Source organism: Rhipicephalus microplus, chromosome 5 (genome assembly GCF_043290135.1).
Source record: "Rhipicephalus microplus isolate Deutch F79 chromosome 5, USDA_Rmic, whole genome shotgun sequence".
NCBI lineage: Eukaryota > Metazoa > Arthropoda > Arachnida > Ixodida > Ixodidae > Rhipicephalus > Rhipicephalus microplus.
The window spans coordinates 143,530,501-143,602,589 of record NC_134704.1 but is presented as its reverse complement, the minus strand read 5'-3'; the positions used below and the strand labels follow the sequence as shown (position 1 = coordinate 143,602,589).

Here is a 72,089-nt window from a genome sequence, read left to right as displayed (position 1 = left end):
GCAACAACGCAGCTGAAGCACTAGTCAACGGTGATGGCACTGGTGAGGGGCGCGTGTCCCGGGCGGTGCACACTGAGCCATAAGAGCATTTGTGCCTCGCCGTGGGAAACATGCGACTCGAAAGACTACCTATGGCCGTTGAACGCACAGTCACAGTCAATCAGTGAGTATCACATGTTGACTCACAATCACTGCAGAAAAACATACACAGAAGGGAAGAAAGCGGGCATCGTTGCAAGAGACGCCGCAGCGTCTCTCATCCACGCAAGAGCTCAGAAGAACACGTCCGTACGCACTCGACGCTCGAAAGAAAATCAAAACACTTGCCGGTCCGCCACGTAGCCTTCGCAAGCCAAATCTCTTCCCTGCCCTCTCCGACATGCGACCAAGAGGTCACGTGCGCATGACGTGCGCAAGTCAGCCCAACCACAGAGCACGTGAATGGCGTTGTTTTCTTTACCAGCGTTATTTTGTGGTTCACTGCCTGTTTCTGCCGGATGGTTTGGAAATGCTGGCTTAGACGCGATAGAATATAAAAACAGAATGAGTGCACGAACTCGTCGAAACGTTGCTTTTGCTTCCACGGCTGTCGTCTTCTCGATGCATTGACCGCGGGGGCACAAACGCATGCGAAAAGCTGACACATTACCCTCGCACCTTGTTTAATTCAAAGAAAACAATTGGTAGATCCCATGTGAAGTGTGTATCGATGATATAGGCACCGTTAAGTCGAGTTTTCCAGTCTTACTACAGCGCCACATTACATAGCCTAGCGGATAAAATAATGGCAGCATATCCACGGAGTGAATGATGGAGAGTGGGGCGAAGCATTCGTTTGTCCATTCGTTCTTGCTTGCGTCCGTCCATGCGTCCGTCTGTGTGACCGTCCATGCGTCCATACGCCCGTCCGTTCGTGCGTCCGTCCCTGCGTTCGTCCATTCATCCGCCCCTGCGTCCGTTCCATACATCTGTCTGTGTGTCCGTTCGTCCATCTATTAAGCACTCCAAGTACCACCATATGGTTGTACTTGGAGTGTTGAATAGATGGACGAATAGGTGTGTCGAATAGATAGGGTCGAAGAGATAGTGATAGTGTCGAATAGATCGACGAAAATATGCGAGATATCTCGCATCCTTTTATCATATATTCCCCATATACAAGCACCGCCATCCAGCGGACATTCCAAAGACTAAACAAGAGGTGGCACACGCACACTTTCTTACGGCTTGCGCTTCGGGTCTACTTCCCACCTTTAACCACCTCGAGATCATGGTATATACTAGTTCACTGTATTCATGGCACTGCGGCCCAACGCTCGCTGAACGTTTCTAAAATCAAGGGGGTTACGCCCAGAAAGTATAACAGCAACCTTTTCCTGCCAGATAGTGCTCAATGAACATAACCATAAGTGCTAATGGGAAATGAGAGACGGGAGAATCAGGCTCTTAGTTTCTTACGGCTTGCACTTTGTATCTACTTCCCAACTTTAACCACCTCGAGTTCATTCATGGTATATGCTAGTTCCTTGTATTCATGACACTGTGGCTCAACGCTCGCTAAACGTTTCTAAAACTAAAAAGGTTTCAACCAGCGAGTATAACGTAGCAACGCTTTCTTGTCAGATAGTGCTTAATGTACATGCCATTGGCTGCTAATGGGGAATGAGAGACAGAAGCATTCGGCTTTTAGTTAACGCGCACACTGCGAATTTTTTATTGTTAAACAACGCACAAGAGAAATCTCCCACCAGCACCACCTTGAAGGTCAAAATGTAACACTTGTTACACACTACGACTACGACTACGAGGGACGAACAGGTGCCGCTATAGAAAGCTTCGCCCCTAAAAAAAAAAAAAACCTTGAGACGGCCTCGGTGAAAATGGAATGCTACGCGAGCGTCTCACGCCCTGCATATGCGGCGTATTAGGCCCGGGATACATTGGGGACGCGAGCACGCGTCTTTTTTCTGCGTGCCCCTAACAGAGAATGTCAAAAACTTTGAGACGGAGCAGTGCAAGTCCTGAGGCATTGGGCAGTGTGAGCAACGCTGCTCCCTCTGGTCATTATGCAGATCATATATGCGAAGAACGAATGAGAAAGGTTGATATGTCACTTTAAAATCAGCACAAGACTACGAGGTGGGGGAAAATGATGCCGTACATGACTTCTGTGTCATGATTATCATGTCTGGATGTGTCGCTTACCTTCACCATCTATTCACGTCCCGTGATACCAAATTTAGTATATGTGGAGCTAGCGAAATGACCGTGAGCGCGCTATGAGCGTGGTATGTTGTCATGTTCTTACATGACACGCGTGTCAGGATTATCATATTTGCACCAGCCATATACTTTCGTCGTATATGTGGAGCTAGCGAAACAGCTGCGAGAACATCATGAAGGGCCCAATATACTCCGATGTAGCGTTGACGCACACGCATGCCGGGCACAGCGACGCTAAGTTAGAAAAACGCGAGCACTCTATAGTCTGACGCCAGACACGGCCGGCGTGACCAGCATCCGTCGGTGCGGCCCAACGGCAACCGGCGCTAAAAGCGACATGCTGCATTCGCACCGATGCGTTACCCAGACAACACTGCGCCTCCCACTTTTCATGACGGAGGGACGCCAGACGCGCTGAAGCGCGCATGCGTCAAAGCAACGCAGGGCGGCGCGCGTTGGCGAGTATATGGCAGGACCGGTGCCTGGCGTGGCAACGCCGGCGTGACCCGACGAAATGAACGCCGGTGAGCACGCGCACCACGTCACGTCCAAATCTATCAGCGCCTTGACTGTGGCATGTAGTCATGTTCTCACATGACACCCACCTCGTGATTATCGTGTTTGCACCAGTCACATACCTTCGTCATCCATTGACGTTACGTAATACCAAATTTGAAATATGTGAAGCTAGCGAAACGGCTGCGAGCGCACCATGAGTGTGGCATGTAGTCATGTTCTTACATGACACGCATGTCGTGATTATGATGTTTGTATGTGCCATTAACCTATGTCGTCTGTTCGCGTTGCGTAATACCGAGTTTTGTACATGTGAAGCTGTCGAAATGGGCGTGAGCACCTCATGAGCGTAGCATGTAGTCATGTTGCATGACACGCTTCTCATGTTTATCATGTTTGAACTAGGATCATACCTTCGTCATCTATTCACGTCCCGCAATACCAAATTTGATATAAGTGAAGCAAGCGAAATGGCCGCCAACGCATCATGAGCGTGGCATGAAGTCTTGCAGTTACATGACACACATCTCATGATTATCATGTTTGCACCAGTCACATACCTTCGTCATCTGTTAACGTACCGTAATGCCAAATTTGCTATATGTGACGGTAGCGAAACGACCGCGAGCACTTCATGAGCTTGGCATGTAGTCATGTTGTTGCATGATACACATGTCATGATTTTCATGTTAGGATCTGTCGCTTGAGTTTGCCTTGCAATCATGTCATACCATACCAGTTTTGCAACATGACATGTGAACGAAACCACCGCAATAGCTGCAGGACCTTGAAATGTAAATCATGACATTAATGACATCCATATCATTAGTTTCATGTTATGACTAGTCAAATATTTTCTTTATACAGTCATGTTATACCACACCAAGTTTGGTATCGATAACATTATCGAAACGGCCAGGAGAGCTAAAGGGCATAGGCGAATAGATAGATAGATAGATAGATAGATAGATAGATAGATAGATAGATAGATAGATAGATAGATAGATAGATAGATAGATAGATAGATAGATAGATAGATAGATAGATAGATAGATAGATAGATAGATAGATAGATAGATAGATAGATAGATAGATACGCGCAAAGTCGCCGAAGTTCCCTAAGAAATGCTTCGCATTTAAAATGGAAGATGCGCACACTTCTATGATGCGTCACATTAACTATCTCAAGTTTTATTCATCTATTCAAGCAACAAACTACATAAACTACGCAAGTCGTGTTAAATAATTTAAGCCATGTCACGTGGTATACTGTTGGCAACGTCAGAGCACAGCCGTCTACGTAGATGACCAACGTCACTGCACTGCCGTGTACGTAGCAGTGGCATAGCCAGGATGGGGGGGGGGGGGGGGAGCATCAACACACCCTGCCCCTTACCCAACCTATTTTTTTTTCGTCACTTCGCGCTGAGATTATTTAGAAACTAAGCACTGCTACTATTACAATATCATTCCTAGGCACTTTTATAATGAATAATGTCTGTATACGGAAAAACGCGTTGCGGTGTATCTCAAGGCTTTAGCACTATTTGAGGGTTCGGGCTGGAATCTCGGCCGTGAGTGTTTTAAGCTGACTTGGCGACGGGATTAATGCTCAAGTGGTGGTCATACTTGTACCTCCCGGAACAGGTCTCGGCTGACTCGGTCACTACAACAATATTCAATAGGCAGAGGTTCGTTTTAACGGTAAAAGCCGGACACAGTTCCAATGTCTAATAGGCTACATTAAAGTATACTACAGGTTGACTCTTCGTACGAGTGCACAGATATACTCAGGTCAGAGAATAACATTTATATTGAACGTTCGCACATTCTTATACCACCTGAACACAAACACACACACACACACGCGCGCGCGCGCGCGCGCGCGACAGAATATTCGGTTTATACACCGACAGAATATTCGGTTGATACACCTAACTTGGCCGCTATGCGAGTGTGCTATATATTTATTAACATCTTTACTATGCCCTAACGGCTAAAGGCACTCCTAAGTGTTTTCTAAGGACGAGGGTGCAACAATGGCTAAAATGCAGGCCAGTCACAGCTTTAGAAATGCCTATTAAAATGCTCATCCTTTAACTTAAATAAAAAGATGGTGGTCATAACCCTAGAGCAGCATAATCAGAAATGCACTGTTGGCATCTGCAATGAGCACAAGTTTCATTGTTCAGCACTGTGGAAAACAGCGCATGAATAAAGTACATAAAGATGAAAAATATACGCCAAGGTAAATATATATTGACTCGCTTCATCTGTTTGTTTCTTTACATTGGCATGACTAAAAGGGTACACCAAGCAATTTCTGCAACTAGTCACAAGAAATTCACAGGATGGAGAAACACGGGTTGGCATGTTATAACGTAAAACTAAAAGCAGTATACATGGTAACCATAATTTTTTACAAGAAATGAAATAAACTCTTTTCAAGCAATGTTTCACGCAGCAAACAACTGATGACGAAGCGGAATACTGGTGATTATGTTTTTCAATTGACACGAAGATTATCCAGCGCATTACATGTCATATTATATGCCACATATATTACCCGAAATTTACGAGAATTGTTGCACGCAAACTTGGGCTGTTGCATTGCCATTCACACGTTTCGTATCCGTGAAGCACATCTGCAAGTAAAAGGTGCCACCGAGAAGCAAGGAGTAGGCAACGGGACAAAACGTAATCACTCTGCCACGGTGTCAAAGTGATTTTCAGCAATATGTCTCAAACAGTTCAACTTGCTTTCTTTCAGCTAGACGGAAAGGAGCGCATACTGATTTTACCGAAACCGCCTTTTTTTTTTTACTGCCCGCCATGGTGGTCCAGTGATTATGGTGTTCTATTGCTGACACACAGGTAGCGGGATCGAACCCCTGTCATATTTTCGATGTAGGCGAAAATGCTTGAGGTGCATGTGAAAGAACCAAAGGTGTAAAATGTCTGAAGTACCCCACTACGGCGTCTCTCTCAATCGTTGTTGAACTCCATCGATTGATCATTAACAACTAAACTATGTTTTTGTTGTTGTTCAAAAAATATCATTCCAAGAATACTTGAGTTATATTTCTCCCTGTATTTCTTGCAGGCGCCTATATATGGTCGATACTACACACACACACGTTCACATGAAGTCGTCTACGCTCTCGATAAACAGAGAATGTCTTCCGGGCGGACTTTTGTTTCACGGTGGATGCTCAGAGAGTGATGCCAAACAAGCTTTCGTTTGCTATTGTAGCTCCCAGATACAACTTTAAGCGTTTCAGCGATGAAAAAGAGCTTTGTGCTTCAGCTATGCTCACCGACATAGTAGCCAGAATCTTCAGAAGATGGTCATGTGTGGGAAGAATACCACTGGGCAAAATACAACCGCTCGCATCGCAGACATGCTCATCATTTTTCGCTTCTCTCATTTCCATTTCGTATCCCATACTGCACACTCCCTTTGTAATGCCGAAGCTGAGATAATGTTCGATTACACGTCAGCAAGCTTATAGGCAGTGAGAAGAGTGGCAGATTCGGGAAGATTCTGTGGCAGTATAGGAAATAAGGATTTTCAAGGTGTGCCAATGCTTTTCAGAGTGCTTGTTGAAGTGATCTATTAAATAGCCCAGAAAAGGCCAGAAATATGTAATTGCTCTTCAACGCTAGCCACTAACACGTTACTTCGATGAAGCTGCCTACTTGTGACAAGCAGCATCCTCATTTTGGCCAGTTGTCAATTGTGCACTGGTAGCAGCGTCGCCTTTCGGGAAATATTCATCAAACGTTACTGAACAGCGTTTCGGCGCGACCATCTAGTCTCATATAAGGTCGCTGATCGACCCAGCACACGAACTACCAGAATGAGTGTAGGCAGCGAATTTCAGGGGAGTGGCCTCGCATTTCTATATGAAGGAACGCTTTCAGCAAAGTTCGGGCAGTGACCCTGAATGCGAGAAACGAGAACTTTAGTAACAATACTTGACGGCTGGTAAAGTTCCGCCTTAAACACTAGCGCTTGTTCTTCACCTGGCGGAGAGATTCGAGGATATTCAATTCCCCCACTTCCCTTCAGGTGCTGGTAAGGTCACGCTCGCCCAGTATCTTACTCTCCGTGCGAGACGTCTCACGTTTTTGGTTGCGCCCATGCGGATGGCTGGTAGTTTCTGTCGTGTTTTGATAAAATACGACAAACGTTAATAAACGTGAAGGAGTTGCTGACAGCAGTGAAATTCCAGTGACTTGCATCAGACTGCCCGAAACCGACCACCAACAGGCATGGACGGTGCAAAGTAGAGTGTAAGTAAACTCGTGTTGCATGCACTGGCAGTTCTCGTCAGAGTTCACGCGTTCTGAGAAATGTATTATGGTGAACTGTGCTCTGAACAACTCCGGAGTTCATTCCTTCATCAGTAGTGAACCGATCAGTGAAGATTTTGTGTGGCTCGAGGCTGCTCTTGTTCGCGCTGGTGTAAGTGCTGCAAATATGAATGCACCTTGAAATGTTTGCGCTAGCACACAGGAACACAGGAAAGAAGACAAACGGGCGCCATCTAACAACTCTGTGTTTTCTGTGTCCCTGTGTGCTTGCGCAAAAATTTCAACATGGCTGTGTTCCAACTAGGCTGAATCGCAGTTTTGCATGAATGCACGACCATAGCATTTGCCCCATTGTGCTGTCTCGGCAGGGCCGCAACGATGGTGGTGGCTTTACGGTGAGCACGTTTTGCTGTCGGCAAAAAAAACGATAACTGCTGTGACTGCTTATAGCTGTCATGAGCCGGTGCGAGGGAAGCGTGTCGTTCGTACGCGGAACGTTAGAGAGCACTTGCATCATCGTGCTCACTGACTCGCGAGCGGGTTTTTCACGTGGTATCTTTTTGTATTTCGCGGGCATTTGTAATTAGCAGAAAAACACTAAAACTTAACAGATATGAAGTTCAAAACTCTCTGTTTCGGTCGACGTTCTGCAAATCGATCTACAACACCCTCATTGAAATGGTTTATTTATCTTCGTTCCTTCAAAAGTTAGTTAATTAAACAGAAATAACTAAACAATAACTGAGAACACAAAAAATAGTCTTACTAACTCCAGGCAACGGTGAGCAACATGGATCTAGTCACGTCATAATTACGTGTTCCGGCATATTTTCAAACTCTGGCCAAGGTTACGTGGGACACCCTTTGTACACATACAGTGTTTCTTATGATGCCTTTACACGATGATCGACTGCGCGATTTACACACGAACGATCCATTGTTTTACCGAATATTCTCTCTGGAGCTTCGCCCACTCGTCATCATTCACCCCGTGGATATGCTGCGATTTTTTAACCCCCACCGATAGTGACGTCTCAGAGGAAAGATGATGCCTGTGCCCCCCCCCCTCCCCCCATTCGTGTCGGTGTGAGCCCCCCCCCCCCCCCCCACGAAAACATTTCTGGCTACGCCGCTGGTACGTACGGCAATTCGTACGTGAACGACATACCCTCATTCTCTGTGTGCGCGTCCACCAAAGGAAGGGGAGGAGCGTTCATCCTAAAAGTTGACCCATTTCCCCGGCGTCTAGCGTTGCAAATTTTGGCAGACGTAATCGTGAATGCCTGATCTGCGCATTGCGCTTGTCAGCCCAAATTATCAAACCTGGTGAGTGGCCCTTTAACACCGAGAGCGTGATAACGACACTGGTTCAAGTTTTCGTAGCATGCGGATATGTGCCACAGGTATGTGGGTATGTGCCACAGGTTACACACTGCGACAACGGGGGACACACAAGCCATGCCATAAGGAACTTGGCCTCTAAATGATGACAGCATATCCACGGGCTGAATGATGTAGAGTGGGGTGAAGGTATGTCCGCACGCCTCTGCCGCGCCACTTCGGCCTCTCATCCTCGTACGCCGGGATCTCTTCGGCGACGTTGCGCTGCTTCGCGACACGCTTCTGCATTGCGTGCTCGCCCATCGGAGTTCCGTCTTCGAGCGCGAGCCACCGACGCCTTGCACGTATCTTACTTTTAGATGCGGAGCATCTTATACTCGCGCCTTGTAGTGCGCCGTCCGCACCGCTTCTCGAACATTCGATAGCTGACGCGCGCGCATGCGCCGTCGCGCCGTCGCGCCGTCGCCCACTCTTCCACCATCTGTGCATCCCTTCCTCCTCTACACACCGCGCGCGCTTCACTCCTCCACCATCTGTGCACCCTTCCTCCTCTACACACCGCGTTCGACATCTACAATTCTCCTGATTTTCCAGTGGACGCGCATGTGGCGTCGCGCTTCGAGAACATTCAACAGCTGACAGTGCATGCGCCTTCGTGCTGTATATATACTCAAGGTCGGCGCTCACTCGCTCAGTTGCCGCTCGTCGGCTGGTTTGTACGGCGCGTCGACGTCCAAGGTCGCGGTGAAATGAATTCCAACGAATCCACAAACACAATGATCGACGTCCCTTCGACCAGCGCCGCCCTTTCGCATACGTGTGTACGTGTTCACTCATTTAACACTCCCTCCTTGTGATGCAGGTTCTTGTTGCTGATTTGTTTCTCCTGGTTGAGCCCCGGAGAGTTTTTCTAATAAGGACAAAGCCGTTCGGTTTCCAAGAAACACACAAAAAGTTTAATTGAAAAGTAAAAAGGCAAAGATTCCTCACAAAACAAAACACTTAATAAACAGTTGACTGGACATGACGAAACACATCTGTAAACACCCAACAAGAACGTTCAAAGTCAGTAACTAAACCTAACGTTCGAAAGGGGCTGAGTGATGGGAGTAGCGCAAGAGTATCGGTGCAGTCTCACCCACAAGTTGGTTTTCGGCGGTGATGAGAAACCGGAACGCCGTGACTCCTGCGTCAATGCGTGGGCTGGACGAGGACGAGGGAACGCTGGCTGCTGGCGACACGTCGAAAAGCCCTACCAAGTCGTGATGGTTTCGGCTTGAGGAGCGTGGACACGTCGGAGACGGGAGAACGCAGGCTGGTGGTGACGCGTCAGAGAACCAGGGTCGACCTAGTCAAGCAGCTGGGCGCACAGCTCGGGCCCGGAGCCCGACGGCTGTAGCTCGCCTGCCGGAACCGAAGTCCGCAGGCTCTGGAAAGGAGTTCAGGACCGGATGGCCACGGTCCTTTGGAGCGGGAACACGACGGCAGGAGGCCCCGGCTGGTTGAAGACCTGCAGGCTCGGGTCCTACGCCCGACGGCCCATCTTCAGCGCCCGGTCTGGTGACGACCTTCCGCTTGCCCCGTCTTCTTCGAACTCCCCTTGCTCTGGTCTGCTCAGGCTCCTGCTTCAGCTCTGGCCCACTTGTCTCGTTCTCATTGGAGATACTACTGTTTCGTGGTGTCAAGCCATTGGGCCTTGAAATCTCCGTGTTCGCTGCCCATTGGATGTTTTACCTTTTGTTTACTTCACGTCCTGCCACGCATCCTCGTGCTTGACGCTCTTTAACGTCGTCATTCTTGTTTAAGCAGCACCGCACGTGCACTCTGGTATTTCTCCTTTTGTTTTTTTTTTTTTCCGTGACGCGCACTTTTCGAAGGCGCGCACTTTGAACGCGCACCACACATCACATACGCCCCCCTTTCATTCAAGTTTTTTTTTTAGAAAAAAAAACTGCCGATGAGTGCGCGTTCTGCACTACGTCACAATTACACCACATATTTGCACCACGCAGTTCAACACATCACACCGATGGCACCACACTGCTTCTTCGTTGACATGTCTCACGTCGAAACACCGAGTCCACAGAACGTAACATTCAACCAACAACAATAAGAAAAGTTTTTTTTTTTTTTTCGAGAAGGAAAAAAAAAACTGCCGTTGAGTACACGTTTCGCACTGCACCACAATTTACCCACATATGTCCGCCACACAGTTCACTGCATTGCCCAAAGGTCCACATTCACTAACCTCAAAATACGCAAGAAGTGAGAAAAAGTATGGACACATCTAGCGGATTGTGAAAATCCCCAAATTAGTAGTACACCACCCCTTTTTTTTTATCATATATACCCTATCATCTCAAAAACTATACATCATGTTAATGTTACATTGCATGTAACTTCTTCAAATATTTACAAGCAACACCCTTCCATGGTCCGCAAGCAAGATCCAAAAGAAACCAGCGGGAAATCGAATTTGACGCTTAAGTTATAGCGTCCCGTACAAGACGTTTAACTGCTCTAACCATTTGACAAGAGTAAGGAATCGGAAGCCAGTGGAAGAATTCTCGACCGTAAGCTCGTATGAACCTAAAGCTGTGTATCACCAGGTTCCCAACCTCGAAATCACAAGCATACACGCTGGAATGTCTGTATGCCAGTCGGAGGCGTTGCCTCCAGGCGCACCAGTACAACCACGCCTGAATCATTTCATCCTTCCCACGAACGCCTTGCTTGAGCTCGTAAGCCGCTAATCGTTGAGACATCTTAACAGAAGCGACCTCTTCAACCGAAGATGCCAAAGAGCACCAGTCGGCGTCCTTCCTCGTACAATAACCTGCTGGACCATTACTGCCTTCTGGTTCACTTTCCATCCCTTCAGCTTTCTGTATTGCTTGTTCATCAATACTTTCAACCCTTCTGCCTGGGTCATCGTGATTACCCTCATTGTCACATATAGCTGACCTACATTGCAACTCTACTCTCTGTTCTTCAACAAGTGCTTTTGCATTTTGCTCCAATATTCTTCTAAAAGCATCATCTACAATTTCCCGAGAACACAAGCCATCTCTCTGTATGGGCAAGTTATAATCATGGTGAAAAACCATGTCCGTAGCGTCTGTTGCTATCTCCAGTGGCCCAAAACAATAGGTAGCTGCTACATCAGAGCTTTCATTATGGCATTCGCCGGCATTACCTAGGAGACCTTTTATTGCTCCTTCAGCGGAGCTATTCAGAGGCAATCCTACCTCTGAATAAAGTGCGCTTGACCTCTCACAGGTTTCAAAATACCCTTTACTCTGAATGGAACGTTCTTGTTCCATGCTCACGAAGCATTCCTGCGCTTCAATAAGCTTATCGAGTCTCCTAGTCTTTTGACTGTTTACCTCCCTGTCATACTCTTTCAGAGTTTCTTTCTCTAGCGAAAGGTCATGACGAGGTACAGGGTCAGTCTCACGTAAATTCAAATCGCTCCCGATGTAACTGCTTTCAGAGCACACCTCATCCACTGGTTGACTACTCTGGCTCTCAGACCACGTATATTCAGCGTTCTCCCTCTCAAGCCACTGCTGCAAATCCTCATATTCTAGTTCCAACAGTCTCTTCTTTTCGCGCATCTCTATCTCGAGCAGCCTTTTCTTTTCACGCATTTCTAGCTCAAGCTGCTCCTTCTTAGCGCGTGTCTCTCGCTCGAGCTTCTCTCTCCTAGCCCGTGTTTCTCGCTCGAACTCCTCTCTCTTAGCGTGTGTTTGCAATGCAATCTGCTGCTTTTTAGCGTCACATATCGCAGCCCGTTGCTCACGCTCCCTCTCCATCCGCTCCTCGTACCATACTCTAAACTCCGCTCCCGTCAGTCCCATTTTATCCGCCAACTCAATTAACTCCCACGTGTTCGTCATCGTGTTAACCGCGTCAAAAAAATCTACTGGAAAAACAAACGACTTTGTCCTGTCGCTGCGGACGCCAATTTGTGATGCAGGTTCTTGTTGCTGATTTGTTTCTCCTGGTTGAGCCCCGGAGAGTTTTTCTAATAAGGACAAAGCCGTTCGGTTTCCAAGAAACACACAAAAAGTTTAATTGAAAAGTAAAAAGGCAAAGATTCCTCACAAAACAAAACACTTAATAAACAGTTGACTGGACATGACGAAACACATCTGTAAACACCCAACAAGAACGTTCAAAGTCAGTAACTAAACCTAACGTTCGAAAGGGGCTGAGTGATGGGAGTAGCGCAAGAGTATCGGTGCAGTCTCACCCACAAGTTGGTTTTCGGCGGTGATGAGAAACCGGAACGCCGTGACTCCTGCGTCAATGCGTGGGCTGGACGAGGACGAGGGAACGCTGGCTGCTGGCGACACGTCGAAAAGCCCTACCAAGTCGTGATGGTTTCGGCTTGAGGAGCGTGGACACGTCGGAGACGGGAGAACGCAGGCTGGTGGTGACGCGTCAGAGAACCAGGGTCGACCTAGTCAAGCAGCTGGGCGCACAGCTCGGGCCCGGAGCCCGACGGCTGTAGCTCGCCTGCCGGAACCGAAGTCCGCAGGCTCTGGAAAGGAGTTCAGGACCGGATGGCCACGGTCCTTTGGAGCGGGAACACGACGGCAGGAGGCCCCGGCTGGTTGAAGACCTGCAGGCTCGGGTCCTACGCCCGACGGCCCATCTTCAGCGCCCGGTCTGGTGACGACCTTCCGCTTGCCCCGTCTTCTTCGAACTCCCCTTGCTCTGGTCTGCTCAGGCTCCTGCTTCAGCTCTGGCCCACTTGTCTCGTTCTCATTGGAGATACTACTGTTTCGTGGTGTCAAGCCATTGGGCCTTGAAATCTCCGTGTTCGCTGCCCATTGGATGTTTTACCTTTTGTTTACTTCACGTCCTGCCACGCATCCTCGTGCTTGACGCTCTTTAACGTCGTCATTCTTGTTTAAGCAGCACCGCACGTGCACTCTGGTATTTCTCCTTTTGTTTTTTTTTTTCCGTGACGCGCACTTTTCGAAGGCGCGCACTTTGAACGCGCACCACACATCACACTCCTACAACCACGTTAACCAATTTAGCCATCGACCCAAGTAAGTCGCAATTTAACACCCCATTTCACAACCACGTTAACCAATTTAGCCATCGACCCAAGTAAGTCGCACTTTAACACCCCGTTAACCAATTATATGCTCCGCATCCTCCTCAGTGTTCCTCCGAGGGAAGCTGCGGGCAATTTTTATCGGCAAACTATTAATCATCCACTGGCCGCGTTGGTCCGTCGTCTGTCTGTTTGACACATGGACAGGCGCATGGACGAATGCAAGCATGAAAGCACGGATGTATGCATGGATGGACGCGCGCATGGATGAACGGAAGCAAAAACGAACAGGTGGAAGCACGGATGAACTGAAGAACGCTTCGACCACCTCATCATTGTTCACTTCTTGGATATGCTGGAATTTTTATTATTTATCATACTACAAGTAACGTCCTCTACTGTCGTGCCATTTGCATTTTTCCGCGTATGTGCATTGCGTAATATGTACAACTACCACCCTCCACTGCCTGTACGAGAACTAACCAGAGGTGGCTACATACGATTATGATGGGACGCTCAGCCCAGCCTTAAAGAAGCACTGCCATCAAATTTCAAGATCGATATGTGCCCATCATTCTATCACTTGGTATGCGTAGGTCTTCTTTGCCAAATTTAAATGGCGTCCATCGCGTCGAAGTTATTTTATTTTGAAGTCAAACAGCGTAGAAAAGCTAAGGAGAAAAAAAAACAAAAAATAAACTGCCCTTCGACATCGACAGTAGTGCTACGTGTTCATTGTTATACATACCACGAATACCATCGAGAGTGACGATACGCTAAGAACGATCACGTCGAAGATCTCTGAGTGTGTTTGGCGCCGACTCCCAGCCATGATCTCACTAGTGGCTCTCCTTGCTGTGTTGAAGCGTGCGTGTGATTCATCATGTCGCATCAACTGATTTGCGTTATGCTCCACTGCGTGTGAATACGATAATTTAGAGAGAAAATGCGTGCCAAAATGTCGGGGAACCACTGCGTAGAGACAGCCTGCACGTCGAGGCGCGAAAAAAGCGGAAAACGCGTGGCGTTTCGTGCCTTTCCAAGACACGAACCTCATCGGCGGGCGACCAATTTCTTATGCCGGAACCCACCGGTTTCTGGGCATCATTATTGATGGGGACCTGTGCTGGAGTCCGCATGTGGCCTATATGATGAAGCGCCTGACCGCCATTTTCCCAATTGATTAAGTTTCTGGCGGGAAAGACGTGGGGGATGTCAGTAGACGCAATGATGGAGCTCTACAGGCCCCTGTTTCTCGGTTTCCTCAGATATAGCTTGCCGGTGCTGAGCAATACATGCAAGACCAATGTTCGTGTTCTACAGACACTACAAGCCCAAGCACTGACAGTGTGCCTTGGTCTGCCCAGATGTACGTCAACATAGGCAACAGTTGCAACTGCTGGCGACTATTCGATGCAAACTCACATTGCTGTAGAAGTCCTGAGAAAGCACATCTGACACTTCGCACGAGCTCCCTGTCATCATCTTGCACTGTTGCCTTCAGAGAGGCGCCAAGCGTTGTTCGCTAAAATGATTGCGAAGTACAACGATAAACTTCCCTCGGGCTTCACTTCTGCATCTAAACCATCGATACCCCCTTGGTGTGTTATAAGACCCTTAGTGCATCTTAGTGTACCAGGGATCCGAAGGAAATCTGAGCTTTCATCACCCGTGCTGAAACAAATGTCTCTTCTTCTTTTGCACGAGAAATATTCGGACAGTGTACATATATATACCGATGGCTCCACGAACCGCCAGTGTTCGTCAGGTACAGTAGTTGTCCTAGTTGTCTCAGCAAGAGGTGTTATCATCAGCTTTAGGACTCACCACTAAACGAAATCTACAGCAGCGAAACTAGCTGCTTTGCGTGCGCACTTAGTGTGGTCAATCGGGAAACACCACAAAAATGGTCAATTTTCAGCGACTCAAGGGCTGCCCTACAATCTGTGCTCTCAGCACTGTGTCGCAGGTTGTACGAACAGCTTGTTTTTGAAATTCGATCCTTCTCCGCACTTTACACGATAAATGGCATCATGTGATGTTTCAGTGGCTGCGAAGTCACTGCGGCGTCATAGGGAACGAACATGCCGATACTGCCGCGTGAGCAGCTCTTGAAGGAACACGAGAAGAAGCCATACCACTTTCGCGGACCGATTCAGCCAGTAATCTTCGACGACTTGCGCGTGAAAACACGTTTTCACTATGGTGCCCACCAAGCCACGAGACGAATCGTCAACACCACCTGTCCTCTTTGATGGCTCTCCGCATGCCCACTGGGCTCAACTGAAGAGAAGCCACCTTTCTTCATTGCTTATGGCTAGGAGTGGCATTTACAAAATCTTATTCATATGTCATAGGGATGACCGACAGCGCTCTCTGCGATGCCTGCCATTGCGAAGAGACGCTTCACCACATCCTGTGCGACTGTCCGTTGTATGACATCCAGAGAAAGTCACTGGCATCCGTTCTTGTGCGCATCGACAACAGCCAAATGTCTGTGGACACTATTCTGTCAAGTTCCCGAGAGAAGACATTGCAACAGAAGATGACAAAAGCTCTGTTGAAATTGAACAAGCGGCTGTAACAGCAATGTCACACACTGCGAAAGACAAGACTGGACAATGACTGAGTGTGCGCGCGTGAGCTGTATTTATCTCTCTTCACTCTCTGCTCTCTATCTTTCATCTCCCCCATCCCCCTTCTATGCGCAGGGTAGCAAACTGGCTGCCTATAGGCTGGTTAATCTCTCTGCCTTTCTTTTCCTCCTCTTTTTCTTCCTTCCTTCATTGCAGACAGTGCGTTGACTTCGTACGCGCCCTTGGACAGAGGGACTGGACGCCTGTGAAGAAGAGCCGCATTTGCTCCCTGCACTTTGCGGTGAGCTGCTGCAGGGTAAATCCTGTGTTGGCGAACCAGTAGGGTTTGACTGGCAGTACGAGGGCTCTTCTCGAGGCTGGGGCTATATTCCTACCGTGTGCCCTGCAGCAGCGATTCACTCATCAAACGTCTGCGACATGAGGTGCGTGGTTGGTGTTTCTGAACTCTGACAGTACGGTCGGCACTGATAAAGACATTGCATTTAACGGGGAGCTGCTCAAGCAAGGACCGTCGTGAATCGCAGCGATACCCAATTCCAGGTCGCACTGGCCGATGTTGACCGAGACGACGCCGGGTACGACGATGTTGGCGACAGAGGCATGTCTACGCCTTCAGAGGCACAGCTGGACTGACTATACGTGCGCTCCTAGCAGACGAAATGCAGTGTGACGTCACAATTTTTTGTGAAAGCGTCATCAGCTGCGCAAAGGCCTCGACGTGGCCTCAAGGTAGCGCTGCCAGCACTACAATTTGGCGGGCTTTCCACCCATTTTGAACTGCGTTCGATAGCGAATATATTATTCAATATTACAGATACTCATTTGTCACTCAGATGCGTTTTAGGTCGCGAACTGCTACTAGGGGGTCGATAGCTACTCGTTGACGCAAAAATGTTCACATGAGTCAGCTTCACTCCTAAAAGTCATTAGGATGTCGACAATAACAGCCAAAACAAGAAACAAATTTATTTGTTTTCTGTTGATTCGCACGAAGCAGAAGCGGCAGCCCATTTGCAGGCTTTTAAATGGAAAATTTTTTTCGGCGGTCCAGCAATAGTTTTTTGTAACCACATTACATACAATATAATGGAGCGTTCTGTTTACGACATATTCAGCACTGCTGGCATTTTCATAAAACAAACACCTGATATGTAACAAAAAAGCAATAAATAAATTAGAGGGTAATAAATCGAACACATGCTTAAAAGCTTTGAAGAAGTCTGTACTATATGCAGTCGTTGTGGTGCCAACAGAAAGATAATCTTGCCATTACAAAACAGCATCAGTTCATCAAAATATTCATTGCACCATTCTATGCAGTACTTGTAAAGGTGGGGAAAGCTATGCTTTAGTCGTAGGTAATTGTGATGAACATTCACAAAACCCTATGCCCGATTCATTTCTTGTAAACAGCATTTTCGGCGTAACTTTTATAAAGTTCCTGTGGCACAACTGGAAGAATCGTGTATTTCTTGGTAATTTATAAATAGTCTAAAGAGTGGAAGTCACTTCATGCAAGAAAATAGAACAGACATACGTTACAAATAATACATTCAGCTGATGATAGATCATTTACGACAGATTATACAATAAAAATTCTTCAAAAATACATTACAATAAAAATAACATGGCTCGCCAACGTTGCGTACGTGTTGAATAACGACAACTTTCATACTGCACCAACATCTGAAATGACAGCTTTATCTATATTAGTAAATGAAATGAAGTTAAAATGATATAATATTTTTTTTTCATAACGGGAATTCCACTAAAGTAAACCCAACAATACCGAGAAACCTTATTGCATCAAAGCTTTACGTAACTAAAATACACGCACAACTGAATTTGGAAGGTAGATGAACCCATGACTTTCTCGCATAGGGCACCAGCCTTCACATTTAGTTCACCTTTCAAGTATGGCCGCCAGCACAAGTTTATAAATTCGAATTATTTGATAAAGCACCGGCGTTGACCCTGTATCGCACGGCGCGTTTCGTCAGCGACATGAACTCCCACCAGAAGCGAACACAAAATGGCCGCGCACCGCGCGCCATCATACACAACCGGTGGCTGGGCAACTGTCCTTCGGACCAAGTCGTTTCGGTTAATTTCAAGTTTACCCCCAAAGCAGTGTATCGCTCCTTTAAAAATACACCGTATGGAATCGGTGCTCGACCTATATACCGAAGAACATTTTGAATATACCCGGTTTTTGCTTGTAACATGAGAAAACTACGCTATGTGCAATCTCGCCGAGATGAGCTAGGACTACACAGGCACGCAGCGCCCGCTTCTTAACACATGCTCTATTTTCGCCGCCGTAAAATTGACCGCCAATTCGCATAGGGCCCTGAGAGAACAAGGGCGAATACGGGCACTGCTGATATTTACTCACCGCTCATTTCAACTTGAATAAAACACTCGTCGCTGCACAGCCGTGACACCCATCCAACTTGCGAACAAGGAGCACACTGGCACGAAGATGGCGCTCAGTCATACACGTGGTGGAAGCCAGCATGAACGGTGCATGCGTGTATACTGGCTTGAAGCTAGATGGATTGCAATAGGTTTGATGACTTTTGTGCTATTACGTAAGCGCTTAAAGGCCGTAGCAGTTTGTGGGCTTGTGAGAATTGCCTGTCTGTATGCTTTGGTGAAATATATTGTTACGGGTAACGTATTTAATAAGTTAAATACGATGCACTGTGCTCGGCGAACAAGATGGCGACAGTTCATCAACAACCAGCCACCAACGTCGTCTTTCTCTTTCTTCCAGACAGGCTGTGCCGGTGGTTGCGTATCATAACCCCCCGGCGGTAGAAGCACCGTCTCGGTGCTTGAGCAACTCGGATGCGGTAGAAGGAGGGTGATAGGGCTTGAGTCGGGCTATGTGCACGATGTCACTCGAAGGTGACGATGATGACGTTGAATCGGCTGGCACGATCTCGTATGTAACGTCAGTCACCTGGCGAACGACGCGGTATGGTCCAGTGTAGCGTGACAGCAGTTTTTCAGAAAGCCCTACACGCCGAGTGGGGGACCAGAGGAGGACAAGGGAACCCGGTGAAAAGTGCACGTTTCGATGATGGGAATCGTAGAGCTGTCTTTGGTGCTCCTGTGAAGCCTGCAGGCGGCTGCGGGCGAGTTGGCGTGCGTGGTCGGCTCGCGCGATGGCTTCGCCGGCATACTCCGTGACCGAGGGCAGCAAGGTGTCAAATGGTAGGGCGGGTTCTCGGCCGTATAGAAGATAGAATGGTGAATAGCCGGCAGTGTCGTGACGTGACGAATTATATGCGAACGTCACAAATGGCAAATGAACGTCCCAGTCCTGGTGGTCGGCCGCTACGTATTTGGAAAGCATGTCGGTTATGGTGCGGTTGAGGCGCTCCGTAAGACCGTTCGTTTGCGGATGGTACGAAGTGGCAAACTTGTGCTTGGCCGAGCAAGAGCGCAGGATTTCTTCAACTACAGCTGATAGGAAGGTGCGGCCCCGGTCAGTGAGAAGTTGGCGTGGAGCTCCGTGTACTAAAATAATATCATATACCAGAAAGTCCGCCACATCGGTTGCGCAACTCGTCGGAAGTGCTCGTGTGATAGCGTACCGTGTCGCATAGTCAGTGGCGACAGCGATCCATTTGTTGCCTGAGCTGGAGATCGGGAATGGGCCAAGCAGGTCGAGGCCAACTCGAAAAAAAGGTTCAAAGGGAATGTCGATCGGCTGAAGGAATCCAGCTGGTAGCGAAGATGGCTTTTTGCGGCGCTGGCAGGGTTCACAAGCGGCGACGTAGCGTCGAACAGAGCGGGCAAGACCAGGCCAAAAGAAACGACGACGTACACGGTCGTATGTGCGAGAGACGCCCAAGTGGCCCGCCAAAGGAGCGTCATGAAGTTGGTTGAGAACAGTCGCACGAAGATGTGCTGGTATGACGGGGAGCAAGTCATGGCCATATGGATCGAGGTTACGGCGATACAGGATGCCGTCTTTTACCAAGAACATTTGTAGAGATGCGTCGCGAGGCCTTGACTCAAGCTTGCTAATGATGGTTCGCAGTGAAGCATCCAGGCGTTGTTCGTGGCCAAGGTTGAGTAGCTGCGTCACAGACAGAAGGTCTGGAAAGGTGTCAGTATGGGCAGCCTCTTCCACAGGGTAGCGTGATAAGCAATCAGCATCTTGGTGTGACCGCCCTGTTTTGTACGTTACGGTGAACGTGTATTCTTGTAATCGTAGGGACCAACGAGCGAGGCGTCCTGTGGGATCCTTGAGTGAGGCCAGCCAGCATAGCGCGTGATGGTCGGTAACTACCCGGAATGGACGCCCGTATAAGTATGGGCGAAACTTGGCGACTGCCCACACGAGAGCGAGACACTCACGTTCCGTGATTGAATAGTTGCGCTCGGCTGTAGATAGCAGGCGGCTTGCATATGCTATAACACGGTCATGGCCGCGTTGATGTTGCATTAGCATTGCTCCGATGCCATGCCCACTAGCGTCAGTGCGAACCTCGGTTGGAGCTGATGGATCGAAATGGGCTAAAATCGGCGGTGTTGTAAGGAGCGTCGTGAGCTGGGAAAAAGATGAGGCTTGATCAGCGCCCCAGAAAAACGGGGTGTCCTTCTTCAGGAGGTTTGTGAGTGGGCGTGCAATGATGGCGAAGTCCTTAACAAACCGTCGAAAGTAGGAGCACAAGCCCACAAAACTGCGAACGTCCTTTGTTGACTTCGGAACAGGAAAGTCCGTGACGGCGCGAATTTTCTCGGGATCCGGGCGGACTCCTGCGGCATCGACGATGTGGCCAAGTACGGTTATTTGACGACGAGCAAAGTGGCATTTCGACGAGTTCAGTTGAAGTCCGGCTCGACGAAAAACTTCAAGAATCGCCGATAAACGCTTGAGATGGGAGTCGAATGTGGGCGAGAAAACGATAACGTCGTCTAGATAACATAAGCAGGTTGACCATTTAAACCCTTGGAGCAACGAGTCCATCATTCTTTCAAATGTGGCCGGCGCATTACAGAGACCAAAGGGCATAACTTTGAAGTGATAAAGTCCGTCAGGAGTGACGAATGCGGTCTTCTCACGGTCCATCTCATCCACAGCGATCTGCCAATAGCCAGATCGAAGGTCGATAGTGGAAAAATACGTAGCACCGTAAAGGCAGTCTAAGGCATCGTCGATTCTAGGCAACGGATAAACATCTTTCTTCGTAATTTTGTTGAGGTGCCTATAATCTACACAAAAGCGCCATGTTCCATCCTTCTTTCTGATCAGGACGACAGGAGAAGCCCAGGGGCTACAAGAGGGTTCGATTATGTCTTTTGCAAGCATCTTTTCGACTTCCCGTTGTATGACGGTGCGCTCGGACGCGGAAACACGGTATGGACGTCGGTGAATGGGACTCGCGTCACCAGTATTGATGCGGTGAGTAACAACACTCGTTCGGCTTAAAGTTGTGCTGGCGAAGTCGAAAATGTCACTATAGGACTCTAGGACGTGACGAAGGGCTTCCGCTTGATCAGGAGCGAGGTCTGTAGGTACCATGTGGTCAACGTCGACGCCCGATGAACGTGATTGAGTTGGTTCATTGTCTGAGGTGCAGCAATCATCCACTCTGAAGGGTTCAACCGTATGGTCTTGTAGAGTAGTAATTTCAGCCAGGGAGATACCTTGTGGAAGAATTTGGGCTGTGAGGGCAAAATTGACAATAGGAAGGCATGTGCGGTTTTCAACGATTGTCAAAATGGTGTGCGGAACAGCGACGCCATGCGTAAGCATCACGGCATGAATTGGTGCCACCATGTATTCACCGTCAGGTACAGGTGGTGTAGAGAAGAGGTCGATATGTGTGACACAGTTAGGCGGAAGGCGTGCGAAATCAATGCAGCAAAGGTGACTTTGGGGTGGGTTGGCCAGATCAGAAAGTAGAGGCATTTCAAGGTCAAGACGGCCGGCTGAGCAATCTATAAGGGCCGAGTGAGCGGGGAGAAAATCCATGCCTAGAATTACTTCATGAGGACAGTTTTCTATAACGGTGAAAAGAACAGCAGTGCTTCTATCGGCGATAGTCACACGGGCGGAGCACATGCCGATAATCGCGGCAGTTCCCCCGTCGGCGACTCGAACGGCTCGGTTCAAGGCGGGTGTGAGAACTTTCTTTAGGCGGCGACGAAGAGCAGCACTCATTATGGACACATGCGCGCCAGTATCGATCAACGCGCGCACAGGTACATTGTCTAAAGTAACGTTCAACAGATTCCGGGTGGTCGGTAATGTCACACGAGGATTTCTTGCAGAGGTCGTCGTCAATGCAGCTTCACCTCCAGAAGCTGCACTGCCTAGTTTTCCGGTCGGGGGCGCTGCGAATAGGTCGGAGAGGCAGGACGGCGTTGTGGGGGCGAACGAGATTGACGGCGAGCAGGGGATGGCGAGCGGGCGTAGCGAGGTCTCGTCAGAGGTGCGGCAGGATCAGAGGATGTGGTCGGCATAGGGGAACCAAAATCAAATGTTGAGGACGCCTGGTGGTCAGAAGTGGCTTGGGTAGGAGGCCCATAGCGTGCCGGCGGAGCCCAGTGATTGCGGCAGTGGCGAGCAATATGACCAACACGTCGGCAGTTGAAGCATATGGGCTTGTCGTCCAGTGTACGCCATTCGGACAAATTGCGCTGTCGAGAGTAGTTGGAACCATATCGAGGAGCGGATGGACGACGATAAAAAGGCTCGACAGAGTAGACTGGTTGAATGGGGTGTAGGCCGACATTCGATAATTCTTGACGAACGACGGCTTGTATCAGTGAGATTGTGGTCGGTGAAGGATCAGGCGTTGGAAATGGAGCAGCTACTGGTTGGGCTGCCTCGACCTCACGACGAATGATGCGGGTGAGGTTGTCACATCGGGGAACTTGGCGGACGGAGTCATCACACGAGGAAGTAGCAGCTGTGTTCGGCAGGCGCGTGATGCCGTGGGTGACGCGGCGGGCTTTAGCCTGTTCTAGACGTCGGCATTCTGTCAGGATCGTGTCGATGGTCGTGACATTATTAAAAACCAGCAGGTTGAAGGCATCGTCAGCAATGCCTTTGAGGACATGGTTAACTTTTTCGTCTTCTGACATGCGCTGATCGACCTTGCTACAAAGCGCCAAGACGTCAAGAATGTATGACACGTACGATTCAGTAGACGTCTGGGCGCGAGTGGCGAGAGTCTTCTTGGCAGCGAGCTGACGACCGGATGAATCGCCGAAAAGATCACGGATCTTCGATTTGAAAAGATCCCAACTTGTGATTTCGGCTTCGTTGGTTTCGAACCATGTCCGCGGCGTGCCGTCGAGGTAGAACACAACATTGGCCAGCATGAGCGTCGGATCCCAGTGGTGGGTAGCACTGACTCGCTCGTACCGGTGCAGCCAGGAGTCAACGTCGATGGTGCCGTCAGCGGAGAAAGTTCCAGGATCCCGCAGGGGTGGCAGGGTGACGTAGGTTGTTGACTCGGATCGAGAGACCGGTGGGGATGAGGCACTGGCAGTTGAAGTAGCCGAAGAGTCCCCGGTGTTGCGACCGCTGCGCGTCTCCATCGAGGTACGGGAGTCGTCCACCTCCACCAATAATGTTACGGGTAACGTATTTAATAAGTTAAATACGATGCACTGTGCTCGGCGAACAAGATGGCGACAGTTCATCAACAACCAGCCACCAACGTCGTCTTTCTCTTTCTTCCAGACAGGCTGTGCCGGTGGTTGCGTATCAATATTCCTGTACGCAGTAAGGCTGTGCACGGGACAAACTGTGCGCGCGTGGTAAAAAGTGTGAAATTTAGACGCCACACTGTGCACTCGCTAGTACACTTCTGGTCCTCTGGATTAAAGGGGAATAAATGGGTATTCCGTAGAGGAAATAGTGTGAACTGAATTAATGACTGGACAAAACTATCGTCCGTGGCTATTCGATAGCTGTTCGTCTGGCTTAACGACAAAGTGCACCGAAGATATGGACACACCTGCTCTAACCACTTCAGTATTTTATCGCTTATACGTGTTCGCGTGCCACAAATTTCCGTCGAATAGTATATACTACACATAAGTACGTATGCTTGATGACACGTAAACTCCGTGAGCATTGGCCAGAAACCATGGTATGCGTGAAAAAATCCCTTGGCCTCCATGTTAAATACCACAAGTATTCTACAAAACGTTTGTTTTGTTCTAAATATTGAGAAGGGCCAACAACTAAGAGAAACGCGCACATTCACGAAAGAATCAAGGCTTTCGCTACCATGTCGCCGATGTTTTGCTTGTAGGACACGCCCTTTTCTGTCACCCTCTCGGCATCAGCCAATCACAACGGAAGCCGAAGGAAATTCAAGCTGTTTCCAATCATCGCTGATCGGCCACTGCTGACAGGGACATGTCTTCATGGGCAATACAACAATGTTAAAGGCCCTGGTCTAGAGATGCTGCCTCTCCAAGAAATGCATAAACGATAAATAAGCCAGAGACTCAAGCAAGCTGAAGCAGTTGAGCATTTCTGGATCGATTGTCTTACATATAAATGACGTGGCTCGCCAATACCTGGCTACACTTGACAATTGAGTGTGAGAAAATAACAAATAAATGATAATTTACACAGATTTTTAAGCTTTCCAGAGTATGTATTTAACTGATAGGAATGAGCGAGTTTAGGTGGTGATGCTACGACGCAGCCCAGTTCATTAAGGCCACGAGAACGCCACCAGATATTACCTCAGTCAAGCACGTGTCATCGGCACCTCGTTAGCGTAGCACGTTACCTTTGCATGCAAAGTGTGCAACAAAACAGCTGCACAATGCATAACGAGAGACCACCAACCCAAAGTTTGATAGCATACAAATTTCTTAGTGTGTACTTACACCTATCACTCACAAGACTGGGCTGAAATTTTACCTGCACTCAAAAAGCCGGCAAAAACTATAAATGACAATAGTTTATATACTTTTAGGAGCGAAATCCTTACAGCGTGGGCTCGGCCTCCCGTCGTAATCGTATGTAGCAACCTCTTGTTAGTTCTTCAACCTACCGTAGAGGGTAATACTTGTACGTGTAATGAAATGCATATACGCTGAAAATGCGAATGGTACGATACTAGAGGACGTTACTTGTAGCATAATAAAGAATAAAGTCACAGCATATCCATGGAGTGAACGATGATGAGGGGGGCAAAGCGTCAATCATTCCATCCGTGCTTCTGGCTGTCCGTTCGTTCTTGCTTCCGCCCATACTTGCGTCCGTCCATTCGTGCATCCGTCCATGCGTCCGTCCATGTGTCTGTTCGTCCACCCATCCGTCCTATCGTGCGTCTCCGTGCTTTCATCAGTGCGTCCGTCCCTCCCTGCGTCCATCCGTCGTCTCATGCGTCCCCCCGTGTTTCCATCATCTCTCCATTCGTTCGTTCGTCTATGTATACCCGTCCATTCGTGCATCCGTCAATACGTCCATCATCTGTCCCTCCATTCGTCAATGCGTCCGTCCGTTCTCCAAACAGAGAGACAGACGGCGGACGGACGTGGCCTGCGGATGATTCACGGTTTGCCGATAAAAAGTATGATATGCGCAAGGCGGCACCTCGCGCTCGAAGACGGAACCCCGTTGTGCGAGCACGCGCAAAAAACGCCAGGCCTGCGGGGAAAGCGCAGCACAGTCACAACGAAAGCTAGAAAAGCGACCTTTCAGAGCCTTTTCGAAACACTCATTGGGTAACTAATGCAAACCACATGCCCACTAGGCCATTAATAATAAATTTATTTGGATAGATGGCCAGCATTCGCTATGCTATTTTTTATCTTTCTTCTGAGAAGAGTGGTATCCGCTAAACACTTGCAAGGAAGTTTGCGCCGATTGTTCATGCAGTGTCTGACGACGATGAGAAGTTAAGGCTGAAGTGGGTATGCGCCACAGTTAATAGGGAGACAATAACAATCTTTTGTGATGTGTTCGAGCCATGAGGGCCCACTCCTTACGCTTTTCGCATTCTGCGATGATTGGTTGTTCTCTCACTGTTTTAAAACGCTTTATAAGTCGTATTACCGCGATTGCTTTCCCGACATCAAGCCTGCCTAAGGTAAGTTTGACAGCTAGTCACAAGCGCCGGTGTAGCTCAGTGAGAGAATACAGGGCTGGCACCCAGCGGATCCAGGTTCGAGTCCAGCTGTGTCGTTGAAGCTAGGTCAAGCCTGCGTAAAGCAAGGCTGACAAAAAGTTACAAGCGCTGGCGTAACTCAGTGGTAGAATACTGGGCTGGCAGCCAGCCGACTCAAGTTCGAGCCTCACTGTGTCATTGGTGCTAGGTATTTTTTTTCCAATTTCGCCCGATGTGGTTACGGACACCAGCGGCGGTGGCAGACAACTGCGCGTGACCAGAGATGTAATCTCATAACAGTTTTGGCTGTAACATAGGAACAACGTCACACGAAGACGTGGCGATCGCGTGTTCGTCGGCAGCACCGTACGCCAGGGGGCGTGGGGTAGTAAAATAAAAGCCGTTTTGGCACGCGTTCAGAAGGTCGGCGGATAGACAATGCTGCAGAGTGGCCTGCGCTTAAGGCGGCGGCGGCTCGCGCTCGAATACTGCACCACGATGTGCGAGTGCGCGAGCCGGAAGCTTGCCGTCAAGATCCCAGCGTATGAGAATGGAAGGCCGAAGCAGCGCGGCAACCGGCGTGCTGACTCAGCTTCGCCCCACTCTCCAGCATTCACCCTGTGGATATGCTGTCGTTTTTTTTTTCTAGCGCTGCGTACAAAAAATGCAGCTGCAGAGAGAACAGGACTATGAATGGTGCATAGACGTAATCCCGGTTTATTTGTGCCATACTATATACCGTATTTATTTGCGTAAACAACCCACTCGCATAAAGAACTGGCTCTCCACCTTGGTCATTGAAAAAAAAATCTATGGTCAATGTGTCTGTTCATTTTATTTCGATGTGAGAGCCAGTGCCATTAATAGCCGAAACGTTCAATTACAGAAATATATCATAAAATAATGACGCAATGAGAGTCACAACATAGTTTAACAACAATGCTGAACAGTTGCGAGCACCACGAGTGCAGATGACTTTGATCAAAATTTTGAAAAAGCGTCTGGCAAAAGAGAACCTTCTGTTGAAGGACCCCACAAGCACAGTGACATGAAAACAAAACGAAAATAAAGCAAAACTGGCCGACAGCGCAGTTGTGCTTAACTACTCGCCGCGAGCGGAGTCTCCACCTGGCGGCAAGCGGCTGAACCGCGTCAGTGTGGATTGCTCCGTGCGTCATCTGTTATCCATGTCATGTTTGCATGTGCACGTGCGTCATGCATGCGCACGAAGGATGGTTTGCTCGGTTATGTCAGCGAAGTTTAAACTGCTTGTACGCAAGTCTGAAAGGATGTACGAAAGCATTTGTTCTTGCTCGGCTGTTAATCCATTGTAATAACATCAGTAACTAAAGTTTTCTAGAGAGCTGTGTGTTCTCGTTGTACCCTCCAATTACCAGAATAACTGCAGTGTGGGTGCCGTTTTCTGCTTCCAGCACATCATGCACTTGAGATTTCCCAAACGTGAGTACTATGAAATGGTGTGTGAATGCCGCATTTTAGTGACTCTGTTGTAAGCAAAAACGAGGCTCTAGGCCACGCATTTACAGGTCGTTGTTAGGTGTGCAACTACACCGCTGTAGTTTATCGATTATGCAATGAGCTTTAGTTGTGTTTATCTGGCTGTAATATTATTTCTTAGAACCTTTACAATCAAATAAATAGTGACGCTTTGGTACTTACAACAATGCTTGAAATGGAGTTGCCGTGTGCTACCGTGTGCCTAGATTTAAGAACACGTTTAAGAGCACAGACGATCAAAATTTGTTCAGATACCTCTCATTTATTGTTGTATACTTTCACTGAAAATCTCATCTTTTTACATTGTCTTGAATGTTTGTGTGGCATATTTATTGACAGACAGCAAGCAGCAGTCATTTTTCGTTTAGATAGATAGATAGATAGATAGATAGATAGATAGATAGATAGATAGATAGATAGATAGATAGATAGATAGATAGATAGATAGATAGATAGATAGATAGACAGACAGACAGACAGACAGACAGACAGACAGACAGACAGACAGACAGACAGACAGACAGACAGACAGACAGACAGACAGACAGACAGACAGACAGACAGACAGACAGATAGATAGATAGATAGATAGATAGATAGATAGATAGATAGATAGATAGATAGATAGATAGATAGATAGATAGATAGATAGATAGATAGATAGATAGATAGATAGATAGATAGATAGATAGATAGATAGATAGATAGATAGATAGATAGATAGATAGATAGATAGATAGATAGATAGATAGATAGATAGATAGATAGATAGATAGATAGATAGATAGATAGATAGATAGATAGATAGATAGATATGTAGCGCCTCAATGCGCCGCTCGTCAAGGAAGAAGTTGGCATTTGGGCCGCGCGGTGGGTGCAGCGCGATAATAAAAAATCAGTTCAAAAACTGAACGCTGTCAGGGCTGGATCTTTCCCGTGTTAGCTCCGACAGTTAATGGTGACCCGATAAATAACACATAGCCCCGATCATCCCACATAGATCCCGCCGGCTCTGCCACCAATCCTACCGGTCCTGACGCCCAAGAAGACGCCAGACCTAGCAGTGCTGCAGTCACTGTGATTGAACATGTCAACCTGCCACCATTTTGGCCCAACAGCCCCAGCACATGGTTTCTGCAGGTCGAGGCGCACTTCGTCTACGGCAAATCACCTGCCAACAGACCAGGCACTGGCATCTGGTATCCTGCTTACCTCCGGACGTAGCCGACGACTTAGCTGATATTTTAGCGTCGCCGCACCCGAGCCATCCCTACGACATGTTGAAGGCAGCTATCATTTCCCGCAAGTCTGAGTCCGAACACAGCAGACTCCAACAGCTCATCACGGCTACAGAACTCAGTGACCGTCGCCCATCACAGCTCCTGCGACACATGCGCGAGCTCCTTGGCGGCCCCTCCGCCCCTCAAGAGGAGAAGCTGTTACGTGAGTTGTTCCTCCAGAGCTTACCGCAGAGCATGGTCCCAGTCCTCGTAGCTGCAGGAGATGTCCCAGTAAACACACTCGCTGAAATGGCTGTCCGAGTGGCGGACTACTCGCGACCACAGAGCCTCAACGCCGTTACCCCACCACCACCAGCCACCGCTGCAGACCCGGCGCTCGCGAGCATCGAGAACCGTTTGGACGCCCTTGTCAGGCGCCTCGATGACTTTGTACCTGCGCATCGTCGACCGTAATCCAGGTTCCAGATACACAGTCACTCCTCGACGCCCCCACGTTCTCCGGAACTTCAGCCACCCGACGCGCCGCGGGACGTTTCATACTCAACCGTGTGCTGGCACCACCGCCGATTTGGTGCCTCTGCTCGCAAGTGCACTCGCCCGTGTTCCTGGTCGGTAAATGCGACGACCGGCCACTGACGGCGGCAAGTGGTACTGGTCGAAAGTCATGCCGCCTTTTCTATGTTTCTGATAAAATCACTGGCGCTTGCTTCCTAGTCGACACAGGAGCCCAGGTTAGCGTCATCACGGCCTCGTGTGCAGATCACCGTCGCAACGAACAGACCTGCCCACTCCAAGCGATCAACAATTCCGCCATTCGCACATACGGCCAACACTCTCTTACACTTGACCTTTGACTACGCCATACGTTCCGCTGGATTTTCATCCTCGCTGACGTCTCGCAAGCTGTTCTTGGAGCTGACTTCCTCAGTTTTTTCAACCTTGCTGTGGGCATGCATGCTCATCGCCCCATTAATCTCAACACCGCCTCTCCATCAACGGTGTACTATGTACTTCCACACCAACGGGACTGCGAGCTCTCACACCTGCTTCGCCGTATGCAAAAATACTCGACGACTTTCCCAGCATCACGAAGCCGCACACCAGAGTCACCGGTGAAGCATTCCATCATTCACCACATTGTGACCACTGGACCTCCCGTTTTTACACGACCCCGTCGACTATCTGGAGAACGCCTCGCCATCGCGCCTTGATTCGAGCACATGCTTGAACTCGGCATTGTGCGGCCTCCCTCTAGCAACTGGGCGTCGCCACTCCACATGGTGCCGAAGAAAGATCCTGGCGACTGGAGACCATGTGGGGATTACCGCACTATCAATGCCCACACCTTACCAGACCGCTATCTACTTCCTCACATACAGGATTTCACATCAAATTTGGCTGGGTGCACAATCTTCTCTAAGATTGACTTAGTGAAGGCTCATCATCAGATTCCTGTAGAACCCGCCGACATTCTGAAGACGGCCATCACCACCCCATTCGTCCTGTTTGAATATGTGAGGATGCCTTTTGGATTGCGGAACTCTGCACAAAACTTTCAGCGCACTATCAACGAGGTTACGCGAGGTCTCGATTTCGTATTTGCCTACCTTAATGACCTCCTTGTAGCAAGCTCATCCGGACCTGAGCATGAAGCCCACCTGCGCACCCTGTTCCACCGCCTGGATGATTACGGCCTCGTAATTAATGCCAATAAGTGCATCTTCGGCGTCGCTACGATAGAGTTCCTAGGCCACCTTGTCACTCCTAAGGGTATCCGACCACTCGCCAGCAATGTGAAGGCTATTCAAGACTTTCCACCACCGACTTCACTCAAGAGACTCCGAGAATTTCTGGGCCTACTAAACTTCCATCGCCGCTTTCTTCCAAAGTGCGCCACATTCCTAAAGCCCTTCACCGACCTATTGGCTAAAAAGAGAGACCCGGCTGCGCCACTGGAGTGGCCCAAGGACGCTGCATCTGCCTTCGGCACTGCCAAGAAGGCTCTGGCAGACGCTACCATGTTCATACATCCCGTCCCTGATGCCCCAATTCGTCTCATCACCGATGCATCAAGCGTAGCAGTTGGCGCCGTTCTCGAGCAGCACGTATCCGGTTGGCAGCCCCTTGGGTTTTTCTCGCAAAAACTGAAGCCACCAGAGGCAAAATACAGTACATTTGCCCGAGAACTCCTCGTGGTATACCTCGCCATCAAACATTTTCGTCATTTATTGGAGGGCCGGGACTTTTACGTCGTTACAGACCACAAGCCCCTGACGTTTGCCTTCCATCGCAATCACAGAAATTATACTGCACGGGAGATCCGCCAACTATGCTTTATTTGCGAGTTCACTGTGGATCTCAGACACATACATGGGCCGGAAAATGCTGCTTCTGATGCACTATCCCGCATCGAGGCCTTGTCGACCCAGCCACCACTAGACATGAAAGAGCTAGCAGCTGCCCAAAGCAACGATCCTGAGCTGCATCGTCTTCGCTCTTCATCCACGTCTCTATCGTTCACGGAGTGCCCGCTTCTATTTTCAACCTCGTCAATAACGTGCGAAACGTCTACTGGTGTCCCTCGGCCCTTCGTGCCTTCAGCTTTTCGTCGTGCAATTTTTTATCAATTGCACAGCATGAGCCATCCTGGTATTCGTGCGACCCAGAAGCTATAGTCACATCTCGTTTGATTTGGCCAAGCATCAATGCTGATGTCCGATACTGGGCGCGAACCTGTCTTGAGTGCCAGCGCGTTAAAGTTCACCGTCACACTGTCACGGCAACATCCTCGTTTCGGCCTCCAGACGCAAGGTTTTCTCACGTCCATCTCGACATCATCGGTCCTTTTCCGTCATCGCAAGGAGCCTGTTACCTGCTGACTTGTGTGCATCGCTTCACCAGATGGCCGAAGGCGTTTCCCATTTCCGACATTACAGCCCCAACAGATGCCAAGGCTTTCACAAACGGCTGGGTGTCGCGCTTTGGATGCCCTTCTGTCGTCACCACTGATCGCGGTCGTCAGTTTCAATCGGCCCTTTTCACCGCACTTGCCAATATCCTGTTCATTCGAAACATCCACACAACTGCCTACCATCCTTCCGCCAATAGCATGGTCGAACGGCTTCATCGACAACTGAAAGCTGCCCTGACTGCTCACCAGCCAAGGGAACGTTGGCTCGACCACCTCCCCTACGTACTTCTGGGCATCCGATCAGCATTGAAAGTGGATCTCGGCTGCTCATCAGCCAAACTTGTCTATGGCGTTTCCCTGCGTCTTCCAGAAGAATTCTTCGAGCCATCGTCGCCACCTTCTACTCACGATGCCTCCACGTACATTCGAGAGCTGCGCACCACGTTTCGGAACCTTGCTCCTGTGATTCCTGCCGACCGACACCCCCAATCTGTCTTCGTCAGTCAGGTTCTACATGACTGCAGTCACGTCTTCGTTCGGCGTGACCAAATACGGCCACCACTAACACCAGCCTATGATGGCCCATTCAGGTACTCCATCGTACACCTAAGACTTACACGCTGGACATCAATGGCCGTGAAGACGTCGTGGCTGCTGATCGACTGAAACCTGCGTATATCGCCGCTCTCGCGGCCGCGGGATTTCAATCAGAAGTCTGGATGCCAACATCCAAGCATGTCCACGGGGCGACTTCTCTGGTGATTCCTACGGCTCTCGCTCTACGGGGGGGGGGGAGCCCTGTAATGCCTCAATGCGCCGCTCGTCAAGGAAGAAGAGGTTGGCATTTGGGCCGCGCGGCGGGTGCAGCGCGATAATAAAAAAAATCACTCCGAAAACTGAACGCAGTCAGGGCTGGATCTTTCTTGTGTTATCTCCGACAGACAGACAGACAGACAGACAGACAGACAGACAGACAGACAGACAGACAGACAGACAGACAGACAGACAGACAGACAGACAGACAGACAGACAGACAGATAGATAGATAGATAGATAGATAGATAGATAGATAGATAGATAGATAGATAGATAGATAGATAGATAGATAGATAGATAGATAGATAGATAGATAGATAGATAGATAGATAGATAGATAGATAGATAGATAGATAGATAGATAGATAGATAGATAGATAGATAGATAGATAGATAGATAGATAGATAGATAGATAGATAGATAGATAGATAGATAGATAGATAGATAGATAGATAGATAGATATTAGCATTCATGCTGGTGCAGAACAATTTTAGCCCCATTTTACGTGGGCAACTGCGGGCTGGTCCCACACTGGGACAGGAAGGCCAAGCTTCATCACCGCATCGGGGCCTTCTAAACAATCCCTTTGTTCGAAAACAAAAACCCTGCTGATCCCATAAAAAAAGTGAACCTTTGTTTTATCGCTGTCATGCACGGAATTCATCAATGGACGCTTTCTGCTGAAGTCTTACCAGAATTTTATACTTTTACTGGGGCAAGAACGCATGTGTACATGGTAAACGCAATGTAGTGCAAAGCGCTGTTAGCCACTAAGCTTTCCTGAATGGACTTGTCGACTCTCCTACATTTCATGGGGAACAGAATGATAAAACAAATGCATATGTGTGTGTGACGTATGAAGCGATGGTTGGTAGAGGCCGAGAAGAAAGAAGTGCTATGAAATAAACATGGCATATGAGCCAGACCATGTCTCCCAGTCATCGTAGCGTCACACGTTTCCCCCTCCCCCCGAGAGAGCGTCAACTTATTGGGACAATAGTAGCGACGCAGTTTGTTGACGTCCACAATGACAGTAGTTCTGCTTAACGGAGCTACGTATCGGTCTATCTCATAGTTCACCGGAGAGACTCTGCGAAGAATCTACCCTGTCCGACAAGCGGCCAAGAGGTCACATGCGCGTGACGTGCTCGAACAAGCCCTACAACCGTGCACGTGAACGGTGTTGTTTTGTGGTCTACTGCCGGTTTCTGCAAATGGTTTGGAAACCCTGGCTTAGACGCGATAGAATAGAAGAGCAGAATGAGTGCGCGAACGCGTAGAAACGTGGCTTTTGCTTCCACGGCTGTCGTCTTCTCGATGGAGGACTCGCTTGCTCGATTCCGTGCCGACCGGTTGTGCCCTCGCGATCTCCGGCATCAGCGTATCTCTGGCTGACTGGACTCGCCCTACGTCATCTCCTGACGCCGACGACCTTCGACGACAGTGTAGCTCTTACCGACTGAACTTGTTCTACGTCTTCTACTGACGCCGACAAGAGCTCTCGCGAATGGTGCCCCGTGCTCGGACTCCTGTGACCATGTTTCCATCTTTCCTATCTATCCTATCTCCTCAGTTTGTTGTGCTCCTTCTGGCTTACCACCTCACGTCTCTTCCACTCTTCTACACCTTTACTCCTAGCCCTTTTATCCCTCCTCACCCCCATATCTTGTGAGCTACTGTTGAGGTGTCGCTCACTGAAGCAGACAGTTACGGGGCTCACTTTTCTCTTCCATTCTCTCTTAAGAATCACCTTCTTCTCGATGGATCGACCACGGGGACACACACGCATGCGAAACGCTGGCACATTAGCCTCGCATCTTGTTGCAGTTCACAGGAAAGAATATAAAGATACCGTTCAGTGGAGTTTTCCAATCTGACTACAGCGCCAGATTACTTAGCCTAGCGGATAAAAAAAAAGAAACCTTGAGACGGCTTCGGTGAAAATGGAATGCGTCGTGAGCGTCTCGCACTCTGCATATGTTGGCGTGTTGTGCCCGGGATACATTGGGGACGCGAGCACGCGTCTCTTTTCTGCGTGCCCCTAACGGCAAATGTCAGAAACATTGAGACGGGGCAGTGTGAGCAATGCAGGTCCCTCTGGTCAGTGTTTGGTGCATGTATGCGAAGCACGAATGAGAAAAGTTGATATGTCACTTTAAAATCAGCACAAGATTACGAGGTGGAGATAAATGATGCCGTAACTTCTTCCGTGTCATGATTATCACATCTGGATGTGTCGTTTACCTTCATCATCTATCCACGTCAAGTGATACAAAATTTAGTATATGTGGAACTAGCGAAACAACCATGAGCGCACTATGAGCGTGGTATGTTGTCATGTTCTTACATGACACGCGTGTCAGGATTATCATCTTTGCACCATGCAGTCATATACTTTCTTCGTATATGTGGTGCTAGCAAAACATACACGGGTGCATCATGAAGGGCCCAATATACTCTGATGTGGCGTTGATGAGCGCGCATGCTAGGCACAGAGCCTCTACGTTAGCAAAACGCGAGCACTCTGTAGTCTGGCGCCAGGCGCGACCAGCATCCATCGGCGCGGCCCAACGGCAATCGGCGTGAAATAGGACATGCTGCATTTCGCACCGATCCTCACCCCCGGAAGCTTTCCGGGGGTGACGCACCGATTCGTTACCCAGCGACACTGCGTCTCCCACTTTTCGTGACGGAAGGACGCCGGAAGCTCTGAAACGCGCATGCGTCAAAGCAACACAGGGCGGCGCGTGCCGCCGAGTATATGGCAGGACTAGTGCCTGGCATGGCAACACTGACGTGACCCGACGAAATGAACGCCGGCGAGCACACGCACCGCGTCATGTCAAACTTTATCGGCGCCTTGACTGTGGCATGTAGTCATCTTGTGACATGACACGGACCTCATGATTATCATGTTTGCACCAGTCACATACCTTCGTCATCCATTGACGTCACGTAATACCAAAGTTTAAATATGTAGAGCTAGCGAAACGGCCGCGAGCGCATCATGACTGTGGCATGTAATGTTCTTACATGTCGTCATTATGATCTTTGTATGTGTCATTTACCTATGTCGTCTCTTCGCGTTGCGTAATACCGAGTTTGGTTCATGTGAAGCTGTCGAAACGGCCGCCAACACATCATGAGCGCAGCGTGTAGTCATGTTGATACATGACACGCACGTCATGCTCACCATGTTTGCACCAGTATCATACCTAGGTCATCCATTCACGTCCCGTAATATTAAATCTGGTATAAGTGAAGCTAGCGAAACAGCCACCAGAGCATCATGAGCGTGTCATGTAGTAACGTTCTTACATGACACGCATCTCAATATTATCATGTTTGCACCAGTCACATACCTTGGTCATCCATTCACGTACTGTAATACCAAATTGGGTATATGTGACGCCAGCGAAACCGCCGCGAGCACATCATGAGCGTGGCATGTTGTCATGTTGTTACATGACACGCATGCCATGATTTTCATGTTAGGATCTGTCGCTTGTGTTCGCCGTGCAATCATGTCATACCATACCAGTTTTGCAACATGACATGTGAACGAAACCACCACAAGGGCTGCAGGACCATGAAATGTAAATCATGACATTAATGACATCCATGTCGTGATTTTCATGTTATAACTCGTCAAATCTGTTCTTTATACAGTCGTGCTATGTCATACCAAGTTTGGTATCAATACCAGTATCGAAACGGCCAGGAGAGTCAAAGGGCGTAGGCGACTAGATAGATAGATAGATAGATAGATAGATAGATAGATAGATAGATAGATAGATAGATAGATAGATAGATAGATAGATAGATAGATAGATAGATAGATAGATAGATAGATAGATAGATAGATAGATAGATAGATAGATAGATAGATAGATAGATAGATGGATGGATGGATGGATGGATGGATGGATGGATGGATGGATGGATGGATGGATGGATGGATGGATGGATGGATGGATGGATGGATGGATGGATGGATGGATGGATGGATGGATGGATATATGTATAGATAGATAGATAGATAGATAGATAGATAGATAGATAGATAGATAGATAGATAGATAGATAGATAGATAGATAGATAGATAGATAGATAGATAGATAGATAGATAGATAGATAGATAGATAGATAGATAGATAGATAGATAGATAGATAGATAGATAGATAGATAGATAGATAGATAGATAGATAGATAGATAGATAGATAGCGCCTCAATGCGCCGCTCGTCAAGGAAGAATATTGGCATTTGGGCCGCGCGGCGGGTGCAGCGCGATAATAAAAAATCAGTTCGAAAACTGAACGCTTTCAGGGCTGGATCTTTCCCGTGTTAGCTCCGACAGCTAATGGTGACCCGATAAAGAACACACAGCCCCGATCATCCCGCATGGATCCCGCCGGCTCTGCCACCAATCCTACCGGTCCTGACGCCCAAGAAGACGCCAGACCTAGCGGTGCTGCAGTCGCTGCGATTGAACATGTCAACCTGCCACCATTTTGGCCCAACAGCCCCAGCACATGGTTTCTGCAGGTCGAGGCGCTTTTCCGTTTACGGCAAATCACCTGCCAACAGACCAGGCACTGCCATCTGGTATCCTGCTTACCTCCAGACGTAGCCGATGACATGGCGGATATTTTAGCGTCGCCGCACCCAAGCCATCCCTACGACACGTTGAAGGCAGCTATCAATTTCCGCAAGTCTCAGTCCGAACACAGCAGACTCCAACAGCTCATCACGGCTACGGAGCTCGGTGACCGCCGCCCATCACAGCTCGTGCGACACATGCGCGAGCTCCTTGGCGGCCCCTCCGCCCCTCAAGAGGAGAAGCTGTTAAGTGAGTTGTTCCTCCAGCGCATACCACAGAGCATAGTTCCGGTCCTCGTAGCTGCAGGAGATGTCCCAGTAGACACACTCGCTGAAATGGCTGACCGAGTGGCGGACTACTCGCGGGCACATAGCCTCAACGCCGTTACTACACCACCACCGGCCACCGCTGCAGACCCGGCGCTCGCGAGCATCGAGAACCGTTTGGACGCCCTTGTCAGGCGCCTCGATGACCTTGTAAATGCGCATCGTCGACCGTCATCCAGGTTCCAGATACACAGTCGCTCCTCGATGCCCCCACCTTCTCTGGAACTTCGGCCACCCGACGCGCCGCGGGACGTTTCATCCTCAACCGTGTGCTGGTACCACTGCCGATTCGGTGCCTCTGCTCGCAAGTGCACTCACCCGTGCTCCTGGTCGGGAAATGCGACGACCGGCGACTGACGGCGGCAAGTGGTACTGGTCGAAAGTCATGCCGCCTTTTCTATGTTTCTGATAAGATCACTGGCGCTTGCTTCCTAGTCGACACAGGAGCCCAGGTTAGCGTCCTCCCGGCCTCGTGTGCAGATCGCCGTCGCAACTAACAGACCTGCCCACTCCAAGCGATCAACAATTCCGCCATTCGCACATACAGCCAACGCTCTCTTACACTTGACCTTGGACTACGCCGTACGTACCGCTGGATTTTCATCCTCGCTGACATCTCGCAAGCTGTTCTTGGAGCTGACTTCCCCAGTTTTTTCAACCTTGCTGTGGACATGCATGCTCATCGCCTCATTGATCTCAACGCCCGCCTCTCCATCAACGGTGTACTCTGTACTTCCTCGCCAACGGGAATGCGAGCTCTCACACCTGCTTCGCCGTATGCAAAAATACCCGACGACTTTCCCAGCATCACGAAGCCGCACACCTGAGAGTCACCAGTGAAGCATTCCATCACTCACCACATTGTGACCACTGGACCTCCCGTTTTTACACGACCCCGTCGACTATCTGGAGAACGCCTCGCCATCTCCCGCCGTGAGTTTGAGCAAATGCCTGAACTCGGCATTGTGCGGCCTTCCTCCAGCAACTGGGCGTCGCCACTACACATGGTGCCGAAGAAAGATCCTGGCGACTGGAGACCATGTGGGGATTACCGCGCTCTCAATGCCCACACCTTACCAGACCGCTATCCACTTCCTCACATACAGGATTTCACATAAAATTTGGCTGGGTGCACAATCTTCTCTAAGGTTGACTTAGTGAAGGCTTACAATCAGATTCCTGTAGAACCCGCCGACATTCTGAAGACGGCCATCACCACCCCATTCGTCCTGTTTGAATGTGTGAGGATGCCTTTTGGATTGCGCAACTCTCTACAGACCTTTCAGCGCACCATCAACGAGGTCACGCGAGGTCTCGATTTCGTATTTGCCTACCTTGATGACCTCCTTGTAGCAAGCTCATCCGGCCCTGAGCATGAAGCCCACCTGCGCACCCTGTTCCACCGTCTGGATGATTATGGCCTCGTAATTAATCCCAATAAGTGCATCTTCGGCGTCGCTACAATAGAGTTTCTAGGCCACCTTGTCACTCCGATGGGTATTCAACCACTCGCCAGCAAAGTGAAGGCTATTCAAGACTTTCCACCACCGACTTCACTGAAGAGACACCAAGAATTTCTGGGCCTACTAAACCTCCATCGCCGCTTTCTTCCTAAGTGCGCCACATTCCTAAAGACCTTGACCGACCTATTGGCTAAAAAGAAGGACCCGGCTGCGCCACTGGAGTGGCCCAAGGACGCTGCATCTGCCTTCGGCACTGCCAAGAAGGCTCTGACAGACGCTACCATGCTCATACATCCCGTCCTTGATGCCCCGATTCGTCTCATCACCGATGCATCAAGCGTAGCAGTTGGCGCCGTTTTCGAGCAGCACGTATCCGGTTGGCAGCCCCTTGGGTTTTTCTCGCAAAAACTGAAGCCACCAGAGGCAAAATACAGTACATTTGCCTGAGAACTTCTCGTGGTATACCTCGCCATCAAACATTTTCGTCATTTATTGGAGGGCCGGGACTTTTACGTCGTTACAGACCACAAGCCCCTGACGTTTGCCTTCCATTGCAATCACAGCAATTATACTGCACGGGAGACCCGCCAACTATGCTTTATTTGCGAGTTCACTGTGGATCTCAGACACATACATGGGCCGGAAAATGCTGCTTCTGATGCACTATCCCGCATCGAGGCCTTGTCGACCCAGCCACCACTAGACATGAAAGAGCTAGCAGCTGCCCAAAGCAACGATCCTGAGCTGCATCGTCTTCGCTCTTCATCCACGTCTCTATCGTTCACGGAGTGCCCGCTTGCATTTTCAACCTCATTAATAACGTGCGAAACGTCTACTGGTGTCCCTCGGCCCTTCGTGCCTTCAGCTTTTCGTCGTGCAATTTTTGATCAATTGCACAGCATGATCCATCCTGGTATTCGTGCGACCCAGAAGCTATAGTCACATCTCGTTTGATTTGGCCAAGCATAATGCTGATGTCCGACGCTGGGCACGAACCTGTCTTGAGTGCCAGCGCGTTAAAGTTCACCGTCACACTGTCACGGCAACATCCCCGTTTCGGCCTCCAGACGCAAGGTTTTCTCACGTACATCTCGACATCATCGGTCCTCTTCCGTCATCGCAAGGAGCCTGTTACCTGCTGACATGTGTGGATCGCTTCACCAGATGGCCGCAGGCGTTTCCCATTTCCGACATTACAGCACCAACAGTTGCCAAGGCTTTCACAAACGGCTGGGTGTCGCGCTTTGGATGCCCTTCTGTCGTCACCACTGATCGCGGTCGTCAGTTTCAATCGGCCCTTTTCACCGCACTTGCCAATATCCTGTGCATTCGAAACATCCACACAACTGCCTACCATCATTTTGCCAATGGCATGGTCGAACGGCTTCATCGACAACTGAAAGCTGCCCTCACTGCTCACCAGCCAAGGGAACGTTGGCTCGACCACCTCCCCTTCGTACTTTTGGGCATCCGATCAGCATTGAAAGTGGATCTCGGCTGCTCATCAGCCGAACTAGTCTATGGCGTTTCCCTGCGTCTTCCAGGAGAATTCTTCGAGCCATCATCGCCACCTTCCACTCACGATGACTCCACGTACATTCGAGAGCTGCGCACCACGTTTCGGGACCTTGCTCCTGTGATTCCTGCCGACCGACACCCCCAGTCTGTCTTCGTCAGTCAGGATCTGCATGACTGCAGTCACGTCTTCGTTCGGCGTGACCAAATACGGCCACTACTAACACCAGCCTATGATGGCCCATTCAGGTACTCCATCGTACACCTAAGACTTACACGCTGGACATCAATGGCCGTGAAGACGTTGTGGCTGCTGATCGACTGAAACCTGCGTATATCGCCGCTCTCGCGGCCGCGGGGTTTCAATCTAAAGTCTGGATGCCAACATCCAAGCATGTCCACTGGCCGACTTCTCTGCTGATTCCTACGGCTCTCGCTTTACGGGGGGGGGGGGGAAGAGCCCTGTAGCGCCTCAATGCCGCCGCTCGTCAAGGAAGAAGTTGGCATTTGGGCCGCGCGGCGGGTGCAGCGCGATAATAAAAAAAATCACTCCGAAAACTGAACGCTGTCAGGGCTGGATCTTTCCCGTGTTATCTCCGACAGACAGACAGACAGACAGACAGACAGACAGACAGACAGACAGACAGACAGACAGACAGACAGACAGACAGACAGACAGACAGACAGACAGACAGACAGACAGATAGATTAGATAGATAGATAGATAGATAGATAGATAGATAGATAGATAGATAGATAGATAGATAGATAGATAGATAGATAGATAGATAGATAGATAGATAGATAGATAGATAGATAGATAGATAGATAGATAGATAGATAGATAGATAGATAGATAGATAGATAGATAGATAGATAGATAGATAGATAGATAGATAGATATTAGCATTCATGCTGGTGCAGAACAATTTTAGCCCCATTTTACCGGGGGCAACTGCGGGCTGGTCCCACACTTGGACAGAAAGGCCAAGCTTCATCACCGCATCGTGGGCCTTCTAAACAATCCCTTCGTTCGAAAAAAAAAACCCCTGCTGATCCCATAAAAAAAGCGAACCTTTGTTTTATCACTGTCATGCACGGAATTCATGATAGGCAAGCGTGTTCTTGATTGCACTTTTCCTTGCTTCTTGCACACTCTCCATTGGTGCGTCCTAAAATTGTGTCGTATGAAGGAATTCCATACATGAGGTACGATGGTGGATATCGTGTTACTTCATGTGGGGTTCTCTTGTATTCATCGATGACATCCCGAAATATGTTTGACCCAAGACTTTTGTGGCTGCTCATTTATTTAGTGCTGTGGCCGGGTTACAATAGTCTGATTTGTACCCTCGTTCATGCCATTACATTGAGGGTGTTGCAAGGATGTGAACAATTGGTGGACACCATTGCGTTTAGAAACTGCCTTGAATTTTCCACCTGTGACAGCTGGTCCACGATGAGATAGGAACTTCTTTGGTTTTCCTGCTGCAAAGATGGCGGTGATGCACGAAATGTATGCGTCACAAGTTTCGTTCTTGTGGGGAAACGCCTAGACATACCGCGTCGCGTGGTCGATCGCCAAGTGCGTAAACTTCTTTGTCGACCCATATCCTGAAAAGCCACCTATAGTGTCCATTGCTCAAAGATCAAATGGTTGCTCTGCAGGTGGTAGTGACTCGAGAGCGCCGATTCTCTTGGTTTTCGGCTTCTTGCAACGCTGACATATGTCAGAGTGGCAGACGTAGGATGAAACTTCTGTGGTGATTTCCGGACAATAGTAGGATGATGACAACAAGCCCAGAGTTTTCTTTACAACGACGTGTCCGAACTGACAGTGTGCTTTCTGCAGAAGGCCCAGTCGAAGCTTGAGAGGAACGTACACTTTGCGAATTCCTTCACGTGTCACGATAGTGACCCCGTTTTTCGTTGTGTACTTGCAGCGAGGGCGGTCATCCTGGTAAGTTTGAGTTCTGGTAATGAAAGGAGTTGAACCATAGGGCTTCGCGAAAATGCGTCGGTGTCGTGGTTAGGTTTATCACGTCGCAAGGCGTGTGAAGCGAGGAAGATCGAGACACTGAGGAAAACAAAAGGAAGTTATATTGGACAAACAAAAAAACTATTGCATATACAGTACTATAATTCGTACACACACGCAGTTCACACACACACACACACACACACACACAAAATAAACAGTCTCACAGTCTGTGCCGTAGCTCGGTGCCTTGAAGTGGGACCCGTTGCGTGCTCGAATGCTGTCATCGCTTGGGTGCCAGGTCAGCATACCACTGTAGAGGGCATCACCAGTTCTAGACGTAGGCTCACATTGCCAGCGACGTCGGCTCGGTGGACGTGGTCAGAAGCTCCGGTCTTTCGAGGGCGCTTGCCGTACCGGAGATGTCCGCAGGACCACTCACCCAGAACTCGTGCCTGGCCACCCCGACACGCCGTGCCCCGAGAACGTCAATGGCTCGAGGACAGGAACCCAGCCTTTCGAACCACACGCGTAGTTGCGGGTTCACCCTAGGCTCCCTTCCGAACAGCTTCGTTCTCCGCGAGCATTTCTTCTTCTTTTTTCAATGGGCGCGCTGTAATGCCTCTTCATTCTTCTCATATTCCAGGTGATGTGGCGCTGTTGTCTGCTATGCTCGCATTTTTTAAACTACTACATCACATCACCCCCCACTTAAGAAAGTTCTTCCGGTAGAAGAACTCGAGGGCACTGGGGACACGTTGGTTCGCAGTCGGAAACACACATGTAAGCACCACTGCATACTATAGCAGTTCCGAGCCCCGCACACTCGGCACATTCGGTCACAAAAGTACACACCAGAAAAAAAAGAAACAAGTCACAGAACTAAAGCGTCATGATACTTGTATCGCGTTGTAAGGTTCACATCATAAGCTATTAATACCACTGAGCATCGATTCTTTATACAGACGTTGCTCACAGAGTTGGCAAGTAGCTGATGTAATCTGCGCCTATGTTGTCTCTGCCTTTGATATACTCGAACAAAAAGTCCTATTCCGTAAGAATGAGGCTCCACCGTAGGACGCGGCTCTTCACATGCTTGGCCGACTTGACGTACACAAGTGGTTTGTGGTCACTCTGTAGAATGGATGTGCGTCCAAATCGGTAGATGGGAAATTTCCGAACCACCCACGTAAGAGCCAGGGCCGATCGCTCCACTGTAAAGTAAGCAGCTTCAAGTGGTTGCAGTACAGGGCTCGCGTATGACACTGGGTGCAGTATTCCTTGCATTGGAATGGAACACATGGTAGCTCGGTGCTTTCGGTGTCATGCGCCTGGCAAACAGCTGATGCTTCATGCTGTGGTGCAGGCTGCCATTCCTCATACTTTTTCAGTAGCTTTATATGGAATATCGTGCTTCTGGTACCGATGTCTATTAAATGATCGACATCGCTTCTCCTCTCAAGGACATTAAAGGGTCCCTTCCACGTCAGAACCAATTTGTTCGTATCCGATGGAAGCAGAAGCAGAACCTTGTCTCCAGGGGATAATTGACGTGGTCTGGTCTTTTGGTCATAATGCTTCTTTTGTACTAACTTCGTTTTCTGAAGCTCCTCCTTGGCTAGACAGCAGGTGTCTTCAAGACGATTCCGCAGTTCGACTACGTACCCGTAGGATCTTTTAACAGCATCATCAAGATGATCGGTGGCCCATATTTCTTTCAATATCGCCAGGGAAGCTCTGACGTAACGGCCGTAGAGTAAGTCGAACGGGGAGAAGCCTAAGCTCGACTGGGGAACTTCGCGACAAGCGAAGAGTAAGGGCGCCAGGTACCGGTCTCATTTCTTTGGACACTCCTGACACATTCTTCTTATCATTTGTTTCAGGGTGCCGTTGAACCTCTCTACAAGGCCATTAGCCATGGGATGATATGAGGTTGTTGGCAATTGTTTGAAGAAGTCGGCTTAGCTCCTTCATTAGGCGTGACGAGAATGACGTGCCTCTGTCACTGATAATCTCCCGTGGGACACCTACACAAGAAAATATCTCCAGCAGTGCCTCAGCGACTTTCTCCGTCTCGATGCTCGGCAGTGCTACAGCATCGGGATAACGCGTTGCCATGTCCACCATTGTCAGTACGTACTTGTTTCCGCCCTCTGACATCGGTAATAATGGACCCACAATATCAATGGCTACTCTCTTGAACGGGGTGTCAATTATAGGAGTGTTGCCGAGAGGTACACGACTCACCAAGTGCTTGGGAATAGTTCTTTGACATATATCACACGATTTAACAAATCGTGTAATGTCTGACTGAACCCCTGGCTAGTAGAACTCTTCGAGTACCCGGTCTGTAGTTCCTTTAGATCCCCGATGTCCCGAAAAGATGCCTTCGTGGGCCATTTTCATAACAAATTGTCGGAGGACCTTGGTACCACAAGCTGATTCACCTGCCTCTTAGAGTGAAGGACGTACTTGCGATAGAGGATTCCGTCCTTCGTGAAGAACAATATTTTAGCAAACCTTGTCTTGACCTCTTTGTTAACGGCTTCGAAGCATTTCCGCGGGCTGTTGTCTTCCTCCTGTTTGGTTCTAAAGTCCTGTGGGCTGATGTCTAAGGTGTTAATAACTGCAGCCGGAAGTAGATGTGGATTTCCTGCCTGTCGGTTTACTGCAGCAACTTTTGTCTTCAAACGTGTTTTCCTTGCAGCCGATGGTTAAGTCTTTGCATACAAGGGTCCGTGTGCAGAACCGGATTTTTCTGCGCCAGAATACTCTTCTGCAGTGTTCTGGGTATAAAGACGGCTCTTCCAATCGTTATCAGGATTGTGAGCATCTCAAACGCCTTCCACATTTCCCAAGACAACATCATATAAAGGAGTATCCATACAAAGGGCTCGAGTTTTGCCAGTGAAGAAAGGTGAAAAAATTTCTACGTGTGCTTCAGGCAGCTTCATCAACCGTCCGTCCAAGAGGTAAATCGAGGAAATCTTTCCAGTCAGCTTGCTATCCGCCACAAGAGACCTTTTGACAATTATTGAATCGCATCCGGTATCTCGCAGTACTGTCGCGGGATATCCTTCGAGTACACCTTCGCCCGTGGGCATCGAATTTTCCTTCAGCTTGGCAGGGTGCGTTTCTGCGCACTCCGGGCTATAAGGAACACAAAGGGAAGCCTGCGACTCTGAATTAATTATCTTGGCTCCATCTCTTTGTTGAAAAGAGCATGAGGCCTTCTCAACGCTGTTGGCCCTTTTGGAGCAGTCACCTGTTTTATGCCCAGTGCGGCGGCATTTTCCACAAAAGGGTGGCTTTGTACCTGGACCCTTTGTGTTGGTCCAGCAGTCAGCAGCTCTGTGACGCTTTTTGTTCCAAAGGAAACACTGGGGTCTCTCTTTGTCATCTTGCCACTCAGACGTTCGAGTTTGACCTGGAGGCTTGCTCAGGATATCGCCTTTACATTTGCCAAGGTTAATCAACCCCTGGTCCTTCAAGTAGTGGTCGGTAGCCTCCGCATGTTTTTCAAGGCTTTCACAGTTTCTTTCTTGAAGAAACACAGCGAGTTTCTCATGGCATTGTGCGAGAAACTGCTCCGAGACAATTTTGTCTCGCAGAGTATCGTAGGTCCGGACTGCCTTGGCCATTTCTTCCCAATGCCCAGCAAACTGCGTGACCGTTTCAGAATTATTTGGTTTGGCTGATCGAAATTTTCTCCGATAGCCTTCTTCTGTGAACCTAAAGCATTGTAGTAGCGTTTTCTTCAACGTTACGTAGTCCGTGGAATGTTCAGGTGCCATCCTACCAACTACACTCGAGGCCTCTCTGGTCAAGCAAAGGCTTAGTGTTAGGGCTCATTTGTCTTGCGGCCAGTCTTGACTAGTAGCGACGTGCTCAAATCGCTGTATATACGCGTCCAGCTCATCGCGTTCCTCGTTAAAGGCTGGGTGAGTTTATGTGGACTTTGGTAGCTCTGCGTGGTGCCTACAGGCGCACCCTCGGTAAGAGGCCCGCTAGTAGTGCTACTTACTGTCGCACCTAACTGATGCAACCTTACCTTGAGCTCAAAAACTTCCTTCTCTGTTTGTAATCTAGCGACTGCCTCTGCCTCGGCTTCTTTCGCGGCATCTCGTTCAGACAGACGAGACTCACGTGCCTCTTTTTCGCGTGCACGTACTTGGTCCATTCATTCTTTTAGTGCTGACCCACTTAACCCCAAATCCTTTCCGATAGCCGTCAGCTTATCTGCCTCCATCATCGATCGTCACACACACAAATGCGATGTGATACTCTCCTTAGATGTAACAAGAGTAGTCCTGTCTCGCGGACGCCAGATATGTCGTGGTTAGGTTCGTCACGTCGCAAGGCGTGTGACGCGAGGAAGATGGAGACAGTAAGGAAAACAGAAGGGAGTTATATTGGACGAACAAAAAAACTCTTGCACATACAGTACTATAAGTAGTACACGCACGCAGTTCACACACACAAAAAAAGAATAAACAGTCTCACAGTCTGTGCCGTAGCCCGGTGCCTTGAAGTGGGACCCATTGCGTGCTCGGATGCTGTCGTTGCTTGGGTGCCAGGTCATAATACCACTGTAGAGGGCATCACCAGTTCTAGGCGTAGCCTCACACTGTCCGCGACGTCGGCTCGGTGGACGTGGTCAGCAGCTCCGGTCTTTCGAGGGCTCTCGCCGTACCGGAGATGTCCTCAGGACCACTCACCCAGAACTCGTGCCTGGCCACCCCGACACGCCGTGCCCCGAGAACGTCAATGGCTCGAGGACAGGAACCCAGCCTTTCGAACCACACGCGTAGTTGCGGGTTCGCCCTAGGCTCCATTGCGTCGTCTTGCCGGCGTCCGAACAGCTTCGTTCTCCGCAAGCGTCTCTTCTTCTTTTTTCAATGGGCGCGCTGCAATGCCCCTTCATTCTTCTCATATTCCAGGTGATGTGGCGCTGTCGTCTGCTATGCTCGCATTTTTTTAAGCTACTACATCACAGTCCGCCTCAATGTTTTCGCTGCCTTTTTGATGTCGAATGTTAACGTCATACATCGACAGCTTCAACGACCACCGAAGGAGACGGCCATGTGGGTTTTTTATGTTTCTGAGCCATTGTCAAGTAGCATGATCGGTGACAACAGTGAATGGTCTTTCATGACAGTGCCGCTTGTCAACAGCGTCAATTATAGCGAGACATTCGAGCTCTGTAATGGCATAATTTAATTCGTGCGTGAGTAGCTTACGCGAGTGATAGGCGACGGGGTGTTCTTTACCATCATGATCTCGTTGCTTCAGAACTGCACCTACGCCTATGTTAGATGCGTCGCAATAAAGAATGCATGGTTTCTCGCAAGAAAAAAAATGTAAAATGGGTTATTCGGTCAGACAGTATTTCATGTTCTCAAAAGCTTGTTCACAGCAAGAATCCCATTCCCATGGTGTGTCCTTTTTCAACAGCTTCGTAAGTGGGAAAACCATATCACTGAAGTGCGGTATAAACTGGCGGTAAACGTTGGTGGTGCCTAAAAACGCTGAAGCTCTTTCGGGAATTTCGGTCTTGGGAATCGCAATACACCTTCTATGTTTCTTCGTATAGGCGACACTGTACCGTGCGACACTGTGACCCAAATATTCAATAGAATCTTGGGCAAAATGGCATTTCATCAATTTAAGTTTTATATTCTCCAATTTTAGGGCATGCAATCGAGCTTGGAGGTGCTGTAGGTGCTCAGTAAATGTGTCGGAAAAGACTACGATGTCATCAAAATAAGTAACGACATTCTTTAATTTATGTTTTTTATAACTGATTTCGCAGCTCTTTCGAACGTAGCAGGAGCATTTCTCAAACCGAAAGGCATAACAAGCCACTCATATTGGCCATTCGGCGTGACGAAAGCTGTTTTTGGGATGTCCTCTGGGTTCATTTTGGCATGCCAATAGCCTGATGTAATATCCAATGTCGAAAAATATTTCGATTTTCCCTGGTAGCCCAGAAGAACATCGTCTATACGCGGAATAGGTTGGTAGTCAGGCACAGTGACAGAGTTAAGCTTCCCATAATCAATGCATAAACGTGTGCGTCCTTCACATTTTTTCTCTGCAAGAATGACGGGAGCCGCGTATGGGGAAAAAGATGGACGCACTACACCTTGCTTGAGAAGTCCACTTGTCTGACAATTTCCTCTTTGTCTGCCAGGGAGCGTCGATACGGTGGTCTGTGGATAGGGACGTTGTTGCTGAGGGCAATGCAGTGTCGTTCGTCCGCGATACATCCGAAGTCCATCTGACACTTTGAGAAAATGTCTTCGTAATTGTGAAGCACCTCTCTCAAAGCAGCTTGTTGCGATGATGGAAGGTGCGTGACATCAACGGCTTGGAGAGGGGTTGTATCGGCGCTGAAGACACACCTTTGAGTTTGAAAGGAATTCTACAAAGCTTTGTTGTCTTGAAGCAAAGTCATCGTGTTGAAATCCAGTGACAGGTTGAAAAAGGAGGCGTTGTCCAGGCCTAGCAAGAATTCAGTCTTCATGCCTGGTGGAACGTGTGCTTGGACTGCCCGCTTTATCTTCCCTATCTCCAACTATATGAGTACGCGGCCCAAAGTTCTTGTGGTTGAGGTGACTTGTTGGACACTAATGCATGGATCCTTGAGCAACTGCAGCTTGAGTTTTTTTAACACAACTTCATTCATACAGGTAAAAGTCGCTCATATATCCACAGTTGCGTTTATCATGTGTCCGTTCATAAGTGCACCAAGACGTATTAATGAAGCTTTGGGCCGCCCTCTTCGTTTCCTTGGTTCTCAGTTAGAGCAGACACCATTTCTCGCCGAGGGCACTCATTGTGCCAGTGAATATGATTCGGCAAACCAGTGGATGCACAATGTCGGCACTCACTGTGAGGGGTGCGCATCGATCCTGCAGGGAGCCATCATCGCGTAAAATGAGGCTCTCGATGCATGAGCTGCCGCTTTGACGAGTGTTGGGAAGCATCTCTGTGAACAGAGTCTTCCGCTTGAAGTGCAGCAGCAAGCCACTTGGCCGGGGTGGTGAGCGTCAATCCAGCGAGGCGCCTTTCGATCTCTTCAGGTACACCATCCGTCAATCCTGATACTATGTGAACGTCTTTTAAGCCTGCGAGGCGACCAAAGTGTGTCTTCTCTTCGTAGTAGTGTCTGATGCGCTGTTCTCTTTTGAGTCTGCAGTGTATGAATTGGCGGAAAGGGTCGCTAACAGGTGCAGAAAATCGTGATATTATGCTTGTTTTGATGCCTTCCCACGTATCTTCTGCGTCGAAAATCTCGGTGAGGTACCAGCGGAATGCCTGATCTTCCAGGTACTCGCTGATGCAGTCGATGCGATCTCGTTCGGACCAGCTGACGTTGCTCGCCTTCGTTTCGAAGAGGTGCAACCACTTGTCAACAGGGACGTCGTCTTCGTGTGACGTATGAAGCGATGGTTCGTAGAGGCCGAGAAGGAAGAAGTGCTATGGAATAAGCATGGCGTATGAGCCAGGCCACGTCTCCCAGTCATCGTAGCGTCACACGAGTCGACAGGATGAAGACCTGGCCACCACCCGTCAACCTCGCATCATTCACGAAGCCACCGGCAGTACATCTCAACTGAATATCAACCACAGAAGAGGTGATCTCAGTCGCATGCAGTTCCCGGCATCATGACAGAACCATCTACTGACCTTCCATCCCCAAGTACACTGGAGCAGCGGACGATGGACCAGTACACGACTGGTTCGACCTGTTCGAGCTCCACGCTACCGCTGCATGATGGTCGGAATGGGAGATGGTTACAAACTTCAACGAGTATACTTGACTGGTGAGGCATTCAAATTTTACCTTACCCACATCTTCGACAAGGACGAATCGTGGCAGAAGATCAAAGAAAGAGATGATCATATTTGCAAGATGTTTCAGGGTGCGAACAAAGGAAAAAAGGACAGGGTAGACAGAAAGAGCGCTGACTTCCAAGTAACTTTATTTCACAGAGTGACAAGAATTTATACGTCTAAAAAGGAAGCTTACAGAGCATGTAGGTAAAAAGCAAGCCTAATCTACACATCAGTAACAGCACGTGTTACGGGTCCTCTATTGCCTCAAAGCCCAGCCAGGCAATCACGTTCAGCCTGTGATAAAGCAACCGATGAAGTGCTTGCGCATTTATTTCCTAGCACATGTACTTTTTCGGCTTCAACAATTTCTCGGGTAAGCTGGTCCCTGTGCCTTGCCAATATAGAGCACTGATCAACCACAGAAGAGGTGATCTCAGTTATGTCTGAAATCTCCAGACACGATCATGATCGTGTCTTGTTGAACTTGATGACTCTGTGGTTTTTAAAGTTAGCCGTTTTGTTGATGATTATTTAGTGTTGTTGAAATGTGACAGTCAAAATTTTCAGACCATTTCCTCTGACGTGTTGACTGTTTTCCGAGATTGCCTGAACCATTAGTTCTAACGTATGAATCACCCACTGATAACCTGAAATTTCTAGATTTGAAGCTTTTGCCAAAACCCCGACATGTTTGCTGGATGTATGAACCAAGAAGCGGCAAGCCTTCTGCCTTTCAGCTCAGCTAATTGGTCAAGCTGGGCATTGCTAACCTCTGCCTTGCCAACGCCTTAAAGAAGTCCTGCCCCCACATAGTACACCGCAGCTTTGCTCTACAAGTGGAGCGCCTCACCAAAGCTGGTTACCCCGCGCACGTTCTCGTTTCAGTGGCGGAAAAGCTGGTCACTGTCAAGAAGCAAGGTGACAAACCAGATAAGCGCAACAGCGTCAGAAAGAGCCGGCATGTCGTACTACCGTACGTGCACGACGTCTCACACAGGCTAAAAAAGATTGCTCGAGACGCCAACATTCTTCTTTTTTCAGCACCGGAAAAATTGCAGAAGCTTCGAAAACGGGGCAATACACCTCGCGCAAATTCTGCCGCGTGCTCTGTCGCGCACAGGTAATGCTACGTCACATGCGCAATGGGGGTCGTATACTTGATTCCACTGACCTGTGGGTGTGTCTATGTCGGCCAAACCGGCATGTGCATAAACGACCGCCACCGAGAACACCGAAACAATGTGCACAATGTGGTACAAGGGCATCCTGGCATTCATTGCCGAGATTGTGGGTGCACCCCCCTCTTTGATCAGGGCTCTATATTGGCAAGGCACAGGGACCAGCTTACCCGAGAAATTATCGAAGCCGAAAAAATACACGTGCTAAGAGATAAATGCGTAAGCACTTCATCGGTTGCTTTATCACAGGCTGAGCGTGATTACCTGGCTGGGATTTGAGGCAATAGAGTACCCGTCACACGTGCTGTTACTGGTGTGTAGATTAGGCTTGCTTTTCACCTTCATGCTCTGTAAACTTCCTTTTTAGACGTATAAATTCCTGCCACTCTGTGAAATAAAGTAAGTTGGAAGCAGGCGCTCTTTCTGTCTACCCTGTCCCTTTTTTCCTTTGTTCGCGAGCTGAAACATCTTGCAAATGTGACTACGCACCAACTAGCCCAAGTTTCCACTCTTAAGAGATGATACCCGACTATAACCAAGACCTACTTATTGCCAACCATCTGGAGAAAACCGCACACGATCGTCAATTCCCTAAGCAGTCCTCAAGCATTCGAAAGCCCAACGTGAATCGACAACTGCCACAAGACGAAGTGGCATTTCAGTTTACTTTCAGAAGACCATGCGTGTTTTGGGAAAAATCTAACCATCAAGCGCGCCTCCTTTCTACACGAAAGTCAGCATTTCGAAAGTCCTCGCTCCAGCGTATGACGCGAGGCATTTCTCACCGACCTAATGCTCTTAATTCTTCTCCTCGCATACGCGGTCCACCGCGTGGTTTTCCATCACCCGGCTCTTCAAACGCTCCTATCGCTTACCATTTGCCTCATAAGGATGATGCGACCACGGTAGACGACCTGGCGCTTCACGAAAATACCATGTGAAGCCATGGTCCTTCCGGATGGGTTCATTCATCACCGTGCGGTGCATACACACTAGACAGTCGAAACAAAGCAGAAGGCTCAGACAAATCGAACATCGTACGCTGCCAAGCGCAAAAGCCCTTCGTGGTGAACAGTGCAAAAGCCTCCAAAGAAATTCTGTCAATTCTAGTGCACCACCTTAATTTTTTTTTTTTGAGAATCACGAGAACCCAACAACTACCAACTATTTATTGGTCACACCAACTATCAAAGAAAAGCAAACTCGTGTTACTAAAGGAGTACCACCTCGACAGATTCCGCAACATCAGCAGTGCCATCAAGAACTTAAAGAACTCCGCAATATACGGCAGTTACATCAAGTACTACGACGAACTAAAATAAGATCACAAGCAGATTTGCAGCTTAAGAATGGTCGTCAGGAACCACACCAACTAAAGGAAAGACCAAGTCAACATCTGAGCCATATTCGTAGAAGAAAACGTCAAGGAAGTCTTCTGTACCAGATATCGAGGCATCATGTACAATCCTACCGACGCAGATACCACCACAACAAACCACTAAACAGACTGAACGCTTCCGTTTGCCAAATGCAGGAACGCAAACATCGTATCATCTACTGCGGTTCTCGGAAACGCCAGCTGGAAGCAATGCTTCTGTCTCAGCCACGACACAAAATACAGCACCCACGACAGAAAATTCGACGTATACGACGTCTGACCTTCAAAGGCTACAAGGACGTCCAACCTCGTTCGTTCTTCGCAGCTGCTGAAGACGTGTCATATGGTTAGTGCAGTTCTGCAAGACATGGTTATCTTTTCCAGAACGCCACAGTCAGCCTCGCCCACCCAAATTCCTGTGTTAACCGGACTGCTGCGCTCTCTCCTGAAGTCTTTGAAAGTGTACGGAACTCCTCTGGAGCAAAGAACCAATTGTGAATTTTTGACATTTGTGACTTTTCAACCTCTCCTTGTTTACTTTTTCTTGTTCGTAATTCATGCATTCTTTCAGGGCGAGGGGAATCGTGTGACGTATGAAGCGATGGTTGGTAGAGGCCGAGAAGGAAGAAGTGCTATGGAATAAACATGGCGTATGAGCCAGGCCACGTCCCCGAGTCATCCTAGCGACAGTACCACCATTCGTGCGAATGGTGGTACTGAATTCAAAGCACCAATATGGGTTCTTTCTACAATCTTACTTTCTGTAAGCAGATGAGCGAGATGTAAATAAGTAGTTCAGTCGTTTTCCAGCAGTCCATAGTAGGCGAAACAGAAGCCAAACACATACAAGTTTAGCAAAAGCATGGTTTAGTACAAAAGCATGCACACAGTCACCCAGGGCAAGCATCCGTTTTGAAGGCGAAATGCAATTCACTCACTCACTAGTAATGCTAACGTTGCTTAGGCTCCATGCACCCATTCAGATGAGTGGAGCGTAGATATTACCAGTAACTGCAGTCAACGCATTTTATTCGCCAACAAATGGCTCATATCGCATGCAAATAAGAGACAATGCACGGAATCGTAAATGCGCTGCAGACTGACTATCCACACTATTAGGAAACAGTGCTGCCACTGCCACCTATAGCCCGATCTCGCTACGAATAGTGAGCTTTGACTCTGGCGCTCTGCTGCGTGCACTACCATCCAGTGGTGCACTTTTGTTGCCGGGTTTGTCCTAGTGAACATTACTGGACACCTGCTGTGAAGGGTGTAACCGGTCAGTATGCTAGCTACATGGCCAGTTTTAAACTTAAAGTTGATTGAGCATGCGCTGGGGCATGAGAACCGAGCTGCTGAACAGCATTAATTCAGTGTTGATTCGTGCAGGTTTTTTACTAGGAGAAACAAGAAGAGCTTCGGCTAACCCAAAAGGTTTATTGCGCATTTCGCGAGCTATAACAAGGACAGTTTCCCACTTGTGGAAAGCGCAGTTCTTAGATTAGTTTAGAGGCTTCTAGTTTACCAACTTAACTGAAGGACCGCAGCGGTCGGACAGCCAGATTTTTGTTGCTAGAATTTGTAATGAACCTTCCCCCAAACTGGCGCCAAGTTTTCTGAAAAAAAAAATATAAAGAAAGTTTTCATTACACGAGCAAATACAGTAAAGGTTGCACAGTACTTGTGCACTTACATTACTTGACTTCTTTTGTTTCTTTTGTATTTCCCACACACACTCTACCTTTCACCATCTGACATTGGTACCTTATACACTATAAACAGACAGTCCCTAAATTTAAGCACCTGTTCCTGTCTTTTTAGGAAACAGCACAAAAACAAAGAACTCTTATATAAAATTCCATCAAATATCACAAAGTATTTATTGGTGTTGTGATCTAGGCCAAATAAAACAAAATAAAGTCTGAAATAAAGTTGAAAGTTCACACTTCTTGTGCTAGTCATGTCCGGGAGAACAGCATACGTGGTAACGGCCACATGTCATACTTGCAATCGTTGGCCTCTTGGAATGCTGCAAGGTCAGTTCTTCCAAACATTGAATGTTTCCAAAGACCGCGAATCCGTCTTCTTGCGAGCAGCCACAGCCTTGCCGGAAATAGTGTTGCTGGCAGTAGTGGCAGAGGAAATTGATGGAATTTCCTCATTCGGAAGCAAACTCTCGACACATTCACGACAGGAGGGGTTCTGGGCTAGATACTCTTGGATCGCAGCCCACTGAGCTTGGATGACATTTGTGGGCATCCGGAGCGGGTTCCACGAAGACTTCAGGCCATCCTTTCGCTCCTTCATGCTGGGGAAGTTCATGTTTCGCCTCATAGTGTCCTCAGATGGCAAAACCTGGCATTTCTCGTGATCCTGGCCAGTGGGCTTTGAGTAGCCATCAGCAGGCTGTGCCTGCATCGTGAAAGAGTGTTTGCTGCCTTAGGTGTGGAAAGATCGGTATTGGCAACACGGCACTCTATACTACACTCAGCAAGGCAACACTGGCTGTGTAGCATTTTGCATGATGACCAAATGCATTGAAGAAATACTGAGCAAAACTTTTTGCCACCAAGACTTCACCAAATTCGGATACTGGACGCCAAAATCAATAGACACCACCTTCTCTTCGGGATGAAACTAAAGAAAAAAATGAATGTAATGCATTTCCGCCTAACTGTTGCATCTAGCGCCACACCGTGAACTAAAAGATGTAACATTTGGAGACATAACACACGCCGGAAACAGGCATGCAAGCAATGCGGGCTGTTGCCCGTGTCTCTTAACTCTCTCAGCTTACACATCGGTTCACATGCAAGCAATACTATGAGTGAACAATGCTCCTGGCCGGAGTAAAGCACCGGTGCTTCTGTGGAAGGGGAGAGTGGGATAAAAGGAAGAATGGAACACAAGGACGTGCACCCAACATGCGCTTCAGTGAATGTGATGTCAAGGCTCACACTCGCGTGCAGTCGCAGAGACATTTTGCCAAACATGCAGCCAAATCACATGACACTCATCTCATGATTATCATGTTTACACCAGTCACATACCTTCGTCATCTGTTGGCGCCACGTAAAACCAAATTTGGCATTAGTGAAGCTAGCGTGAGTCCGTGAGTGCATCATCAGTGTGGCATGTAGTCTTGCTGTTACATTACACGCATCTCATGATTATCATGTTTGCACCAGTCACATAACTTCGTCATCCATTCACGTACTGCAATACCAAAATTGGTATATGTGACGCTAGCAAAACGGCCTCAAGCGCATTATGAGCGTGGCTTGTAGTCGTGTTCTAACATGACACACATGTCATGATTTTTATATTAGGGTCTGTCACTTGTGTTCGCCATGCAATCATGTCATACCGTACAAGTTTTGACACATGCCAAGTGAACGAAACCACCGCAAGAGCTGCAGGACCACAAAATGTAAATCATGACATGCATGACATACATGTAATAATTTTCTTGTTACGACAAGTCAAATATGTTCTTCGTGCAGTCATGTTAGTTAGCCACACCAAGTTTGGTATCGATGCCGTTATCGAAACGGCCAGGAGAGCTAAAAGACAAAGGCTTCTAGATAGATAGATACGCTCAAAGTCGCCGAAGTTTGCTAAGAAATGCTTCACATTTAAATGTGTGAAATGGGCACAGTTTTCACTTTTAAGTAGAATGTTGATGTTTTTGTCAGTTTTTTCTAGGTATAGCTCTAGGCTAGAAAACCTGAAGGTATACTCGCACACTACATTTTTTTACAATAAAGGGAATGCTATGGGTGTGGAACTTATGTACAGGGCAAGCTTTCTCCCACCAGACCAGACTACGTGAAACAGTCCGGTCTTATAACCAAGATCATATGCGCAAAATTTAAATTTTCGCTTTAGGAACAATCACATATCAAAATGTTGTAACGGGCATACCAAAATAAATGATCCAATTTTTCAACAACATGTACCATGGTGATTTTCTCCTGTGTTTAAAAAAGTCCACATGATATGAACTCTAAAAAAACATGACCCTCAGGCACAACCGTATCACAATTAACCCTGCTTTGAGTGAAGAACGATGAGCGGGAACCATAGCCACAGTGGTGGCCACGACCCGAGCCACTTGCTTCACAGTGCGTCAGCATTTTTTAAAACTCCACACGGCAAAAAAACACTTTCATTCTATCGTTAGTTCGTGTTGCATGGAACACCCTGCATACAGTAATCCCTCGTTAACTCGAAGCCATCAAATCCAGGAAAAATTTCGAGATAGGCGGTATTTCGAGTTAAGCAAAACGCCGAAAATGTTCGCCCAGGTCACTGTAAAAGAAAAGCCAGTGCTGCTAGGAAAAGCTCCACTGCACAAAACAGCTACCGTAATAAAGGCACAAGAATTCGGAGGGGAAAAAAATTTATTACCGAGGACCGAAAAATTGCGTGATGCTCGCCTGTTTCGCTTCAGCGTTCGGTCCGAGAAAGGCGTTCTCCAGTTGCTCAACACATCGCTTGAGCCGTTGGTCGCCACCGCTGCATTCGACCTTGTTGCGGAGCAAGCACAGCATGTTACGTGTTTCTGTCGTCGTAGGCACTTCTCGAGGCTCTTCCTCATCTGCATGGTCATCTGCGTCGTTCGATATCGGCAACCGACAGCATTCCGGTAGCGGGGAAAACAGCGAGGAAAACAAAGAATACCAGCTCGCACATGCAAGGGCTAGGTTGCGTACTGACGGGCGCATGCTGCACACGCCGCCCACCGCGCATAAGTCGCGCGCAGGTGCGCACACGTGATCACTCCCACAGTTGCCTGACAAGGCTGATAGAAAACGGCTGCGTCCGCGGGAATTTCGAATTCGCCCTTCACGACTGTGTTCGGCACGTATAGTAAGAGCTAAGCGTTCGCACGGAGCTCTCGTTTCCTGTTGGGAGTAGACTTTGCCTTCTGCCCTCCCTGTCAAGATTTCGAGATATCCACTGTTCCCTCCGGAAAACATTTCGAGATAAGAGGGGGCAAATACATAGCACCTATGGGAGGTTAATGCACGGCGAAAAAAAGTTTCGACTTAACCGAGATTTCGAGATATGCGAGTTCGAGTTAACGAGAGTTTACTGTATGCTTTTTTTTGTGTGATATGCATTGATAATATCTGCAGTTTTACAACCATAATACCGCAATTAGATTACGACACCCAAGATATGCATTGAGGCTTGGTGTGCTTTAAATTCTGAAGCAGGAGACAGCTTGTGTAGTTTCCGTTTCCAGCATGACCATCTTGATTATGAGTAGTGCTCACAGTCGTCAAGTGTACCAAGAGCCTACAGTGTTCCCCACAAAAAGTGCCTATTATTTCTTACTTTGTGGCCCCTGCCTATCATGCCTGGTCTTCAGGTACATAGTCACAATGATAGATGTCCTGCCAGTAACCAAACACAGCACAAGCAGGCATGAATGAACGAGTCAAGCTGGTGGAAGACTGCTCGTGCAACCAGTTTCAGAGGTTCTGTGTGTTCTACATCAGCACATGAAGAAACTGAACGTTGGCAATGCAGCACTCACAGCCGCCCAGCGGAGAGCCTGGTACAGAGCCTCCTTCGAAGAGTCCAGGTCGAGCGTGTTGACAATGTTCCGTATGGTCCACAGCAGACGATGCATTATTAAGAGCTCGCACTCTCCCAATGCAGCTGGCACGTTGTTTTCCATCACGTCACGAATCGTCTGGTAGATATGCTCAAACTGGGGCAGCTCTTTGGTGGAGTCCTCCGTCGGCTCTGGAAATGGCTGCTGCTCACAGGCAGCCACTACCTGCGCATGACAGTCAGAGGATAAAAAAGCATCATGGGCACAATGCGCCCTTCTCACGATGCCATGGCACATAGGCCCTACCCACGGAGGCAGAAACATTTAGGAGGTGCAACTCCACGCTTTGAGGCTGCTGGAGAGCCAAGTCACGCTGGTGGTGTCTTGCTGCAGAAAAAAAAAATCGCTGCTGTGTGATTTTCTGAGCGAATCGGTCGCATGCGTTGCTCGCATTCCGCTGCAGTAACGAAGCGGTTACGCGGAGCGCGTTCGGTTGGAAACGCTTCCTTTTTTTTTTTTCTGGTTGCAGCTTTGCACCACAAAGCACGGCCAAATAATATGTCTCTTTTGGAGCATGATATTTTTGTATTTTATTTGTTATTATCTGGACACCTACAGATGCACATTCTTACAGGAGTTTCCCCTTCTGAATATTACAGCGAAAGCTCTTATGAGATCACTCTTCGGGTCACGCGAAGTTGCATGTTGTTCGCCCCCACCGATGTCCGTAACCACATCGCGAGATATTAGAAAAAAAACCTTGGCTTAGGCAGGCATGACCTAGTACCGATGGCACAGTGGGGCTCGAGCCCGGGTCCACTGAGTGCCAGCCCAGTATTCTACCACTGAGCTACACCGGTGCTTGTGACTTATTGTCAAACTTGCCTTAGGCATGCTTGGTGGTGGGAAAGCAATCGCGTTAACACAACTTATAAAGCATTTCAAAACAGTGAAAGAACAACCAGTCGTCGCACAACGTGATTAACGTAACGAGTGCACCATCCAATGCTCCAATCTATTACAAAAGCTTGTTCTTGTTCCCCTAATAACTGTGGTGCATACGCACTACAGCCATAATTACTCATCGTCGTCAGCCACTGCATGGACAATTGGCACAAAATTCCTTGCAAGTGTTTAGACGATACCACGCTTCTCAGAAGAATGACGAAAAATAGCGTAGCAAATGCCGGCCTACTACGCAAAAGTTTACGATTAATGCCCTAGTCACTACCAAGAAAGTGTGCTTGCAGTAGTTACCCATTGAGTGTTTTGAAAAAGCTCTGAAATGCCACTCTTCTAGCTTTTGCTGTGACTATGCTGCGCCGACCACGCAGGCCTGGCGTTTTGTCTTCCTCTTGGTCCCTCTTCCTGACGGGTTAGTTCGAAAACTCTATGATGAGGTCTCTAATCTCGAAATGTTCGAGTGAGCCCAACCACAATGGCACAGGGCAGCACAGGAAACTGAACAATCACCAACGTGAGAGAGCACAGTGTATAAAAGACACTAGTGCCCCTACAAAGAAACAGGAATTGATCAGGAAATACTAAACACGCAAACATTGCACCCTGCTAATAGAGGACTCCTTATATGAGAAACAGGAATTTACCCCCCTCCTCATATTTCTTATAAGGAGGCGGAATTCAAATACACTACACCAATGGAATGTAATTGATGCACACTACAAGAGCCCTATGGTTCTAATTCATCAGAGAAACTGCAAAGGAAACTGTAAAGTTTCTTTCGGTACCTCCAAGCACTTAGAAACAGCTTAGGGAGAGATAAACTTCACAGGTTTGTTTGCCTTATCAACAGGTTGGTTACAAACTTTAAAAACTCAATTTCAAGCGAGCTTGCGCAGAATGACCTGAAATGCTGAAAATGGTGTTTTTCGAAAAACGTTCCTAAGCAACAGCTGAAACCCACCGAAGAAATTATACGGGAAGCTAAATAAATCAGGCTAGAGTTTGAACTCTAGTCCCCCCCCATTGAAAAGTAAGTGCCTCGACCACTAGGCCAAACAGTTATGCTTACCCAATATATGAACTGAACTCAATCATATGAATGTCTTCTCCCAATAAAGAAATTAAAGTGAATGAAACGAATTTGGCAGGAACGTCACTTGCAACCTTCAGATCCGAGGGTTGCAGGTTCGATCCCTGCAAAGACAGATTGTCTTTTGGAGTATTGTCGTGCACTTGTCCACTTTCAATCACATCTGCATCATAATAAGTACAAAACACATAAAACAGTACAACTAACATTCCCCATGCCTTTTTTGGCTCCATAATTTCATGGTATTCAGTAATGCAATAAGACACAATAACACTGCATTAGCTTAAAGTAGTACACACGGGAAAAAATATTGAGATAAGTGGATTTTCACGACAGGGGAAGATGCAGCAACTGTCATTGAAAATCCAGTTCTTTTTTCAGAAAGTGCTCTGCTGACCAGATCTTTCTTAGGACATTCTACACCAGCTCTTCATGAGGGTTTCAAAGGCAAATGTGTGCCAAACATAACAAGCATATACATTTTTGTGTTACTGTCATTTTTTTTGTTAGAGGAGGAAAACTGCACAGGGCTGGTCTGCTTTACGACAGGACATGAATAAAAAAACATGTGCCCAGTTGCTCCACACATTGCGTAAGCCAATTGTTGCCCCAGCGATGCTCAATTTAATTTCACAGCGAGAGGCACCATTCACTCAAAAGTCTTTGTGAGTGAGACATACCTTTATATTACGCATGCCTCTCTATTCCGTATGCCTAGAGCCAATCTTTCAAATAATACCAATACAGAACAAGTACAGCTCAATATCTCACCTGTGGGAGTAATTTCGAGCGGTCATAGCGGCGCCGTATCACATTCAGAGCTCTACGCAAAATGCGTGTCGCGTATGCGGCCCTGTTGCCAGCTGGGCCCTGGATCACGATGCGATCCTTCAAGCGCCGGCGCTCCAACAAGAAGTGGCTGCAAGAGCACCATCAGGGCTTCACCAATGCTGCCGCTCAACGCAAAGCCCTCACAGGTGCAGAGGACAACGGCTCATTCAGAAATATACATGTGTAATATTCCAAGTGCCCACCACTCACAGGTGTATAAGACAATGGCTCATTCAGAAATATACACAATGTGTAACATTCCACATGATAACCCACCCTATCTCCCCCAAGGATGTGGATTTCACACATAATCACAATGTCTGCATCCATGAATAGGAGGCTGAGTGCAAGAAAGAAAGCCCAGAAGGGCTGATTGAATTGACAGCTCTCTTGTACATGCCTCATCACCTTTGTGTAGCCTAAGGACATTAAGCTTACATAGTCATCCATCAAGAAATAATTAATCAATCAATTAGTAAGGTTGCCTGGGAAACACACACGAGTTTGGCTGAACTCTAAAGCCAAGCATGCCACTGTTGGTCTATTATTTAGTGAAAACAATCTATGTAACTCTTCACAAAGTGCTTTCCTAATGGCGAATTTCGATGACAGGCTTGAAGCTCAACTGGCCATATGTCCGAAAACTCGCTGATGAATCGATAAGAGGAAGTCGTAATGAGCAATTTTTTGTCGAGCTTGAGTCCAAGCGAGTCCAGTTTTGGAAACTTTCAGCGAGTCCGAGTGAGTCCGGCAGAGGCAAGTATTGACGAGCCGAGTGCCAGAGAGCACAAAGAGCAAAATGTATTTTTTGAGAGAGTCTGAATGAGCTCCATTTTTACTAATCTTCATTATTACTACCAGCCTTATAAATGCTTAAGTTTACATTTAGGTCTATTCACACACACTTGAAAGCACTAGCATTCATATGCCCCCTCAATAATCAATGATCAGAGGTGCAAGTTAAATGGTCCCAAATCCCTTACCCCCTTGCAAGGTCTTTCGTGGGATATGCTTGATAAAAATATCTCATGTGATTTGCATGTTTAATAAAAAATACTTACTGGATTGGAATCTCTGACAAAACTATTATTTGAAGGTGCGAGATCATAAGGCATGTCACATAACACCAATTACGCAAGCTCTTGGAAATGAAGAGTGTTGATGGCACGATCAAGTGAGCTAATTTTATTCTCACCAACTCGGGGCTCATGAGTCGACTCCCTCAGACTAAGCTTAAGCCATGAGTCTGAGCGAATCCAGTTTAGCGAGCCTTTGTTAGGCAGAACCAAATGCATACAACGTATAATTATGCTGAGAAACGCACAGGAGAAAAATGTTTGCTGTTTTTTCATATCATTTAGCCTCATTTTATTACGGGAAGGACCTCAGTGGGTTTATAACTTAAGAGGTATTTTTAAAGGGAGACTGAAGCTCTTTAAAAAGTTACTTTGGGGTGTGTAATGACAGTTTGTTAACTACAAAATTCAAATGTCGATGTGGGAGTGTTTAAAAAAGAACTGGAATAGCCTGTTCTGGCTAAAAATTGCAGCTGTGCCTGCAGGTTTTTTTAGACACTGAGCAAATGTAATGACGTCATCTTTGATGTACCATGTCATTTGAAGCAGCAGCAGTTGTAGCATAGCTTCCGCAATAAGCTCTGCCAATAGCACGGAGCCAGAGTTAGTCATGGAGGCCACAGTAGAATATGCAAGATGCTCATTAACATGAATCTCGGCCATTTGTCTTTGTGGCCAATATTGTAGTTCCGCGTCTCTATGCTTACTAGAGCCTCCAGCACATAAACAGTGCTCGGGCAATTATTTCACATCGGTGAGTGGTGCCTACTTTTCGCCATACTGCAACACGGATCAACCAAAAGAACCAGATATTCCAGTTGGTTCATTCTCACGTCCAAACTTTTAGTGCACTCAGGCTGACGGAGCAAGGCAAACTGTTCTATCACATGATCAAAAGCTCCTACTGCAACAACCCCAGAAAAATGACCACATCAGTGACACTAACATCAGTACTTGCTAAACAAAATGTTTTAAAGAATTTGAATACTCCTTCACATTCCCTGTACCAGAAGTGCAATAATGATGTTTACATTACAGCTAAAAACTAAACATGCAACACTATATTTAAAAACGACATATATTATGTCCCTTACGCCTTCCTCAGCTTAACTGCCTATTGGATTCATTTACTTCTCTCTTCATATAAATCCTAATCCTCACTCTCTTCTAAACGGCCAGCGTCAACACTGTTTCATAATTTAGCGCCTTGCCACTCCAGGCCGATAGCTGGCGGCGCTTGGTGTTTGAGTCAAATGCACTTCTTGCCGAGAACTCGTTCCGCGTGCCATCACAGTGCCCTATACTGTACTAAAATTACGCAGTAACAGCATTAGCATGCGCTGTTATCATACCAGGAGTGAGCGAATGCATTTCACGGCACTGACGTAGCATCTTGCCCCTTCGCCATTCACCCCCTGCACAGCTTTCAGCACACTCAGTGGGACAAAATGAAAGCACATCAAATGAGCAAATAAACCCCACAACTTCAATTCCAGCAGGTGGATCAATTGCAACATTGAGGTCATTCAATGGTTACTTGGAAGAGTATTTGTGGACATCAATAAGAGTGATATCAGTACAAGAAGCGACCTGGACAACACTAGGAAAACTGGCGGAGCAAACTGCTACACTCCAAATCACATCTGTATCAGAAGGACTAGAGAGACCGCAGAACCGATAAGCCTTTGGTTTATTGTTCACAGAACAAGAATAAAAAAATATATATGAAGAGCGAGCTCCTGGCCACTTCTTCTGCCTCGACTTCGAGCTCCATCTTCAATTTGTTTTCTACAACATGCTTCCTTTATAGCTACTAAATTTCCTTCACCCACTCATCAAGTGAGTTTGCAAAGTCATAGCTGTGGTAGTTAGGAAAGCTCAGTGAGCACCTATCAATATAAGTTTGAACATACAAATACGAGCCATTGCTCTCACAAGCCACATGCTCAGATCACTCCTTCTGCACTACTGTATTACAGCAAGCCCAACTACCCATGCATAAATGTTATGCCCATAAAGGAACCATTCTGAGCACATCTGAGGGAAAGTCGCCTCAAGATACGAACACAGTGGTAACAAGCTTTTCCAAAGTAGTGTGTCAAACATCAACTTATAGACCTTCTAAGCACCACTTTTATACACGTCAGCCAAAGGTGCTCAAGGTCAAACAATACTTGAAATTACTCCTTTACTTTCGAATTGGAAGCTTTCTCACAAAGTTACCCTGCCCTCAGTGTTGCAAACTTATGCTTTCCATAACTCATCCTTTCGAGCACAGGCTGTACTGCGTTTTTGTCTTACAGATCAAAAATTTTCTGCTCTTCAAGTAATGGCATAACAAAGCACAAAATTTTCATTAGACAAGAACATGAATTCAGGAGTAAAGCCATCTCCTCTGAATTTTACTGAAGGCAATGTTGGCCCACACGTAGTAGAGGTACACAATGATCCACAGATTGCAACACTTTGAAATTGTCCCCCAAACCAAGTAGTGCAAGAAAAAATTTTGGCATTTGCATTTTTACTCGGTTTCCCAAACAGAGATATGATAAAAGGCCGACAAAAGCTTGAACAGCTCATTTCGTATCATCGATTTCTCCTGCCAGATTTTCCTAAAAGATGAGCAATAACATCAAACAGTTGATAATTTATCTAACCATATCAGCTTTTCACCATTTTACGGGTTACTGTAGGCATTTTGCTTTTGTGGCATAATTCAGTTTCTGGATAACTGAGCTTAGACAAGCCTCCGTGGGAGTGAGGGGCACATGATGACTTAGGCCCATTAAACCTGAAAAGCTAGCTTTACCGTGGAAAAAAAAAGGACTTCCTGTTTAAGATATCTCATCGTTGTCCAAAGAGTAAATGCACACTGAAATTCAGTTATAGCTGTTTTGTAGAGGCAAATAAATGACAAAAACGCCTTTAACAGTGGAGGCACGGCATTTCCGTATTAGTGGTAGCGTATGTGTCAGCCTTCCGTTGATTACCTTTTATAAAAAAGAAATCAAAATGTATGAACAGTTATAAGACCCCCCCTGTCCAGGATTTGATAGGTGTCACCTCTTGCCTGGGCGTGCAAGTCTTCATGCCTTGTTTCTTTTCTGCCACTGTGCACCTTTTCAGATATTAGACGGAATTGGTGGTGCCTTGTCTTTTTTCTCTAGTCCGTGTCTGCATCCCCCCTTTTTTAACATTATTATCCCACCAACTCCACTCTCTGCAGCTCTAAACACTGTGTTCTCGAAGAGGGACGGCCAGCTCACCTGACAGCAGCAACACTTCGCGTGCGAACAGCCTTGGCCAGCTTGTTCACGTCACTGCTTCCATGAGCCTTCAGTGCAGCCAGCAGGCGTTTACGTTCACTGCAGAATAAGTCAAGCACAAGCGACATCGGTTTAAAAGTCTTGTGTAAGCACAGATACAGAACGTACTCAAGTAGCCGCCAAGGAAGCTAAACTACCCAAGTTTTCTGAATTGCCAATTTCAGTGCGTGTTTCTGTGATGATTTGGAAGAATTAAAGATCTTGTTATAACAATTGGCATCTGTCAACAAGATATCGAGCTCAACAATCGAGCTCAACAATATCGGGCACAAAGGCCAATACCAGCCTGGCTGAGGCTGACAATATCTCGCACATTTTGAAAGGTATCACCAATGATGCGTTCAATGTGCTTGTCTTTACAAATATAACCACCATCGACACCGTAACAAAAGAGTGCTGCGGTCTCGAGCAGGCGAAGATCCGCTGCGTTTGGACCAGCTGTTCTACCGCCTACCCAACACCGCTGCAACGTCGTTTTCCAAAGCCACCCCTTGTCAGCCGTCCACAACCGAAGACGTGACGTGCATCGTCTGCCATGACCTTGAGGCCGCTTACCCGGCTGCCAACAAACGGATGTTGCTTGACACCCCGATGCCAGCTGGCTCCTTGATCCAGGCTAATGTACGCCAGGAATTCGCTAACTTAGGTCTCCTGCCCACTGTACGCGCCATGGATTATATTGATCCCTCAATAGCTTCTGTCTACGTGACATGCCGCCGTATGTACACCCTTCAAACCAAAAACCTGTCTGAATGACGAACAGCTGATGATAAGCCAATCTGTTTCAGCTGTCGCACGGGACACGTCGTTTGTTACTAATGCAGCCAGTGGCCATCTATGCCTTCAGGCCCATACCCCACTTACAGTAACTCAGTCCGTCCACCGAACCACCGTTATCCGACCTACACAGAGTTTTCAGCATTTACAGTCCCCGAGGATTATGGCCTGCCTTTCCCATCATCGCCACTGCCTCAAAGCCGCCCTTCTTGTTCGAATACGCGTTGCCGCTCTACCTCGCCGTCGTTTAACCGTTGCATGTCCCCAGAAAGCTAGGCTGCGCAGCTTCTGTAGATGAAGCTGCCCTGTCGACCTTACCCGAAAATTTTCTGTAGCTCTTACGCTTAAACCGGAATGCCCTTGAAGTATCTGTTGACAGCACACCATGATTGATACGGGCGCTCACATCTACATTGAGTTTGGATTTTCATCGTCGTATGAAGAAGGTACTCACACACACCTTGATCCGTGTCGTGCAAGTTGCGGATGGCACAACAGTCCCTGGCATAAGTATGTGTACAGCTCAACTTACTATGGCCGGAAATTAAGTGGTCGTCCTTTCTACTGTCCTTGACAATGTCCCCACTACCCCATACTAGGCCTTGATTTTCTTGCCAATTCTGCTCTGATTGATTGCTCTGCTGGCATAATCCGCCTTGAACTGCCCAATATCACTGACGCCTGTACCAACCTGCATGCCGATTACAATGCAGCAAATTTGTTTACCCGCCCTCGAAAACTGTTGACGTACGTCAATTTCGTGTGCTCATTAGCTGTACCCAAATGTGGATATTTATGCTACGCTTCTCATCAACATATTCCTTACGCACCATGTTGCAGTTCCCTATATGGTGCTCCACATCTCAGCTAGCACAACTTGTCAACCACTTGTAAATTTCGGATTTTTGAATCAAGGGCTTACACAAGGCGCTAAATCTGTACTCCATTTTTGTCCTCCAAAAGTCTGTAGCTCACCTTTGCCTGTTGCTCAATTTACAAACCGAAGTTCTTGCCTTGGACATACTTGCAAAAGCCCTTAGACACCCTTGAGCGAGTGCGCGGTTCGGCGGGCCCGTGGCTTCGCAAAGTCGCACGCTCGTTCTCTCCATTTGGGAGAGGGCTCAATACCGTGTCACTAAGACACGCGCTCATGCACTGCTAAGAATACGTGGGGTCAGGCCTTCAAACGTCAGCTTTCAGTGTCTGGCCACTGGATGTGGCAGCTTGTGAAAAACCAATTAGGCAAAATCAACTAGCCTAAATCACTACTCCCTCTATTAAGCCTCATGACTGTCCACTCACGGTACTGTCCACGGCTTCTCGTCTGCCTTGAATTTCGCAATACTGTAATGCACGGTGGTCTTAAGTTCCCGACCACGGCTCGAACGCAGCACAGGCTTGGCAGCTCGGTTCTTGCTTTTTTTCTTTCGTGGCTTCGTTTGCTCGGGGGTTGGCTCAGGATCTTCGACAGGCCTCGGTTTGGGCTCGTCGGGCAGCACGAAGGAAACATCGAGTAGCTCAGCCGGAAGCTCGAAGGCGAAGTCGTCCACGCTTTCTGGCTGCGCTGCGGCCAACAACGCACTTGGCATGTTGACATTTTGCTCCTCTGCCATCACTTCACCGTATCTGGAAAAGTGGGCAAGTCGCGTCATACACTGTCATTCTTTCTGTTACACTGAAACTTTGTTATTTGTTACACTTTCTGATACACTGTCAGGCACACATACGTCCTTGAGCTTCACTTCGCATGTACCAATATGTTCATGTACACTTTTTTTCCACATCAGACCGCCAATCGATGCAATGTTTTGCTGCTGAAAACATTTTAAGACAATGCATGTCCTTTGAAAACTACATATTTCTCTATTCAGGACAATACAAAATAAGCTAAAATTGCAATTACCTCACATTCAATATAAATGTAAGATTGCCTATTATGAGTAAATTTACTCGACGCCTAAAATACTGCAAGGGGTATGAAGAACTAGAAGAGTGTCACTCGCAACCAGTTTATGCACAGAACCGCCAAACTGCACCACACATGTGCAAATAGCCTCACGCAATCACTACAAATCAAAAGACGAGGTCATTGAAAAGACATGTCTAGTCAAGCAATGGGGTGCAAAACTGAAGCTCAGACGTGCGAAAAACCGCAGGTGTGTCAGTTATACACCATTCCTCTTTTTTTTCTATCCCAAAATCTTCCACTTTTCCCATGCCAGAGCATTTCAGCTTTTGGAAGGAACAAAAACACTCAAAAACCTCGCCCTAACAGGAGCAGGAATAGTGATGCTCTTTTAAACCTGTGCTGTTTAATTCTTGTGGTGTTTTATACACCTGAAATTTTCCCTCATAACGATGCACCAACTAGCCGAGCCACAAGAACTTCTAAGTATTTGCCTGGTTGAGGTTTGGAGTATCGTACTGACATATAACTATAGAAGTTCCCGATACTCCTGCACTAAGTTCTTACTGTTTCCATATTTCGTTTGGCCTCATTATTACAATTTAGTGTTTAGTTATGAGTGAAAATAATTTGCTTGAACTCCTGGTATGAATGCAGAAACTTCCGAGGGTTAAGCAGCGCCACTCACATCCACAGTGGCAACTGTAGAACCTGCCTCCAACTGCGTGCATCGTGTAGTACGTGACAAAAATTAGCAGGAGACTGATGTTTTCAGTAGCGCAACAGTAGAGATCACAGAGTGCACAGTGAAGATTTATGTCCCACCTGTGGCAAGTGGGACACAGGTTGCGTTGTGAAACCTCTACTTTTTTTTTTCAATATATAAGAGAAACGTCTGAAAAAGTACAAATCTTTTAATTCTCTATACTTTTTTGCATTCTTTGCAGTTAAATATTTTACCAAGAAAAACAAAAAACCAAGCCACTAAGCTGAAATTTTCTTCTGACTTGTTGCGGTGCATGCATGTGCTACCTACCCCCAGCTATGCTGGAACACTACTTCTATGGCCTGTTCAACCTAAATCCTGCGCATCTGTTTCTTGCAGTTGCTGCAAGTCGTGCTGTATTTCAACCAAGTATGGTTGCATTCTATGGCCTATAGTCAGCGGGAACTTTTCTTGGTGCTATAGAGCCAAATAACGTGCATCTTACCGCCAGGGAAGATAGTTTCAAAGTAGCGCCCGTATTTTCGACGTGACATATAAATGTTCCTCCATTATTTTTGGCTATGTGGAGCAATTTAAGGCGGGACGCAGCTCACACACTTGGCGTTTTCGAACACGTGAAAAAGTCCTGTCTTTTTATGTGCACTTCAAACACTAAGCAGCGTCTGCTTCTACATGAAACACTGGTGGTGCGCCCCCGTCTTTCCCCAGCGTTACGGACGCGCACCAAAACGAACTACTTCGCGTAGTGCAACATGTGCAACATGTGCAGAAGCTCCGCCTCCGTAGCTTTCCCTTCTGTGCTGTTGCGAAGCGCGCCTCCGACGACGTAACGAACGGCGCCACGAATCTGACCGCTGCAACCACTGTTTACGAAAGACGGCGACGCCAACACGGTCCCGAAGGCGCCACTGCTTCGGACTCCGCCGGGAAGGTCACCAGCCGTTTGGTAGCGTGGGTTTACAAGCTCGCGACCGCTTCTGCGCAGAGCTTATAGACGACCGGACGAGACGGCGGTGAGTTAAACAAGGTTTATGTACAGCATATATACAGAGGCGTTACTGATTCGGCACTGGGGTTGACAGCCTAGAGACCCGAAGAGTCGAGCTCTCCTCTCGAACACGTAGGCCTGCTGCTCGCGACGCGCCGCAGGGCTTTTTTTTATATGCACCGGGTGGATTCTTTGAGTAACCAAATGTCCAACCAGAAGCGCCGCTGGTCGTGAGACTAGAATCCTCCAATGGGGTCGCCGCTGGGCCGTGTCATCGAATCTGAAGACGCTGCGCTGAACGTGGCTGCACCCAAGGACGAGTGACGTCACCACGCATTGCACAGACTCGCCAGACAGTAAGGCGCCGATTGATTGCTCGACGGGCTCGCTGGCTGAGTTGACTCACTGTGGGTGCGCAGCAGAGAGGCACCACCGCGTGATGACGCCGTTGAGTTGTTCGCGTCAGGCGGGCTCGCGGGCTGGCCTTGACACAGATTGCCCTTTTCAGAGGCATGGACGTTTACTGTGGACTCGCAGGCATAACAGTGCCCAGAAAAGCTGTCGCCGTGTATAGTACAGGGCAATGCATCCGTGGAACGCTGTCGCGTTTGCCTCCTTCTGTGCGTTCTAATCCTTCGTTTCCAACAGCCAATACAGTTGTGCGAGTAAATATTGTTTTCGCATGTGTAATAACAATACATAAAGTGGGAAGAAACCAAAACTCCAGAAAATACAGCTTGTAGTGTACAGCGCATCCCGAAGGAGTACTGCCATTAGCGTGGCTTCGGTCTTAGCGAGCCGCAAGGCCGAATTCACAACGCGTCGCGTGCTGAACGCCGCCGCACCCGCCGGTTCGGACAGCCAAGGCGCATAACGCAGCGTGGAAAGTACACAGTACTACTCTCAATAAGGGCGCAACACTTTATTGCCTGCGGCAAGACCAAAAACGCAGTACAGAGCACGTTGCAAAATGGCGGCGGGAAAGCAAACGAGGCTTAACCACGCAACGGGCGAAAAGTACATCAAGGGGGGCCGCGAGCACCTCTCTGTAAGCAAAAGGGATTCACGGTGACCCGCTGCTGAGGGAAAACACCCTCGCGAAAATTCTGCGCTGCTCTCACGATCTGTGACCGCAGGGCCCGGTCTCTCGAGCGAGGGCAAACTACGCTCGCGTTGGCTCGAGAGGTACGGGTCGGCGCTGTACGACCACGGGCTAGGACACGACACCGCTCTTCGGCCCAGCGTTCGGAAGGGGCAACGAAAGGAAAGCGTTCGCCGCGGGCTCAAGGCGCCATTTACAAGTCCGACCGAGCTTCAACCAAAGAAAGCCAACGGACGAAAAAGAAAACGTGTACTCACCGTGGAGCACTCACCCTTCCACGTTCCGAGACTTTCTGACTCCTGACCAAGGAGGAAGAAAAAATAAAAAAATATAGGAGAAGCCATTACGTCGTCTTACGTCATTACGCCGCAAACACCCGCACTACCTCCTAGCGGAGAAACAGATAAACACTTCGCGACTCCCGGCGGGCCGCAGCGGGCTTCGAAGCTGTGTTCTCCGCCGGCAGTGAGTCAATCCACGAGTGCTGCTTCTTTTGCGTGTTTTTTTTTTTTTTTAGAAAAGCTATGCGATGCGGTGCGAAAAGCTCTCAGTGCGAATCGCGTGCACTGCCGGATGTACGTGGTGGCACTTTTCACGTATTTTCGCTTCACTGTTGACGGCATTTTTATACAGAGCTCTCAGCTACATTTCTAGTGCACTCTATCTCAGCTGTACGTCGCGTTGGTTCTTACTTATCGGGTCAACTGAGAACAAACGCGAACTTTCGTTTTTACTGCGGTAGGCATCGTGTCGCGTTTTTAGACGTTGTGTCGTTCATACGGGACGACAATAAGCTTT

General features: G+C 48.0%; 1 protein-coding gene across 1 annotated transcript; it reads right to left on the bottom strand.

Moving 5' to 3' along the window:
• Positions 1 to 54,800: 54,800 nt before the first annotated feature.
• LOC119174207 (uncharacterized) lies at positions 54,801 to 71,608 on the bottom strand. Its single transcript, XM_075896003.1, has 6 exons — positions 71,563 to 71,608; positions 67,871 to 68,194; positions 65,732 to 65,830; positions 61,330 to 61,477; positions 58,485 to 58,730; positions 54,801 to 55,351 (listed from the first exon to the last, which is right to left on the bottom strand). The coding sequence occupies exons 2-6, from the start codon at positions 68,179 to 68,181 to the stop codon at positions 54,977 to 54,979; spliced, it is 1,179 nt and encodes a 392-aa protein (XP_075752118.1). The 5' UTR covers positions 68,182 to 68,194; positions 71,563 to 71,608; the 3' UTR covers positions 54,801 to 54,976.
• Between the last annotated feature and the right edge of the window lie 481 nt (positions 71,609 to 72,089).

What these genes read in the sequence shown, in the direction of transcription:
- LOC119174207 (XM_075896003.1), bottom strand. Translation starts at nt 68,181, where the DNA reads ATGGCAGAGGAGCAAAATGTCAACATGCCAAGTGCGTTGTTGGCCGCA. An exon ending in GAGAAGCCGTGGACAGTACC is followed by an intron (nt 65,831 to 67,870) that starts GTGAGTGGACAG and finishes CTTATTCTGCAG; the next exon opens with TGAACGTAAACGCCTGCTGG. An exon ending in AGGCTCTCCGCTGGGCGGCT is followed by an intron (nt 55,352 to 58,484) that starts GTGAGTGCTGCA and finishes TTCACGATGCAG; the next exon opens with GCACAGCCTGCTGATGGCTA.